The 72,089-nt window shown below is 30.1% G+C and overlaps 1 protein-coding gene, 2 long non-coding RNA genes and 1 pseudogene across 4 annotated transcripts; 3 read left to right on the top strand and 1 right to left on the bottom strand.

The window, feature by feature from the left end:
• Window positions 1-4,571: 4,571 nt before the first annotated feature.
• LOC129316622 (UPF0481 protein At3g47200-like) lies at window positions 4,572-5,843 on the bottom strand. Its single transcript, XM_054961032.1, has 2 exons — window positions 5,214-5,843; window positions 4,572-5,126 (listed from the first exon to the last, which is right to left on the bottom strand). Exons 1-2 carry the CDS (start codon window positions 5,841-5,843, stop codon window positions 4,572-4,574), a joined length of 1,185 nt encoding a protein of 394 aa, XP_054817007.1.
• Window positions 5,844-33,486: 27,643 nt separating this feature from the next.
• On the top strand, window positions 33,487-41,752 carry LOC129316621 (glutamate receptor 3.6-like; annotated as a pseudogene).
• Window positions 41,753-47,241: 5,489 nt separating this feature from the next.
• Window positions 47,242-54,511, top strand: LOC129316185 (uncharacterized). 2 transcript variants are annotated; one of them, XR_008594699.1, is made up of 4 exons: window positions 47,242-47,401; window positions 47,610-47,739; window positions 51,842-51,963; window positions 52,051-54,511. It is a non-coding gene; the product is annotated as an uncharacterized LOC129316185 (long non-coding RNA). The 2 variants fall into 2 exon arrangements; XR_008594698.1 differs by having other exon boundaries at window positions 47,566-47,739.
• A 3,475-nt stretch (window positions 54,512-57,986) lies between these two features.
• On the top strand, window positions 57,987-61,218 carry LOC129315123 (uncharacterized). Its single transcript, XR_008594388.1, has 3 exons — window positions 57,987-58,374; window positions 59,160-59,228; window positions 60,651-61,218. It is a non-coding gene; the product is annotated as an uncharacterized LOC129315123 (long non-coding RNA).
• Window positions 61,219-72,089: the final 10,871 nt, after the last annotated feature.

Genomic DNA, 72,089 nt, shown 5'->3' with positions numbered 1-72,089 from the left:
CTCAAAATCAAATTTTCTTCAAAGCATTTACATAAAAAGCCATGTCAAATTTGGACGAATTGGTTCATTTTGTAAAACATTTTGAGCCAAAAGTTCATGCATCTTACTATGAGAAAAGCACACTTAGTGAAGAAGAACATGTGAAGCTGATATTAGTAGATGCTGGTCTCACCATTGAGCTCTTCATGAGGAACCATAAGTTTCATCAAGAGACTCGTAATGATGCTAAATTAAGGGGTGTTCAGCTTGTACTCATTTTGATTGGCCTGATATTGTCTCGATCATATCAGGACGGGTTTTGTCCCAGCCTAAAAACAATCAGAACAAGACTTTGCAGGACAGGACAGGAAAGGCTTTCGGGACAGAACGAGATACAGGATTACCATCAGGACGTCCCGTCCGATCCCGAATATTATATATATATATATTATTATTTTTAAAAATATACATTAAATATATTAATTATGTTAATATAATTTATACTTATATTAATTATATCAATTACAATTTCAATACGTGTAATTCTTATTTAAAACTAAAATTTTTTATATTAATAATTTCAATAACATGGAGTAAACAGGGCAATATCTTTCTTTATAATATATTAATTATATTAATATAATTTATTTTTATATCTATCTATTTAATAATTTTTATTTATATCGTATTTCTTGCTTTATTATTGAAAGAGTAACTAGCTTAGCATATCTCAATTAAAATAGAAGAATAATGATTTGATGTTGTGTTTGACTTGCCTGTTGTTGCTACTCTTATAGCCTAGAGATCACTTGTAATTGTTATTATAATGTGTAGTTGTGATTAATGTCATTCAATAATTAACTTTAAATTATTGTGATTTATGTACTTGTACTGTTTTGATTTTTAACTTAATAAATTATATGATTTAAAATTTTAATGAATATTATTATCCCGACTCCAACATTGTCTGATTTATCAGGACGACGAGACATCCCGATCTTATCCCAATCTTATCCTGATTCCTAACGAGATGGGACGACTTTCAGGATAAGACGAGATAAAAATTTAGTCCCGATCTTTTTTGAGGACAAGACACAGGACAGGGGTGTCCCAGTCCCGTCCCATCCCATAAACACCCCTATGCTACACTGTCACACCCATGGTTGAGAGTTGCTATAAAGATAAATTTGTTATCACTTGAGAATCAACTTCCTTTCTTTGTTATTCAAAAGCTATTTGATATGGCATTTCCCCTTGACCATCGTTTTGACCTCCCTTTATTTATTGAGCTCTCATATGAGTATTTTGCATCTTGTAACATCCAAAACTTACATACTCATCTCAATGTTAGGATCGAGCACTTTACAGATCTTCTTAGACTGTTTTACTTACGAAGAAAAAGACCTAGAAGGCATTCATTTCTAGAGGCCACAAACCATGTTCTTTTTTGTAGTGCAAATGAGCTATAGGAAGCAAGAGTAAAGTTGAACGCAAGCACAAGCAAGTGCTTACTAGAATTGAAATTTTTGGGGAATGTTCTCAAGATTCCACAATTTTTGGTGGAAGATAGCGCAGAAATGTTGTTTGGTAATATGATAGCTTTGGAGCAATGTTATTATCCCTACAATCTTACATTACTGGCTATGCTATGGTGGTGGATTGCCTCATCAACACCCATAAAGAAGTGGATTTCCTCGTTCACATGAAAATAATCAACAACTATATAGGTGACACCAATGATGTTGCTGCAATTGTTGATGGTCTCTACAAAAATGTCGGTAATGTGAATTTCAATTCCAAATACCGTGATACTTTCCAAAGTTTGAATGACTTTAATTTTGTCAAATTTCATGGAACAAGAAGGCAACTGTGAGACGTGATTATTATCGTACACCATGGCAAATCGTTGTTTCTATTGCTGGGATTGTCCTCGTTCTCTCCCTTGTTCAGACCATATTTTCTATCCTCTAAGTTGTGATGATGAAGTAAAGTAGATTCAAAGTATGTATGATACTGATGATATTTGAGCGTTCTACTGTCCAAGTTTTTTTTTTTTAAAACATGAATGATGTGAAATTTCTCGAACTCGTAATTAGGGAAGCATTATTACATAATGTTCGGACTTCAGTTTTGAACATAAGATTGCATTGTTCTAACTCGTAATGATCTCAATGCTTATATATTGAAAATTGGTAAATGGTATTACTTATATTGAAAGGAAATAAAATTTCCTGATGCTTATGAAAAAGAATGTCCTGCTATTTTTTATCATAGGAAACCATTTCACATGATTGAGAAAGCTAATCAAGATGACGTTTTAACAGATTTTCTTATAGCGAGAACATAAAGCGTTTCACAGATTTGCTTAGGCTTTTGCCCTTACAAAGAGAACCACCAACAGTGCAACCATAACTTTGGACTGTTGACATTCTTTTACATGGTGCAAAAAAGCTGCAAGAATTTGGAGTCAAGTTCAGGTCTATGAAGAGCAAGAGTTTATTAGACATCAAGTTTTCAAATATATTTTCTATCCTCAAGTGGTATACATATGAAGCTTTTTTTTTATGCAAAAAGAATATACATATGAAGCTTTGTATATATATTTAAGCGTTCTATCCTCAAAATTAATTTGTCGTGTTCAAATATATTGTTCTGTGATAGCTGTATCAGTTTAAATCTTTTGGATGAACATCAACTGTGTAGTAAAGCAATACTGCTTCTTGTTTCATTTTTTCTTATAAATGCATTGGTTGTAATTAAGAAGCCTAGAAGATCTGTATATCAGTATATGATTCGCTAAATTCGCTAAATAACTAATTAATAATTTTAGCTTGTATGATATGGAGGACCATTCGGTGCAGTTAATCTAAACTTTAGTGCTTAACTAGGTCATTGACCATACTAATTTTAGTTTTTAAGGTCTCTCATTATTGCATGCCTCTTTTTGGTTGTACCAAATTTGATTGATTGGATTTGGTTAGTGCAAAAATTGTCAAATTATTTTGCTAAATAATCAATAGATGTATCGTTGGCTTTGTTTATAACTAATAATAACTAAATTTGTAAGGAGTGGCGGCTAGGACCCTGGATCAGGAGATACAGTATATTTTTTAAAATTTCAAACTCAAAAATGATAATTTTAAATTGAAATTACATATGTTATAATTATTCTCTAATTGATTTTTTTCTTTGTAATAAGTATATAATGATTTTATTGTTGATGTTATTAAAAGTATTTCATTAAATATAACTATACTAAACTATTATTTTAAAAGTGGCCTCCATTTTTCAAGATCTTTGGAGCAAAAAATAAAGAATTTTTTTAACCATTGCAATGATAATGTGTAAAATCATTGTTAACTTTAGAAAAATATAAAACTAGTAAGGTAAATAAGCAATTTATCCTTTTAATTTTAAGTCTAATAACACTATAAATTTTAAATCTATTTATTGTGCAAATTATTCTCTTAACTTTCAAAAATAGTACACTCAAATTTCTGCCATTAACAAAAGTTAACTTTGACAATTAGTTAACTAAAAAATAACATAAAAGGACCTCAAAAATTATAAAAAATGACCAAAAAAAATTTTTGCCCTTTTCTAAATTTTTTTGGCTCCTTATCTGTAACTTTTGGCCCCTTTATTTTAACTTTTTGGTTTTTTTTTAAGAAAAGAAAGCATGAGGATTGCGATTAATTATTATTATATGGTCACATATAGTGCTGTGGAAAGACTGAATAAAACTAGCAAGGGAATGTAAATTTGAAGGACAGAACACTAAAATACACAAGCTTCAAATCTAGCTATACTTATATATTGCCCGAAGGATAGAAAATATGGTTTGAATAAAGGTGAGAATGAGAAGTATGATTCCAGCAATAGAAGCCACTGTTCGCCAAGCTGTGTTGCAGTGATCTGTTCTCAAAGTTGACTTTCTTTTGTGCCATGGATCTTGATAGAACTCAGTTGGTGATATAAAATATATAATTCAAGTTTTTCCTACACATATAAAATTCAGTTGGTAATATTATATATTATAATTATTTTCATTTTTAATATAATTTTTTGATAATTTAAAGTACTTATTAATAGAACATGCATGATTGTTTGAAGCAAATGATTACTATATCGCTATATATAAAATAATGTCATTTGCAGACGAGGGGCGCATTCGGCTTCAATGGCAAGGCAGCGTCTTTCTTCCTTTGCCTCACATGGTCCCGTGTTTGAATCAGCAAGAGCGCTTTTCTCACCAGATACAAAACAGTCGCCATTGATTGTTAGTTTTGGCATTCAGCTGCTAGTGGTGATCTTGCAAATCTTTTCATAACCAAAACAAAGAGACCAATTAAATTGTGTTTCTCGTAAATCGTGATTCAGAGGATTTCATTAGAAATGATTAAAAAGCTTCGAAGTTGTGCATCTGCCACAGAAAAGAGAGTAAAGAAAACGAAGAATAAGGATTACGATTATATATTATTGTATGGTTACACATGGTACTGTAGAAACGCTGAATAAAACTAGCAAGTGAACGAAAAATTCAAGGATAGAACACTGAATTAATTATACAAGCTTCAAATCTAGATATACTTCTATACTACTTGGAGGATAGAAAATATGGTTTGAACAATGGTGAGAGCGAGAAGTATGATTCCAGCAATAGAAGCCACTGTTTGCCAAGGTGTGTTGCAGTAATCTCTTCTCAAAGTTGCCTTTCTCTTGTGCCAAGGATTTTGATAGAAGTCATTCAAGTTTTTGCAAATGTCAAGGTATTCAACATTGAAATTGTATGCAGTTATATTTTTTCCAAGACCATTAAATAATGTAGCAACCTCATCGGCATCACCTAGCAAGTTGTGGATAATCTTTTTATTAGTGAGAACGTCCACATCTTCTTTTGTGTTGACTAGGCTATCAAATACAAAAACATAGTCAATAATATAAGATTCATAAGGATAACGGCACCGTTCTAAAGCTATCATATTACGAAACAAAGTTTCAGTGTAATCTTCAACATAAATTTCAGGAATCTCAAGAACATGTCTTGAAAATTTCAAGTCTAGTAAGCACTCGCTCTTTCCTGCCTTCAACTTTAATCCTGCCTCTTTTAACTCTTTTGCGTTGTGTAAAAGAAAATCAGATCCATCCTGTTCAAACTATTTCCTTTCATCTGGTTTTGCTTTTGCCGATAAGTAAAATAATCTAAGAAGATCTGTGAAGTGCTTTATCCTAACATTAGGACTAGGCTGTAATTCTTGAATGTTATGATCGGCAAAGTAAGAATATGTAAGCTCAAGAAATGAAGGGCAGCCAACTCTAAGATGAAGTGGAAGTGCTATATTGAATAGCAGTTCAAGGAAAAAGTACGGAAGTTGATTCTCAAGTAAAAGCAAATCGATACTTATAGCTTCCTTCAACCATGTTTGTGATAGTTTAGCATCTTTGTTTGTCTCATCATCGCCTTCCCGCATCATCATAAAGAGCTCAATGATGGAAGCAGCATCCACTAACATCAATTTAACAAGATCCTTCTTGCTAAGCTTGATGCTCTCTGAATAAGAAGCACGAACATTGGGCTCAGACTGTTTTGCAAAGTTGACCAAAGTGTTCAAGTCTATCATCGTAGCTGATCTTTCTACAAATCTTCTGAACACTATTTTTTTGTGGTCTTGCATGTCTTGCAGCCTCACATCGCCATAATGGAAGGGACCAATGGAAACAACCTGTGGAGTGTAAGCTTTCTCTTTTAGAAGACGAATCATTGGAGGCACCCTGTAGATACAACGCAAAGGCGAGGAGAGACCATCTTCTCTATTATCTGTAATTATTGCTTTTATATCTATCATGATCTCCTCATCTTCCATATCTATTAGCAAAACAAACAAGGTGACTGATCATAAAACTCGATCAGGAAATATATAAATTGTGTTTCTCGTAAATTGTGATCTAGCAAATCTTTTCACAACCTAAACAAAAAAACCAATCAAAATAGGCTAATATATAGTTGAGGTACCGAATTTTACTAAAATTGTAAGCAATAGGAAAGTATAAGAAAAGCCTTAACGATTAAACAAGAGGACGCGATGCGTACTTGACGATGATGAGAAGTTGGAATTTTGACTGCAAATTGTTGTATTCAGTATGCTTTAGACGAATCCTTCGCGTAGGCTATTTATAATAGCCAACTGAGGAAGCCAGATGGAAGTTGTAATTATAATAATAAATATATTGAACATGAGTTTTCTAATAAAATTAGTTGCTATTTTTGCTGCAAGTTCTCAAAGCTGGGTGTCACGTTCGCCATCCAATTCACAATTAGAACCAGCGCGAGAGTAACCGAATGGATATCAGATATATTATTCATTCATCGAGCAGCCATGGCTACAAGTCAATAAAATTCCACAAAAACGATTACAGACAAATATTCAGAAAGAAAGGAAGAACATACAGAAGAAAATCTTATAATTTGATGAAACAGTATTCACATCGAAATGACACATTGATTTTAGTAAAAATATAATAGTAAGTCATGTACTTTGAATGTATACTATTTTTAATCCCTATAATTTTTTTTTATTATTTCTTGTGTTTTTAAATTTAATCGGTCTTTAACAATAGTTTCTGTAATTTTAAAAATAAGCATAAAGGCCAAAGCGAGTAATAGTTGCGATATTGAACTTCACTGAAAATTTAAGCAATGGGAAAGCATAGAATTTAAGAAAAGCCTTGATGATTAAACAAGAGGACGTCATTCTTACTTAGCAAATTATTCTGTTTAGTACATACTTAGTTAAAAAATGAAAGACATTTTTTCACTGGCTGAATATTCAAAAATATAAAATATTTTTAATGTTTTAAGATGTAATTAATATATTTTTTCAACAATAATGTCCATAATAAATAAATAGCTCTATATTTATTTTAAAGTGAAACACTCATTAAATAATTAGCTAATTTATTGAAAGATAAAATTTAATTAAAAATATTTTATATTTTTTAACAGATGGATTATACTTTAACATTAGTGGTCAGTAAATTTTCTTTATTTTATATTTTACTCCCAAAGAATTATAAAAATAAAATTTGGAGCTTAAAACTACCGTTTTTTCTGCAGAACTTAAAAATATAAAAATGGCAAGATTTATATACTTAATCTTATATACTTAATATATTTTAATCCAAAATAAATTAAGGCAAGTGGATTTTCTAATTATCTAATTTTTCCTATATAAAAAATAACAAATTCTATATTTATTGCTCAGCTAACATGTTCCTTACTTATGAATTTAAGGACTTATTTGGCAAACTGTTTTGAAAATAGTTTATTATTCTTGAAAACAAAAAATAAAAAAAAATATGTTTAATAACGTGTTTTCAAAAAGTGTTTAAAAATATTATTTTAGAGAATAAAAAAATAAAAATATCTTTTAAGTATTTTGAAATTATTGGACTGAAGAACAAGAAAGAATAAAAAAAATCTATTTCTATTATTTTTTAAATTTTCAAAACATATTCTATAAAAAAATTAATTCTTAAAATAATAAAATAAAAATAATTTTAAATAGGCCCAATCTTCTCCAATTTCCAACATCTCTATCTCTCTCTCCCCCCAACCATTCAATAGGTTGTACTCTTCACTGTACACATGGGAAATAATATTTTATGACCGAATTGCCCTTGCACCAGAATAGTATGGAATTTTCCAATGAGACCTGTGTTTCTTTTTCCCAACACCTATGATCGCAGTTATACTCCCCCTCTTCTTCTTTTAATTAACATTATTGTTAAGTAAATTTTCTTTATTTATTTTATATTTTAGTCCCCAAGAATTATAAAAATAACATTTTGAGCTTAGAAATATCATTTTTCTTGCCGATCTTTCTTCACGCTTTAATTCAAACTTATAGTCCTCTTATTAAAAATATAAATAATTTTTAACAATAATCTGCATATCAATAAAATTCATATTCTCATGAAAATATATATTATTTTTTTATTATTATTAATTTTAATTTATGATGAATGAGAATAATGTTATAAATTCACGGATGCAACAATCTAGATTAATACATATATAAGGGATGAAATAAGAAAAATGTTTTAAATTATTTATATTTTAAAAAAATATTAATTAAAAAAATGTTTGTTCTTTGGACAGAATGGAGTAAAATTTTGTGCATTTATTGGTCAGCTAACATGTTCTTCACTGGTGGCATTCCATTTAATATCATGTTGGAGTCTTCGTCAATCCAAACCAACTGCATCCAAAATCTCTCTCTCCCTCTACCCACAACCATTCAAAATGTTTTAAAAGTTAGACCGGACATTTAAAATATTTTAAAAGTTAGACCGGACATTGAATTAAAAAAGTCGACAGCTCTCAATTTTTATGGTTTAATTGATTAAACTAGCAGTTGGACAGGTTATGTAAGAATTAAATAAAAATAAAATTAAATGTATATATAAAATAAATATAAGAAACAAATATATAGTATGTTAATAAAATAATATAACATGACCATAAATTAACAATATTATAAATTATAATTTTATAACTTGTTAAATATAAGTGAATCTTGGTTAAATTAAATATAAATAGATTCAAAAGTATTTGTATTTGTACATATAACTGTACATATCTTTATAAAAAATGATCTCAAATCTTTTCATATACATGTGAATTGTCCAAAAATAGAATTGGCTTTTAGTAGGGATCTAATTTTTGAATTTTTCTTAAATTTTTAAAGATTTTTTTAATATTATGTTTAAAACCTATGGTGCATTCAATCTTATGTTTTTTTAAGACAAAATTAAAATTAAAATTGTGAATCATGGGACAGAATTGCCTATCAAGCAATTAATGGTGATTTCTATGAATACATTGATATCTTCAAACGGTTCAACGAATATATTCTGCTGAAATCATAATCTGCATTCTCACCATTAATCTTCAAACCTTACTTTCTATCATCAAGAAGTGAAGTGTTAGATTAGTCAACATGATTAGTTTTAATCACCTCGTTAGTTGGTGACTCTAAAATCTACATACTCTTCTAATCTTATTTATAGGGTAGATAAAGTATTCATTTTGATCTTATTTATAAGGTAAATTAATGATTATTACATTTATCTTTACCATTTTGCTACTATAAAATGTTACGAAGTTCATTAAATGCTAGTCTTTTATTTTTTGAAGTGAGTATATTTATTAGGGGTAGAGAGTTGAAAACTTTTTAAATTTTTTGATAAAATTAATAAGGTTTAAGGTTTTCTTTAATTCTAATAAAAATGATGGAAGTAACTTAAAAATAAGACCAAAGGGAAGGTGAAATTTGAATGCTTTTTTTATCTTCATTATTAGGCAAAGTTAGAGTAATTAATGTTTTTTTAAATTGTATCCCTCATTTATTTATTGTTGCTTGATTTCCTAGATAAAAATTTATTTCATAGTTCTTAATTGTAAAGATGGGTAGAATTCGAATGCTACATGCCTTTTTTTAAAACAATTTTGAGGTTATAATTAACATTTCTTAATAAACATGAAGTTGGTTACTTATGAATTATGATGCTTGTATATATAGTATATACTCTTTCCATTTAAAAATGTAAAGTATTTTTTAAAAGGTTAAATGTTAAAAAATGTAAGATATTTTTAATGTTTTAAGGTGTAACTAATATGTTTTTACCAACAATGCCATTAGCGAATAAATCATTTAATATTTATTTTTAAGTAAAATACTCTATTAAAGAAGGTAAATATAACAAAATGACGTTAGTTGAAAGAAAGCTAACTAATTAAAACTGCTTTATATTTTTAAAGGGCCTCATTTGAGTGTTGCGTATCCTCAAAATTTGTTAAGTTCAGTGACTAGTGTTCAAATATTGTTATATAGCTGTATTAGTTTAAAGCTTTCATTGTATATTGTTCAGGATACAACTCTTTTGGATGAAAAATCTCAATTGTCAAGTAGTAAAGCAATACTGCATGATAATTTTCAACTTGATATGAACTTGTGTGGTTACCGTAGGAGACAAAGTTTAAATAAATAAAAAAATGGAACCACGAATAAGGAATGGGTGATACAATTTACCGTGGAATCATGATGATATACTTCAAAGTGCTTCCTTAAATGCCAGTTTAGGAGCTCTCCAATCATAACAAAGTTCAACCATAGGACACTTAAATATTCTCTCTATCTCATTTTTAAGATATAATTATTTTTGATAAAATTTTGCATGCTAATAAAATTCATTAAATGTAATTTAAAATTTTAATTTTATATTTTTTTTATCCAAAATATAAGCAGTTTTTTAAAAAAATCTGCATACTAATAAAGTCTTCGTTCTCATAAAAATATATATTGTTTTCTCTATGTACTTCTAATCCCAATTACTTACATTTATATAAAGATTTAGGTTAATAAATATAAAGTATGAAATGAAACAAAGTATTTTACGTATATTATGCTGTTTATATTTTGAATTAAGATTTATTAAGGAAAAATATTTATAATTTAAATAGCATCAAGTATTAGCTTTTAAAAATATTCTCTGTTAGCATGAGAGAAAAAGGGGGGGGGGGGGGGGGGAGTACCTCTTCTAGTTGCTGATCTCTGGATTTTTGTCTTTCGTCGGCGGTGATATATCCATCTTTATTGCAACTTCATAAAGGTGTTATTGACATAGAGGACGTAGACAGACAGAGGGGCTTAAAGTAACGACGTTAATTTCATATTAACCGTGAGGGTCTGATTATCATGAGTGTAATTGTTTAGAAATTAAAATATAAAAAAAATTAGAATTCAAATAACGCCCAAACCTATAACATACGACCTTTATTACCATTTAACCCTTCTTCTTTTTTTTTTTTTCCTTTATGTTTTGCTTGAACTTTTTCAATTTTATGTCTTTATAAAATTATAAGTTTAATTATTAATCCTACATAAATAAATAAGTATCCATTCAAATTTTGACAACTAACTATATGTAATTAATAATGACTGTTTAAATTATTAAACTTTAGGGGTGATTATATCTTTTCTTCTAAAATCTTATTTTTATATAGTTACATTGTGGTGTGGTGAAATTTTAAACTTTTAAAATCCTTATTCTTTGATATGAGAACTCTCTAGGCATGCTTAAATGATATTTTCTCACAAATTTATTTACTTAATTTTATATACTTAAGGTGTTTACTTTTAATTAAATCAAGACATGTAAATCTTTTATATATTATTATTCTCTAACAAATTCTTGTTATTAATATTATTAATACATTAAAATCTAGTTATTTTAATTTGATTAAATAAAAGTATATTAAACATATAAAATAAATCACACAAATCTTTCCCATAGCATGTTGGCGAAAAGCCAGAATAATATTTGGACATGATGCGTCTATTGTATTGTTACAGTAGTCAGTGAAGAAGTTGGCAAAAAACAAAACAAAACAAAACAAAAAAAAAAAAAAAAAAAGAGCCAGTGAAGACAACTTTGACTATGCTCATTGCTCACAATTTTGGAGAGTTGGGGGGTTAATATCCCATAAAATGTACAAATACACTCAAGTTACAAATCCTTTATTTATTAATAAATTTTATGTTTAGTTATTAAAATATTTTTATTCTATTTTTTAAAAAAATTCAACTCATGCATTGCTCGTCACCAAATTAAGCTACATGAGATTTAAATAGATAAAATTTTATTTTAATTTGTTATATAAAAAGTAAGGTATTAATTGGATAAATTTGAGAACTGATGGTTGGATAAATAGAAAACAGTTGCTCCTTCACATCCTTATCCTAAGGACTTTATGTTTCTTAATAAATTACAGTTTATCCAAAATGCAAATTCTCAAAAAACCAATAGAATTTAAATCAAACAGCGATGGTCCTTATCTCTCCTGTTATAATCATAGAAAAGAAAATAAATTAAATGTGAGATTGTCAAATACTCCCTCTGAACCATAATGTGATATTTTTTTAGAAGTTTTATTGGATCTAAAATATAAGACATTGTATATTCTCTCTAAAAAAATATAAGACATTTTATGAGAGGTTAAATGTTAAAAAATAAAATAGCTTTTAGCATTTTAAGGTATAATTATTATGCTTTTTTCAAAAGTCTCTGTAATAAATAAGTTACTTCATACTCCTTCTGTCCCAAATTATAAGACACATTTAGATAAAATCTCACATATCAATAACCTTCATTAAATATATTTAACAACCTTATTTTTTAAAAATAAAAATATAACTTTCAAAAATACTCTTCATTTAATAACTTTAAATCCATACCTAATTAGTATTAAATAGAGAAAACGAAAGGATAATATTGAAATAAGTCTATTAATGAAACCTTAATCATCTTAAAGTGTCTTATAGTTGGAACGGCAAATCTCTCCTAAAAGTGTCTTATAATTTGGGATGGAAGAAGTATTTATTTTAAAGTGAATCACTTCATTAAATAAGAGTAAATATGAAAAGATGAAGTTAGTTTGAAAACAATTACTCGTCTGATTTTATTTATAAATCACTTCTAATATGTTTCATCAGTATCAAAAAAAATTTAAAACTCATTAATTTTGTCTTAAAATTTAATAAATTTTTAACTTTGTCCCTATTAAATATACATACTTCAATAACATACTTTCTCTCTCCAACATTCAATGAAAGATAAAAGAAAAAATTTGTGATAAAAATTTAATAACATAACTTATAAATAAGATAAAAAAATTTTCTCTCTCTGCCCCATAAATAGGATGAGAGGAAGTACTACTTTGTTGGAATAAAATTCAGTTAAAAATATCTTATATTTTTTAACGAAATGAATGAGTTTTATATATTTTTTAATTATACATTCACTTTATTATATTCCACCCAAATAATTAATAATGTTCTTTTGAATATTTGAAATATTATATTCATTTCACTCAACAATATTATATTTATTTTATTCAAAAATTGAAAAGATGAAAAAAAATTTAAAAAATCATTTTTTAATGCAAATTACAGAAACTTATATCATGGTACGGTGTATTGATATTGTGTTTGCGCACATGTGACGGGCATGTTTTTTAGATTGAGATGCTGACGTGGTGGAGGTGACTTCATGTAGATGGCGCAGGTTGGAAATGGAATGAGATAAGAACACAGCCAGTAACGAATCTCGGAACACACATATTGGAGGGCCAAAATTGAAAATCGCTTAAAATATGGGGCTAATTTTTTCATTTTTCATAAACATTTTTTTCCTTTCCGAAGAGCAGTAAAATTGTGGTTTTTATTGGATGGGGCCCCCGGGGGGGGGGGGGAGGCCTGCGTTCATTACTGAGCACGGCAAGCCCAGCTTTTTAAGATTCTAATTTTACTTCGGCAGAATTTCATATTAGCACCATGGGTGTGATTTAATTAAAAATTATGATTAAATAAATTTAAAAATACACCACATGTTGTTGAGAATGAAATGAAAATAAATTTGTAAGGCAAATGATTAAAATGTCTTTAATAGAAATGAAGATAAGAGAATTGAATATGAATCATTGTGACTTTTTAAATATGTAACATGACTTATTAAATTCTTGAGAATTTACATAATACTTCCTGTGCTTTTTTTTATAAGAAAAACTATCACTTTTAATTTATTTTTTATATAATAAAAATTATATTTTTTAATAAACTTTTATTACAAATTTCTTAAATTATCCATCATAATTTTATCATTCATAGTCATAAAAAATAATTAATGAAGGTTTGATTAATACAATTAATAAAGGGCATTGTAGTTCAATTATTTTATTTTCAAATACAATTAATATAGTTAACTAATTTTTTTAAACTATGTAATAAAGTTTTTTTCTTTTACAAATAGAAACATAGAGAGTATGTAACAAGAAGCATTTATCAAATTTTTAGTTGTTCCCATACAATCAATGTTTCTTTTTCCTTGATAAATATGTTTCATTAATTATAAAGATAATTTAGTCTAAATTTTTTAATGTCAAACATAATTATTGTACTTAACCAACATTTTTAAACTAGGTGAATTGATTATTTTCTTCTATATTTAAAAATAGAGGGAGTAAGTTAATAATTTATAACAAATCGTAATAAATGTAAGGCAAGTTAGGTTATTGACAACAAGCAATGTAATAAATTTACTAAATAATGTAAGGGAATTAATAAGTAATATAATATCACACCCCTTTAATAGAAAGAAGTTATTTTGTGTACATTCAATCATTCATTGCTGAGCTAACATGTTCATCATTGGTGGCATTGCATTAAATGTGAATCAAAGTCATCGTCAATTGACAAACTCTTATCCAAAAAGCTCATTACTTAAGAAATTTTTGAAATGATCCTAATTTACTACTAATCAAATTTTATAACTAAATTCTACATAATGTTTTTAAATAATTTATAATTCGTCTTTGAAAATTTACAACTCGATCATTTTTATCTTTTTTTATAATTTTTGAAATTTATTTTCTATCATTTTTTTGATAAACTAATGATCAAAATTAACTTACAATTAACTTTTGTTGACGGGCCAAATTGCACCTTTTTAAAAGTTGAAAGGAAACATTTTATTAAAAGTGAGTCTAGAGTTTGAGACACTCCAAAACTTATATTTTAAGGTGTCATTTTACTTTTTTATCTTTTTTATTTTGTATTTTACACCCAACAATTACAGAAGCATCATTTTTTATAAAAATTGTGTTTCTTTAAAAAATAAGGGGCCGTGAAACTTTCTTCACACTTCAATTCAAGTAGAGATCCCATTTAATAGACAGAACAAAGAAGTCATTTTCTTTACATTTATTTCTCAACTAATATGGTCTTCATCGGGTCATGTTGGATCGAAGTATTTATCAATCCAAGCCAGCTCATCCACAATGAATTTCATATTAGCACCATGAATGTAACTTAATTAAAAATTAAGACTAAATAAATTTAAAAATACACCATAGGCTATTGAGACTGAAATAATAATAATTGTGTTAGACAAATGACTAAAGTGCCTTTAATATAAATGAAGAGATAAGATAATTGAATGTGAACCATTGCTTAACATAACTTGTTAAATTTGTAATATGACTCACCAAAAAAAATTGTAATATAACTTATTAAATCCCTAAGAATTTGCATACTCCTCTGGTTCTATTTATTAGATAAAGAGAGAAAATTAATTTTGATCCTATTTATAAGAACTTCACTATTTTTGTGTTTATTTTTATATTTTTACCTTTATTAAATGTTAAGAAAAACTATTAAAAGTAGTTCGTTTTGTCTTTGTTAGAGGTAGACACGAAAAGTTATTAAATTTTAAAATAAAGTTAATAAAGTTTAAAGTTTTTTTAAATACTAATAAAACATATTGAAAATGATTTATAAATAAAATTAAAGTGAGTAATATGTAACGAGAAGCATTTATCACATTTTCCCTGAATTGTCCCCATAAAGTCAATATTTTATTTTCACTAGATAAATTTATTTCATTAATTATAAGATAGTTTATATTTTTAAATTTTAGATATAATTATTATATTTAACCAATATTTTTAAACTGTATGAATTGATTTTTTTTATATTTGAAAATGGAGGGAGTAAGTTAATAATTTATAACAAGTCATATAAGATGCAACACAAGTTAGATAATTGACAATAAATAACATAATGAACTTATCAAGTAATGTAATACCACACACACTTAATAGAAAGAAGTCATTTTCTGTAAATTCATTGCTCAACTAATATCTCCATCATTTGTGGCATTCCATTCGATGCGGATTAAAGTCTTCAATTGACACGTTCTCTTATCCAAAAATCTTATAACTTAACAAATTTTTTAAATGAATCCTAATTTACAACTCAATTTTATGTAATATTTTTAAACAATTTACAATTCATTTTTTACAATTTACAGCTTGATTATTTAGTATTTATGGCTTAAATTCTAAAATTTATAACTGCTTGAGTAAAGAATTTTCTTTTCATCAGATTTAATCTGTCTTCCAATTGTAGACCTCGGGATTTGTGCGTTGCCTTGTGAATTGAAGTTGAGGGACTTCCATATCATGTTCCAAACAAACGAGCTGGTGGGTTTTTTTTTTTTTTTTAACGTTACTCTTCCGTCGTTTCCTTATATTTGTTGTTTAAGACTATTGTACACAAATTAAAAATTATAATAAATATATCAACTAGCATGCAGTTCAACTAATAAGGAATTGTGTTAGCTAAACCAATAATATCAAATTCAAATCTTAAACATGCAATTATGTTAAATACTTGTTGAAAGAACTTTGTCATTGATATGGTCCTACGTAGCTCAGCCCATAAATAATGGTTAAGTATATTCAAAAAATTATAATAAATATGTAAACAAATATAATATATGTTACTAAATTTGTCATTAATTTACTTCAGTATATTTTTGATTTCCTAGAGTTATCCTCCTATTAAAAATAATTTTATTCGAGACACTATCAAACATTAAATATGGGCATTTCTATTAATAGATGCTTTCAAAGATTAACCCTTCTACTAAGCCTAACTCTATTAGTATTTTATTCATTATTTTAATACTTCTAAAACCGTGCAAGAAGTAGTAGTATGCTCTAAAAATAAATATTGATTTTTGATCATGTGATTGTTTTAAAATTTTAAATAGGCTCTCTGTTTGGCCCACAAATTAAATAGCCAGGTTGAGGATGCGCCGGATCTCTCCCTTTCCTTTCTCCCCTTTTCCCCTCCATTTCCTTGGTCCTGATCGTTCTATATGTGTAGCTCTTATCTGACTACCCAAAACCGTAACTGTAATCCAATGCCATCGCTAGCTAAACAATTTGCTATGAAAAAAAAAAAGGGAGGGTGGGTTTGGGAATTTTTTATTAAACTAAACAGTATTATTTTTTAAAAAATAAATGTTATTACATTTTTTTCAAACTATACAATTTAAAATTTTATTCTTGTGTTTCAAATTAAAATTTTTATGAACTTAATCACTGAATGTTTGTTTATATCTTTATTGTATTATTTATAAATTAAAAATAATAATGTATATATTCTCCCTCCATTTAAACTCTCACCCCCCTAATAAAATAGTTACTTATCTTCAAACTAATCTTATCTTTTCATATTTATCCTTATTTAATAAAGTATTTTATCTTAAAATAAATATAAAGTGATTTATTCAATAGGAATATTTTTAAAAAGCATGCAATGATTATACCTTAAAAGATTAAAAATATTTTATATTTTTTAATATTTAATTTTTTAAAAAATGTCTTATATTTTTAAATAGAGAGAGTATTAATATATTATTTTAAAAAATTAAAAGCTATTTCAGTCTAATTATTAAAAAGTTAAAAAATGATTAATGTGTCCATGTTATCCATAAACAAGTTGCTCTATTTTGGTGAGTAAATTTACAACTAACACGTCTGCACAGGTGGGTCCGGACCTCAGTTGCATCCAATCTCATGTTTTTTTAAAAGAAAAATTAAAATTTAAATATATAAATGATAGGACATGATGCCTGTCAAGCAGTGGCGATTTCTAAATACATTGATATCTTCAAAGTGTTAAGATTAGTCAATACTTCAGGTAAAAAAAAAAAAAAAAGATTAGTCAATACGGTTTGTTTTAATCACCTAATTGAAAATATATATACTCCTTTAAGTCTTTAATATAAGGTGAAATTTAAAAGCTTTTTTAACCATTATTTATTTATTGTCGCTTGAACTAGATAAAAATTTATTATGGTTATTAATGGTTAAAAAAGTAAAATTAAAATGCTACATTTTTTGTAATTTTAAGATTAGTTAATTTTAAGTGTGAAGTGAGTTAATTTTACTTATATTTAGTAGAATAAAAGTTAGTTAATTGAAAAAACATAACTTTGAGTCTCTATATTTTACTCGAATTTGCTATAAGTCCTTGCATTTTTTTATATTTTAGGTTCTTTCATAAGGGTTTTATGGGAACATAGAATATTAAAAAATAAAAATGTAGAGACTTAAAATATAAAAAAAATATATGGACCTATAGTAAAATTTGAACAAAATGTAGAGATATGAAATTATATTTTTTTTAGTTAATTTTATATCCTCTAGGTATCACAATTTACTTATATGTATGAAGCTTGTATATACATTTGAGTGTTGTATATCATCAAAATTTGTCATGTTCAGTGTTTAGTGTTCAAATATTGTTCTGTGACATATAGCTGCGTTAGTTTAAAGCTTTCATTTTATATTGTTCCTTATACAATTCTTTTGGATGAAAAATCTCAACTGTGAAGCAGTAAAGCAATACTGCACGATAATTTTCAACTTTATGAAAACTTGCGCTGTTACCAGAGGACAATGTTTAAATATATAAAAAAAAAAAATGGACCCAGGAATACGTACAATTAAGAGGAAATGGTGATACAATTTAATTATCTATATTCATTGAAACATGATAATATATTTCAAAGTGCTTTGTTAAATGTGAGTTTAAGAGCTCTCCATTTATAACAAAGTTCAACCATAGAACATTTAAATATTTTTATCTATCTCAATTTATAAGATATATTTATATTTTGATAAATAAAATTCATTAAATGCAATTCACACTTTTAATGGATGCATCACATTATTTATAATCTATTCAATTAAAATATCTCAAGTCATCTAAATAAAATTTTATGTGACATTATTTTAATTAATTTATTCTTATAATAAAATTTATATTTAATTTTTTAAATTTTTCTTTCTACTATTATTAATGTTTAAAATTAATTTATATTTAATATTTTTTAAATATTATATTTTTATTAAATAAATTATAAATAATATGATATGTCTGATCTACTTACAAATTTCTCATGCCAACCTTTATTGCAACTCCATAAAAGTGTTACTGACATGGAAGACGGAGGCAGAGGGAGGGGCTTAAAGTAGTGGCGTTAACTTCATATTAACGGTGCGGGCCAGATTTTTGATTTTTTAGGAGTTAAAATAATGCATAAAATAATAAATTTAGGATTCAAATTACTACCAAACTTATAATATGAGATCTATATTACCATTTAACCATTCTTTCTTCCCATTTTGCTTGAACTTTTTTAGTTTTTTTTATATAAAATTATAGGTTTAATTGTACAAGACTTAATTTTATATAAAATAAATATTCATTTAGGTTTTGACAACTAACTATACGTAATTAATAGCTTATTAAATTATTAAACGTTAGAAGTAATTATATCTTTTCTCCTAAAATCTTATTTTTGGATGGGTACCTTAGAGATGCTGTAAAATTTAATATTTTTAAAATCATTCTTTGATATAACAAACTCTCCAAGCATCCTTAGATGATTTTTTTTTTCAAAAATTTATATACTTAATATTATATATTGAAGGTACTTTTTTTCAATTAAATCAAGACGTATAAATCCTTTATATATTATTTATTCTCTAATAAATTCTTGTTATAAATATTATTAATATATTAAAATCTAGTTGTTTTAATTTAATTGGATAAAAGTACATTAAATAAATAAAATTAAGTACACAACTCTTGGCCTAAGATATACTTCCTTCATTCAATAATGTAAAGCGTTTTTTGAATAGTTGAATGTTAAAAAATGTAAGGCATTTTTTGTTTTTTGAAGTGTAATCATTTCTTTTTTTTCAAAAGTATCCTTATTAATAATGACTTTATATTTATTGTATGGTATTTAATAGGAGTAAATATGAAAAGATAGAGTTAGTTTGAAAGTAAGTAATTATTTTATTGGAGTGAGATTCAGTTAAAAATGCATTATATTTTTAAACGAACGTAGTATATATTTAATAAGGATAAAATTAAAAATTTATTAAATTTTTTAAAAAATTAATTTTAATAAAATATATTCTAATAACTTATAAATAAAATTGAAATTGAAATTAATATGAAATACAACAATCTAAACGATAGCACGTTGGCAAAAAGCCATAATAAGATTTGGTCATGACACGTCAATTATATTGGTACGGTAGCCAGTGAAGACGACCTTGACGATGCCCACCATTTTGAAGAGGTGGAGCCGTGACTTGGTCGTTATCCGTAATAATGACTATGAATGACGAAGCTTTTTTTCTTTTTTCTTTTTATAAATATTTTATTAAGTTTAGTATTCCATGAAGTGCACAGATACTGTCCAGTTTCATATCCTTTATATATTAATAAATTTTATGTTTAATTACTAAAATTTCTTTATTCTACTTTTTCAAAAAATAGTCAACCCATCCATTGCTGGTCGCTGATGATATACTTGGTGGGAGGGAAAAGTGCGGGGGAGAAGAAAGTGAAAGAAAAATATTATTTTTTCCTGCTTGACTATGGAAAAAAAAAGTGAAGGGAGAAAAAGAGTGAAAAAAAATAATATATGAGATTCACATATTTTTACTTTTAATTTTTCTCTTTAAATATTGAGAGATTTTGGAAAGAAAATTTTATTTTTAAATTTACCTATTAATTTTTTCATTGCCGTCTTTTGCTTCTTTTTATTTTTATTATGATATTTGTAGTATAGTTATATTTTAATTATGAATTTTTATCATGCAAGCAGTATATTTAATTTTCAAATTAATTAAGCAAATGCTAATTTTAAATTTTAAGTTAATTTTCAGTTAAGTATCTTAAATTTGGTTATAGCTTCAACTTTTAATATTATTGTATATTTAATAATTTAATAAATAAAATTTTAAATTGGATAAAATAATTTTTTATTAGTATTGGATAAAATAATTTTTAATTATGTTTTTGTTGAGTCAGTATGCGAGGGTGCATGGTGGTTTTGGTTTTGGAGAGCAAAACAATGAAGGGCAAACTCTTCTTGATTTCTCATTGGCGTATGATTTTAAGATTGCCAACACTTGTTTCAAGAAGAGAGATGAGCATCTCATCACTTACAAAAGTGGAGCCTCAAGGTCGCAGATTGATTTTCTTTTGGTTAGGAACACAGATAGAAAACTTTGTAAAAATTGTAAGGTGATCCCTGGAGATGCTGTAACGACACAACATAGGGTCCTAGTCCTTGATGTGTGTATTATGAGTAAAATCCAAAAACGTCGACAAGTAGTAACACCAAAGATTAGGTGGTGGCAATTAAAAGGTGAGAAGCAAGATATTTTCAAGCGAAATCTTTTGGATAAAGGAATTTGGGATTCTCAGGGAAGTGCTAACATCATATGGGAGGATATGGCTAAAAAGATACGGGAGGTTGCAAAAGTAGTTTTGGGAGAATCGAAAGGTTCTGGTTCGAGAGATAAGGAGTCTTGGTGGTGGAATAATAGTGTACAGGACAAAATTAAGTATAAGAAGAACTGTTTTAAAGCCATACATTTGTGTAATAATGAAGAAAATTGGAAGAGGTACCGTATGGCTAAGAAGGAAACTAAGAGAGCTGTGGGTGAAGCTCGTTCCAAAGCTTTTGAAGAATTTTATAAGAACCTTGAGACGAAGGAAGGAGAGCAAAATATTTATAAGATTGCCAAGAGTAGGGAAAGAAAATCAAGAGATTTAGAACAGGTAAGGTGTATTAAGGATGAAGAGGGAAGAATTTTAGTTACAGATGATGAAATTAAAAATAGATGGGAGACTTATTTTTCTAAACTTTTCAATGATGGAGAGGATTCATCTAGTAACTTGGAGGATTTAGTAACTGGTGAAGGAGAACAAAATTTGTCATTCTATCGAAAAATACGTGATAAGGAGGTAAAGGAAGCTCTTAAGAAAATGGCAAATGGTAGAGCTAACGGACCTGATTGTATATCTATCGAAGCGTGGAAATGTTTAGGTGAAGAAGGGGTGAGATGGTTAACTAAGTTATTTAATGTGATTTTACGATCCAAGAAAATGCCTGATGAGTGGAGGAGAAGTACATTAATTCCTATTTATAAAAATAAAGGAGATATTCAGAATTGTACTAACTATAGAGGGATTAAACTCATGAGCCACACAATGAAATTGTGGGAGAAAGTAATTGAGCACAGGTTGAGATTGGAGACAAGTATTTCTGAGAATCAATTTGGTTTTATGCCAGGTAGATCAACTACAGAGGCAATTTATCTACTAAGGGGATTAATGAAAAAGTATCGTTGTAAAGATAAAGATTTACACATGGTTTTTATTGATTTGGAAAAAGCTTATGACCGTATACCAAGAGAAGTGCTTTGGAAAGCGTTGGAAAAAAAGGGAGTACGGATTGCTTATATTAAAGCCATACAAGATATGTATGAGGGGGTAAAAACTAGTATAAGAACGCCTAGTGGTCAAACAAAGGATTTTCCTATAAAGATTGGACTACATCAGGGATCATCTCTGAGTCCTTATTTGTTCAACTTGATTTTAAATGTTTTGACGGAACATATTCAAGAGGAAATCCCGAAATGTATGCTCTTCGCGGATGATATAGTTCTTATAGCAGAGACAAGAGAAGAGGTTAATTGCAAACTTGAGTTATGGAGGAGGACATTGGAGTTGAAAGGTTTTCGTCTGAGTAGAAGTAAGATGGAATATTTATATTGTAAATTTGGTAAAGGACTATTCGAAAATAATTTGGAAGTGAAATTGGGAGATCAAATTATACCTCAAGTGGAAAAGTTTAGATATTTGGGAGCCATTATTCAAAATGATGGCGAAATCAGTGGAGATATTTCATATAGAATTCAAGCTGGGTGGTTTAATTGGAGAAAAGCTAAAGGAGTTATTTGTGACCGTAAGGTGCCTAATAAACTTAAAGGAAAGTTTTATCGTACTGCTATCAGACCGGCAATGTTATATAGTAGTGAATGCTGGGCTCTAACGGGACAGCAAGAGCATAAAGTTGGAGTAGCAGAGATGAGAATGTTACGATGGATGTGCGGACATACACGTAAAGATAAAATTCGAAATGAGCACATACGTGAAAAAGTGAGGGTGGCACCTATTGAGGAAAAAATGGTAGAAAATCGGTTGAGATGGTTTGGGCATGTACAAAGAAGACCAAGGGAGGCACCAGTGAGAAGAGTGGAACATATAACTTTGAGTCCGATTAAGAGAGGTAGAGGAAGGCCTAAGAGAACACTCTTGGAAGTTGTTGAACGTGATCTCTTAATTAATAATATTTCTAAAAGCTTAATAAATGATAGAGTACAATGGCGTCTTGCAATCCATGTAGCCGACCCCACCTAGTGGGATAAAGGCTTGTTGTTGTTGTTGTTGTTGTTGTTTTGTTTTTGTTGAGTCAATAATATATGATAAAAATTATTATATATATAATATGTTAAAATATTAAATTTTATTATATAAATATTTTTATAAATTAATAACTTTTCTTTCTTTTGAGTTTTCTCTCACTCAGTCAAGCACAATGAGAGAAAATTATATTCCTCTCATTTTCTCTTACCTTCATTTTTTTTCCTCTCATTTTCTCTCATTTCTATTTTCCTCTGTGAGCCAAGCACAACATAAATTAAGCTACATAAAATTTAATTGGATAAAATTTAATTTAATTTGTTATATAAAAAATAAGGTATTGATTGGATAACTAGAAAACAGTTGCTCCCTCTCATCCTTATCACAAGGATTTTATGCTTCTCAATAAAATACAGTTTATCTAAAATACAAGTTCTAAAAAATCAATAGAAATTAAACCAAACAGAGATGGTCCTGATCTCTTCTGTTATTATCATAGAAAAAAAAAAGAAATTAAATGTGAGATTGTAAAATACTCTCTCTAAACCACAATATATATAATATGTTCTAAAAACCTCACTTAGTCCAAACTATAAAGCATTATATAGGTTATACATATATATATAATTATACACTCACTTTATTATATTTTACTCAAGTAATTAATGATATTGTTTTGAATAGGTCAGATATTATATTTATTTCACTCAAAATTTGAAAAAATGTAAAAATTTGTAGAAAATAAAAATTCTAAGGAACTTTTTTTAGAAAGGTAAATTAGTTATTAGTAACAATTTATATTATGGTTGGTAGGAAGTATTGGCAATTCAAGCATGTGTTTGCACACGTGACAAACCTGTTTTTAAACTGATTATGCTTGAGGTAGTGGAGGTGACTTCATACAGATGGAGCAGGTCGAAATGAAATTTAAGAGCACAGCAAGCCTGGCTTTTCTAAATTCTAATATTACTTTGGGAGAATTTCATATTAGCACCATGGGTGTAATTTAATTAAAAATTAAGACCAAATAAATTTAAAAATATTGTTGAGACTTAAATGAAAATAATTTTGTAAGGCAAATAATTAAATGTCCCTTAACAGAAATAAAGAGATAAGAAAATTAAATGTGAATCACTACTTAACATGACTTATTAAATACTTCGATACACTTTAAAACCTTATTTTTTTTAAAAAAAATATAAACATAAAAAAATATCATTCATTTAATACTCTATTTGTGAAAAAATATTAAAGGGAAAGCATATAATGGGGAATGTAATATTAAAAAAGTATCATTGATTGAACATTATTTTTTATTAAAGTCTTTTATATTTTAGCATGCCAAATCTTTCTTAAAAATATTTTATAATTTGAGACAGATGTGATATATAACATGACTTGTTAAATCCATGATAATACACATAATATGTAACAAAAAGCATTTATCACATTTTTCTTAAATTGTCCCAATAAATTCAATGTTTATTTTCACCAAATAAATTTGCTTCATTTATTATAGGAATATTTAGTCCAATTATTTTAATATTAGATATAATTATTATACTTAACTAACATTTTTAAACTGAGTGAATTGGTTATTTTCTTTTGTGCGCGCGCGTTTCAAAATGAAGGGGGTAAGTTAACAAGTTATAATAAGCTGTAATAGATGTAACACAAGTTAGATAATTGACAATAAGCAAAGTATAATGAACTTTCATCACGTAATGTAAGACAAATAACAATTAACAAGTAATGCAATACCACACTCACTTCACAGAAAGTAGAAGTCATTTTCTGTGCATATTCATGGCTTAGCTAAAATGTTCCTCATTAGTGGCATTAAATGGATCAAAGTCTTCGTCAAATTGACACAATATTATCAAATTACCCAAAAATCACATAATTTAGAAATTTTTGAAATGGATCCTAATTAATGACTAATCCTGTGAAGAATTTTACAACTCAATTTTATGTAATATTTTTAAATAATTTACAATTCATTTTTAAAAAGTCACAACTTGATCGATAATTTAGTATTTATGGCTTATTTTCTAAAATTTAGATTTTTTTTATCAGACTTTATTTGTCTTCCAATTATAGACCTTGGAATTTGTGCGCTACTCTTTAAATTCTAAATTGGAGTTGATGGACTTTTTGCATTGTGATTATTGTTGTTCAAGTGCCGATTTAACCCTCCGAATTTACTGTATTTATATTTTTAATTTATAAAATTATTATAAATTCAAACTAAATACAAATTTAGTTAAATTCACTAAACTTATTATTTTTTTATCAAATTGGACAAATTAGGTATATATTTTATAAACTCGAGCGATAGGATCTAGTGCAAAAAAAAAACTAAAAAAATAAAAAATAGTATTAATAAAAGAGAAAATAAGAAATACAAAAAATAAGTTTTTTTTTTAAATTAGGAAAAATTTCATTAAAGTCTTTTGGATATGACATAATTCCAATCGGATCTCAAAAAATTTTAAAATTTCACTACAAGCTCTAAGCACTGAAAAGAAATAAATTCTCTTGCTTGAATGACTAAAATGTCCTTCAATTATAATTAACATTACTATGGTAACAAGTCAAGTTATGATTTCTATAAGTAATATTACTAAAATAATAAGTGAAATTACATTTTTTATAAGTAACATTATTATAATAACAAGTCAAGATACAATTTTTATAACTAATATAACTGAAATAACAAGTTAATTTACAGTTTTTATAAATATTATTAGCAAAATAACAAGGCAAGTTATAATTTTTACAAGTAACATTACTATAATAACAAATTGAGTTATGATTTGTATAAGTAATATAATTAAAATAATAAGTCAAGTTATAATTTTTACAAGTAATATTATGAGATAAATAAGAAGTTATATTTATTCTATTAATGTTACTCGTAAAACCTATAATTTAACTTGTTATTCTACTAATATTATTTTTGTAAAAATTGTAAGTTGATTTGTTATATCAGTAATGCTAATTATAATTGAAGGGTATTTTATTCATTCGAGCAAGAAAATTTATTTTATTTCAATGCTCAAGGACTATAGTGAAATTTTAAAATTTTTTAAAGTTTGATTAAAATTATGTCACATCCAAGAGACTTTAATGAAATTCCCCATTAAAATTTCTATATTAAGTTTGATAATTTATTAATGTAGACTGAATTTCTTTGACTTATGTTAAAAATATATTTAAATTAAGTTATAATTATTTTTTATATTTAAATTATTTAATTATATATTTTTAATAATTATTTATTAATAGAGATAAATTTACTTACAATTTGAATTTACATTATCATTACAAGTTTATTTAAACTCTTGATTTTGACAGCCTTGATCATCATGTTCCAAACAAACTAGCTGGTGGTATTTTTCTTAACGTTATTCTTCCTTCGGTTGCTTATATTTGTTGTTTCAGGCCATTGTACGCAAATTAAAAATTATAATACATATGTAAAACATATAATATATGTTACTAAATTTGTCATTAATTTATTTTAATATTTTTTATAGGTATTCTCTTATTAATTTATTCTCTGATTTGAGGTACTATTAAGTATTAAAATGTGAATATTTTTTTAATAAGAATTTAAATTTTGATTTCACACTATAAAAGACTTACTTTTTTTTATTAAATCTAACCTCATTAATATTTTATTTCATACTTTTAGTGCTTCTAAAGCCTTGCAAGTTGCAAGTAGTGATATGCTCTAAGGCCATGTTTGGTATATCATAATTGTGAAAAGGGAAATGAAATTAGATATGGAATTCTTCGGTTGACTTGTTTGGTATATCAGAATTGCTTTCTTGAAGGAATCTGATTCCATCAAAATTGATGGAATCCAATTCTATTATAGAGACCATGAAATCCATCAACTCAACATGGAATTGGCTTATGTGTCATTAAAAAAAATAAAATAAAAGGTATTTTGAGCTTTAAAAGTACATTCTTTATTTTTTTTATTGTTAAGTTTTTCATTAAAAGATAAAATAAAGGGTATTTTGATTTTTTATATTTTAAATACATATATTTATTAAAATTATATCATGATTCCATCTTCATACCAAACACACTTTTAAAACTCAATTCAATTCTGATTTTGATTCTGATTCCAATTCTAATTCTGATTCCGATTCTATCAAAAACTCTTCTATCATACCAAACGAAGTTTAAGATTGTGAAACACTCCCTCCCCACCGTAACATTTAGTGCTCAGCTAACATGTTGACAAGTCTTTGTCAATCTCTAGCATCTTTTTCTTTCTCTCTCTATGTCGATCATTTAATAGGTTGCACCCTTCACTGTACACCAATGTTTTTAAAATCGGACCGGACATTGAACCGAAAAAGTCAGCGGTTCACGGTTCGCATGGTTCAACCGGTTGGATCAATAGTCCAACTAGTGACGTAATAATTAAATTAAAAAAATTATATATGTATATAATAATTTAAATATAAGAAATACATATGAAATTGTAATTTAACTTAAAAAAATGAAATATTTTAAGTTTATTATGACTTAAAAAGCCATATGATACAATATAATATCAAATGATTAAAAAAATTAGTCATTTTTTTAAAAAATTTGATAAAAAATAAAAAAGTTTTTTTTGAACAGTCCGATTTTTGAAAACCGAATCCGGTTCCCGGTTTGATTCCGGTTTCCAGTCCGACCGCCGGTTCGAAACAGCTCAAATCGGCTCAACTCTTAAAACGGTTTTTTCCTTTGAACTAGATCAAAAATCAGACCAGTCGACGGTCCGACCGGCCGGTCCGATCCGGTTTTCAAAACAGTGCTGTACACATAAGAAATAACATTTTATGACCGAAATGCCCTTATACTTGAATATAATTCTTAATGAGACCTATGTTCCCTGGTTCCCCCCCTCCCTCAACTACCTATGTTCCTTGTTATCCTCCTCCTCTAATTAACATTATTGGTAAGTAATTTTTCTTTATTTATTTTATATTTTACTCCCAAAGAATTATACAAATAACATTTTGAGCTTAAAAATATCATTTTTCCTGCAGAACTTTCTTCATGCTTCAATTTAAACTTGTGCTTCTTTTATTCAAAATATAAGTAATTTTTTAAAACAGTTTGTATACCAATAAAATCTGTATTTTCATAAAAATATATATAATATTTTTTTATTCTTAATTTTAATTTATGATGAATAAGAAGAATATTATAAATTCATAAATATGAGAATCGAGGTTAATATATATAGGAGTAAAATAAGAAAAATATTTTACAAATATTAAATTATTTATATTTTAAAACAAAGATTGGTGAAGAAGAAATGTTTTTTTCCTTGACTGGTGACATTTCATTTAATATCAAGTTGGATTGAAGTCTTCGTCAACCCCAGCCAGCTGCATCCAGAATGTCTCTCAGACTCTCCCCCTCTCTCCCCCTCTCCCCCCACGACCATCAATAGGCTGTACTCTTCATTGTACACATGAGAAATAGTAATATTTTATGACTGAAATGCCCTTGTACCTATTATCCCTGTACAATAGGACACGGTTTAAATAAAAAATGGAACCATGAATTCAATTAATGGAAATGGATGATGTGATTTAATTATCCATATCCATGGAAACATGATGATATACTGCAAAGTGCTTCGTTAAATGCCAGTTTAAGAACTCTCCAATCATAACAAATTTCAAGAGTGGTAAATTCACTTTTTTTATTATCATTTGAAAAAATAATAATAAAAACCTTTTTAATTATGTAAACAATAATTTAATATCTTGAAATATCAAAATTTTATTGAAGTTCTTAAAAACTTTTTTATCATTAATTAATTTATATAAGTAATTAAATTATTCTTGTTAAAAAATAAAATGATAATAAGTTTTATTTAAATAATCACAATTTTTTTTATATTTGAAACTATATAATGACAAATTACAATTTTACATGTTAAATTTACAAGTGTTGGAAATAATAAATATTGATTATAAGTTTTGTTTAAATAATTACAACTTTACTTCTTATATTTGCAATAATGCAACAGTAAATTATAACTTTGCATGTCAAATTTCTGATATTGCTACAAATATTGAAAATAACAAATAATGACTATAAGTTTTATTTAAATAAACACAACTTTACTTCTTATATTCACAACAATATAATAGCAAATCATAACTTTGCATGTTAAATTTCTGATATTGCTACAAAGGTAATTTAGTTATTTATATAAATTTATTAATGACAGAAAAGTTCTTAAAAACTTCAATAAAATTATGACATTTTGAGAAATTATATTATCATTTATATAATTTAGAGAGATTTTATTACCATTTTTCCTTATCATTTTCATCCGTTGGTCATGTTCTCTATTGTTATTATCAAAGAAAATAAATTAAATTAAATGTGAGACTTTAAATAGGTCAAACATTATATTTATTTTACTCATCAATAATTGGAAACATATAAAAAAATTTTAGAAAATCAAAATTTTAACCCACTTTTTTTAGAAATATAAATTAGCTAGTTACACCCTTTAGTCATATTTATGAATCATTTGTAACATGTTTTATCAAAATAAGAAAAATCTTAAATCTTATTAATTTCATCTTAAAATTTAATAAGCTTTTACATCTATCTTTTACAACAAAAATAATTATTTTTAATAATTTTTTATAGCATTTGATAGGGATAAAAATGTAAAGATAAATATAAAAATAATAAAATTCCATATAAATAAAATTAAAATTAATCTTTTCCTGATACCTTATAAATAAAATCGCAAGAATAATAATGATTTACACTTTGGTTGCAAAGCAATATTGGTAATTCAAGCTTATGGTCTGTTCACTCGTGACAAATATATATTTGAGGAAGAATTTTAATAAAGAATCCTTGACCAAGCTTATTTACATTTAAAGCATCTAAATTTTTAAAATTTCATTACAACTCAGCGGTATTGTTTTGATATTAAATTTATGAAAAAAATGACAAAATTACCTCTATTTTAAATTAATATCAAAAATTTTATATTTTACTTATTTATTTATTTACAAAATATTATTAATTATGCTATTTAACTTATTTTTATTTTAGATGTTTATATTGGTAATTGTTTTAAAATTTTAAATAGACCCTCTGTTTGGTCCACGAATTAAATAGTTAGGTTGAAGTTGATTAAATTTACAATAAACACGTCTGCAGAGTTGGTTCCGGACCTCAGGTGCATTCAATCTCACGTTTATTTTAAGAATATTTTAAAATTTAAATGTATGAATCATAGCTCATCGGACATAATTGCCTGTCAAGCAATTAATAATGATTTCTGAATACATTTATATCTTCAAAAGGTACAATGAATATATCTGCTGAATTCATAATCCTCATTCTCCCCATTCTTCAAACCGTATTTTCTATCATCAAGTAAAGCGTTAGATTAATCAAGACAATTAGTGTTAATTGCTCAGTTGGTGACCCTAAATTTTATATACTTCCTCTCATGCTTAATGTAAGGTGAGATTTGAATTTTTTTTTGTCCTTAATATAAGAAAAAGTTAAAGCAATTAATATGAAGTTAATAAACGTCAACTTGATTAACTTTATCTATGTTAAGTAGAATAAAGTGTATCACATTCTCCAAAGCGTATTTTATATCCTCAAGTAGTATACCTATGAAGCTTGTAAGTTGTATATATATTTGAGTGTTGTATATCCTCAAAATTTGTCATGTTCGGTGTCTAGTGTTCAAATATTGTTCTGTGATATATAGCTACGTTAATTTAAAGCTTTCATTGTATATTGTTCCTAATACAACTCTTTTGGATGAAAAATCTCAATTGTGAAGTAGTAAAGCAATATTGCATGATACTTTTCAACTTTATATAAACTTGTGCAGTTACAATAGGATAATGTTTAAATAAAAAAAGTACAAAATACAATAATCTTCCTATTGTTTTGTTTAAATTAAAAAGATCTCTTTTTTATTTTTAAAACCTACACTTTAATTCAATTGTTAATATCATTATGAATATTTCGTTAAAGATTCTAAAATATTTAATTTTTTTATTTATTATTATGTTAAAAATTTTGAAAATTATTATTTTACCCTTTTAATTTAATTGTATACTCACTCTCTCCCAATTTTAAAAATTTAAATAATTATGCCTTTATTTAAATAAATAAATTTAAATTTTGTGTTAAATTAATAAAATTAAAAAAATGTAAATTATGTTGAGCAATTTATTATATTAAATCGTATTTAAGTTTTTTAACTACATCTTTAAAATATTATTTTTGCCTACACCCAAAAAGATGTGGATGTTCTTGTTCGCAAGAAAATAGCGCACTCATGGATAGATGACACTAATGATATTGTGAAAGTAGTTAATGGTCTTTTGAAAAATAATGTCACATTACCGCATTTAAATTCTGAATATCTTTATATTAGTTGAAGGATGAATGGATTTAATGAAGATTGGTGGCACATGAAGAAGATGGCATTGAAACGTGGTTGTTATCAAACATTGAAACGTGATTATTGTCGTACATCATGGCAAATTATTGCCACTATTGCTGGAATCGTCCTCCTCCTTCTCACCGCAGTTCAGACCATATTTTCTATCCTCCAAGTAGTGAAGAGGTAGATTCAAAGCATATATCTTACTGATATTTGAGTGTTCTGTTGTTGAGGTTTGTTGTGAATGTTGTGAAATTTCTCAAACTCGCAACTAGGGAAGCGTAATTATATAATGTTCTGTGTGTTGAAGATAAAATTGTGCCTTGAAGCCATTGAATGATTCTACTCCTTATATTCTGTGTTATTTAATAGTTTAACTGTCTTCCATGATAACTCCTCAATGATCTTAAGGATACAAAATGCTTAAGAAAAAAAAAGGAGGAAAAAATACATATGAAAGCCTAAAAATCTAAGACAATACCATATCATAGTATTGGAGTATAATTGCCGAAAAGCCCATTAAAATGTACCGACCTTTTTTTCGTTTTGATAAGATTATAGAAACCTCTCATTTGTGTACAAGACATTCATTTTGATACAATTTTTAATATCGTTAGGAATATACTGTTAAATATTTTAAAACATTTAATTTTTTTTGTAATTATGTTAAAGTCTTAAAATTATTAATTTGTCCATATAATTTAATTATCTACTCCCCTCGGCCAATTTAAGATAATCAATGATGACAATATTTAAATAAATATTGTGCTAAAATTAATAACATTTTAAAAAAATAAAACATAAATAACATTGACTAATTTATTTCTTATTATATTAAATCAAAAATTAAATTCATTGAAATTTTTGGACATACGTGCAGGGACTAAATATAAAAGGTGTGAAATATAAAAAGTTTCGGTATCATTTATTTTGTAATAATGTTTTCATTTTCATTTTATGCTACTAATAATTAGGTTTTCCAAACGGTTCGAGTTTTCTCACAGACCCACCTAGGGAGTGTGAGGAGATTATTTTGACTGACTACAGTGGGTGTCAGTCTCACTGACCTTGCTTTTTGTTTTTCTTTTTGACTGTTAGATTTTTCTTATGCAGCCTCTAGCTTCGGCTGGCTTCCACTATGACGGGGAAAAAAAAAACAAAAGGATATTTTGGTGTGCGTGTGCATATGTATATATAATTTCAAATAATGGAGTGACTTAGAAAAACATCACGATGAGAGCGCAAAACAGGTCATAGCTCATGACCTCAGCTTGGTCACTTCTTATATAAAGGGTTTCATGCGGCTTCATTGTGACATCCATAAAAAACAATCAGCCTTAATGCCCGAGGAAGGAAAAAGCATTTGAATTCATCTACCTCTTGGCTTTCAGCTTTCACCGCCTTCTTTAAAGGAAAAAAAGTAAGTTAACATTTTGGCTTATTCTGTTTTCCTTTTTCTCTGATAAAAGAAAATGTTGCTTTCTTTTTTATTTTGCTTTTATGTTGCTAGTTGCTACACAGCACTCATACATACAGCTGCCATGCAAAAGTTGATGTGTTTAGTGTCTATATCTCATCACAATAGTTGTCTGTTCTTTTCTTTCAAGATTTGTTGTTCTTCAATTTAATAGTGACATGTGTTGCAAGTTTGATTTGTTCGTGTGTATGCCAAACAGCACAACATGAAGAAAATATGGCTTCTTGTGCTTGTGATTTTCTGTTGCGGCATTTATTCATATGGGTTTCCTGCAAGACCCAGTTCTATCAACATTGGGGCAATTTTATCTTTCAATTCAACCATTGGCAAGGTTGCAAAAGTTGCAATTGACGCAGCAAAGGATGATATAAACTCCAACGAATCAATTCTTAATGGAACTAAACTCAATATTTCATTCCAGGACACCGAATTCTCCACTGGTTTTTTCGGCATCATTGATTGTAAGTCCTTCTCAACTATATATGTTCTCTTTAATTTTTTGTCCTTTTGCATCATACTGGAACTCTAGAGGGTCTAGTCAGAAGAGAGAAATAGAATGGAAAGATCTAGCTATCAAGGTTGATTTTAAATTAGGATTCTTCCTATTCACTTCTGTCAATGTATATAATGCAGAATGACATTAAGATAAATGATAAGATAAATATAAGAATAAGATATGAATCCTACCCACAGTTGCATTTTTTGAATGTCTATATGCATGAATATAAAAAAAATAATTGCAATAAATCTTATCTAACTAGGTGGGGTCAGTTACATTAATTATACTATATCATTGTACTTTATCAATAACCAACTCTTTCGATATTTTACGTGTTTGCATGCATGAATATAAAATATCCAAGTTAATGAATCTCACCATCTCTCTTTCTCTTTTGTTAGACATTTTAGTCATTGAAATGGGTTCAAATTCCTAATGATTATGTCAATTTGTTTGTTCTGGCAGCATTATTGTTGATGGAGAAAGACACAGTGGCCATAATTGGCCCTCAGTACTCTGTGATGGCTCATGTGATTTCACATATAGCCAATGAGCTTCAAGTACCCTTGCTATCATTTGCAGCAACAGACCCTACCTTGACTTCTCTTCAATTCCCATATTTTGTTAGGACAACAATGAGTGATCAGTTTCAGATGGCTGCTGTGGCAGATATTGTTAGCTACTATCAGTGGAGAGATATGATAGCAATCTACATTGATGATGATCATGGAAGAAATGGGATAGCTGCATTAGAGGATAAGCTAGCTGAGAAACGTTGTAAGATCTCATATAAAGCCCCTCTTAGGCCTAATAACATAAATAGGGAAGAGATAAATAGTGCATTAACTAAGGTCATTATAAGGGAGTCTAGGGTTATAATCCTTCACATATACCCTAGTTTTGGTCTAGATGTACTTCACATGGCTAAGACACTAAACATGATGGCAAGTGGGTATGTCTGGTTGGCCACTGATTGGCTTTCTACAGTACTAGATACTGATCCATTTGGGTCATCTTCACACATGAATGACCTCCAAGGTGTTATAACCTTGAGGATGTATATACCTGATTCTAAAATGAAAAAAAAATTCACTTCCAAGTGGAGTAATTTAATAAAGGAGAAAGCTCCTGATGAAAGTCCTTTCATGTGGAACACTTATGGCTTGTATGCCTATGACACTGTCTGGATCTTAGCATTTGCACTTAATTCATTTTTCAATAATGGAGGGAATTTATCATTTTCAAATGATTCAAGTATGAATAAACTAAAAGGGGATAGACTAGGCCTAAATTCAATAGGGGTCTTTACTAATGGTAGTTTATTACTGGAAGAAACTATGAAGGTCAATAGAACTGGTTTAACAGGCCAAATGATGTTTAGTCCAGATGGTGAGCTTATGAATCCTGCATATGAGATCATTAATGTGATTGGTACTGGGGTTAGGAGTATTGGCTTTTGGTCCAATTCCTCTGGTTTACACACTAGACAGGCACCTAGTCATTCAAACTCAAGTAAAGGGCTTTATAGAGTGATATGGCCTGGCCAAACAACTATAACACCTCGCGGTTGGGTTTTTGCCAATGATGGAAGGCACTTAAGAATTGGAGTACCTCTCAGAATTAGTTATAATGAATTCATGTCAAGAATTGAAGGATCTGAAATGTTTGGAGGTTATTGTATAGATGTGTTCACAGCTGCATTGGACTTATTGCCTTATCCAGTTCCATACAAGTTTGTCCCATTCGGAGATGGAAAAACTAATCCATTAAATACAGAATTGTTGCATAAAATCACAACCAATGTAAGTATAAATGATATAGGATTTAGATTCATTACAATCTATGATATCTTATCCAATCTGGTCAAAATAATCTCATCTATTTGTTTTGATTTGATGGTTGTCATTGCATAACATGATTGGATGCAATTTTTTAATTTTTTGGGGTGTTATTTAGCATGACAAATGATGTCATGCAATGATAGTCATTGGACCTAAATAAATTACCAATATCTTTTTCACTAAATTGGATTGAAAATCCACAAAATGCATTGAATCTCTTTGCTTTCTTATCATATTCATGTATTTTTATTAGTTTTGTTGTATTTAAAGACTCTGCCTCTATATATGCAGGAGTTTGATGCTGTGGTAGGTGACATTACCATTACCACAAACAGAGCAAAGATAGTGGATTTCACACAACCATATATTGAGTCCGGGCTTGTTGTTATGGCTCCTATTAGAAAGTCATACTCTAGTGCTTGGGCTTTCCTAAGACCATTTACTCCAATGATGTGGTTTGTGACTGGAATGTCTTTCTTTATTGTGGGAGCAGTTGTATGGATTTTAGAACGACGAGTAAATGATGATTTTAGAGGTCCTGCTGGAAGACAATTTTTGACTATTATATGGTAAGGAAAGAATAAATTATTGAAGCTCCATTTTTTGTTCACAAAACACTAAATCATAATGTATAAACTGTAAGCTTTACACATACACCTTATAATAAATTATGTACTTTGCTGTTAACATGTGCAATATCTCTTTGCAGGTTTAGTTTTTAAACCCTGTTTTTTGCACATAGTAAGTGATAGACTACAGTTTCATTTTAATTTTTTTAAATTTGTATAGATGATCTTTTGTCATTAGCCAATATGTTATTACACTAATAGAGTGTTAATTTTGAAAATGGAAAAACATTATATCCTTTCAACAATACTCAAAATATTTATTTAATTGCTGTCATTAAACTTCTATTTGCCATGTTGACTATTTGCAGGAGAGAGAACTTTGAGCAACCTTGGTCGCTTAGTGTTGATAATATGGCTATTTGTAGTCTTGATACTAAACTCAAGCTACATAGCAAGCCTAACCTCCATTCTTACAGTGGAACAGCTCTCTTTCCCTGTGAAAGGAATTGAAAGCTTAGTAACCAGCAAAGAGCTCATTGGCTATTTGCGAGGTTCATTTTCAGAGACCTACCTTACTGAGGAGCTCAACATTTTGAAATCTAGGCTTGTGCCTCTCAATTCTCCATCAGAATATGAGAAAGCCTTGAAGGATGGACCTGCCAATGGTGGTGTTGCAGCAGTCATTGATGAACGTGCTTACATGGAGCTCTTTCTTGCAACCAGATGTGAATTTGGAATCGTTGGCCAAGAGTTCACCAAAATGGGTTGGGGTTTTGTAAGTTCCTTTTCTTCTTTGATTTCTTAATGATTATTATTATATTAACCCAAAACTTTAAGGAATTGGGTACATAAGTCATGCATTATTGTGCACGTTATTATGATACAGGCTTTTCCAAGAGACTCTCCTCTAGCAATAGACATGTCAACAGCAATCTTGAAGCTATCAGAGAATGGTGATCTTCAAAGAATACATGACAAATGGCTTTTAAGAAGTGCATGTAGTTCTAAAGGTGTAAAGGAAGGCATAGAAAGATTAGAGCTCAAGAGTTTCTGGGGTCTGTTCCATCTTTGTGGCATTACTTGTTTCATTTCTCTCCTTTGTTATGTCATTCGCATGGCCTATCGTTTCAGCCACCACTCTGACGACAACCTCACCGTCAGCTTGTCGCACGTGGCTCGAATTCGATCATTTATTTCCTTTATCAATGAAAAGGAAGATGAAGGAAAGAATTTCGCCAAGCCAAAGAAGAGCAAAAAAGTAGTACATGAAGATGGCCCAATAGATGACTCCGATATAGGTAGTGTTCATTATGAAAATGATTCTTTACATTGCTAACCAGAGAATGTGATCCTAGTAGACCACTTAAAGTTAAGGGAAAATTGCTCAAAGGTCCCATTTGCCCATTTAATTGTGTACAAAGACAAAGTTAAATCGATGAGTGGGGTTCCTTTGACCAATTTTGTTATGTCATGTCATGTACGTTTCAAAATGAGCAACTAATGTAAAATACTAATATATATAAATATAGACATATAAATATATAAGTAAGTATCCTTAAAGGTCTATTTCTTTGAAATTTAAATAGATACATCAGAGACTAAGACAAAGTTTTAAATTTTTATAATAAAGGAGATCATAGAATAAATTTAGGGAGAATTTGAATGAAAACCCTTGGACTAGATTTTTTAAATTTAAACCCCTAAATTTATAAAATTTTATTATCGTTTAGGAATACTGATTTGATATTAAATTTCTGAGACAAATGATAAAATTACTCCTCATTTAAATTGATACCAGAACTGCCCTACTTGACTTGTTCATTGTCCTATTTTACTTATCCATTTACTTATGAAATGTTGTTAATTGCTCTACTCTACTTGTTCATTTCTCTGGAATGAAATCAAGTGAAAGTCTGATAATGAACAAATGAAGTAAGACCATAAATAACATTTCATGAGTAAATTAATAAGTGAAGTAGAACAATGAATAAGTGAAGTATAGAAGTTCTGATGTTAATTTAAATGAGGGACGATTTTATTATTTTTTTTAAAAATGTAATATCAAATCAGTACCCCAGGATTGCAGTGAAATTTTAAAAATTTAAGGGCTTTTAATTTAAATAAGTCTAATCCAAGGATTTTTATTAAAATTCTCCCATGAGGTTAGTCAATAATTTTATTCAATGAAGAACTAGTGAATATAATCTTAAATAATATTGTAAAAAAACCATAATCATAATATATGTCTTACAAAATTAATTTTGTTATGTTCACTTCAGTGGTAGTATTTTGTTCTTATTTTAAAATTATAATACCTTCTACTATCATATTTATTTAATATCTATTCAAACTAGTATTTTTAACAATGGGTTAATATGCAAATCTAACCTTGAAGTTTTCTCAAAGGTGTAATTGGTATTCTAAAATATTTTAAAGTCCCGATGTGTTTTTAAATTGGTGTAATGTTGCCCTAAATTAACAAAAACAAAATGTTGACTATTAGTTGACTATTTATACAGATATGGCATATTGACGTGGCATCTATTAATCATTTTTTTCATTCTAGAAAATTTTTTGACCTTCTTTCTCCACCAAACACTCTAACCCTCTTGCACTTCTCAGTTTTGACCCCATTGTAGATGACAATATTGCCAAGCAAATAATTTTACTAATATCTCAAAGATTTTAGAAATTGGGCAAATATTACCATGCTTCGTCACTAGCACATATGGGAATAAAAATTTTCTATCAATTTAGTAGAAATTTATAGAAGAGGAGGATCTAAGAAGCAGCTCTGAGTAATCAGTGGTGAATTTCAAACCTCAAGTTAAAGAACCTAACATTGCTTTAGTGATGAATCCCCTCCCTTTTAAATCATGAAAAAGAGGATAAAATGTGAATAGCAGGATGTGAACCTAAAACACTTTATATCTTCATACCCCCATCGACTAAAAACATAATCTTTGCCAAAAAATAAAGAAAAATCTAAACAATAAAGTTGAACCCAATATACTTCAAATTTGTCAAACTAAAAAGCCAATAAAACAAATATGAACAACAAAACCAAACAAAAATATGAAAGATACTTTAGATTTATCAAACCCAAGAACTAAAAATATTGTAAAGCACCATTTTAATCAAAGTCGACTAAAGAAGAGGGAGAAGGAAAAGATAATAAAGATCTGTTGAAGAAGGAGAATAACAAGTTCGTGACGGCAAAGAGCAGAGACAGGTAAAGACAATAAAGATCTGTTGAAGCACCCTCACCATTGCTATGTTAATTATTGGAGAAGAGGATGATGGCTGGAGAAGAAGGGGTGGGTGACGGCAAAGAGCAGAGACAGGTAAAGGTTTCAAGTTTTAGATAAAGGTTCTAAAAAAAGAACCAGTGGATCTCACACTTCTCTGGAAGTGTCTAGGCTTCTTACTTCTCACTCCCCATCACCTTCCCTCTCATCTTCTCCACCTTTTGGGCTTGAGCTTTGGAGGTGTAGGTTGGAGCCTTCAACAACTTGGACATTAGTAATAATAAAAGCTGACCGTCTAACTAAACTCATTGCCATTGTTGTTTGTGAGAGAGAATAGAGAAAGAGACAGTGAAGTGGAAAATCTCTCTCATAACACGTAAGCAAAAATAAATCAGAGAATAAAGTGAGGTAGATGCCACATAGAGGTGCCACCTTAGTATAAATAGTCAATTAACAATCAAATTTTAAATCTATTAAAATTGGGCAACATTGCTATGATTTTAAAATATTGGGGGAACATTGCTTCTAAAATTACTTAAAGATATCAATTATACTTTAAGAAATACTTTAGTGGCAGATTTTCATTTCTTAACAAGATACTCTTAGGATTGTTTAGATATTATAGGTAGTTAGAATATTATTTTGTATATAATATCTGATATAGAAAATATAGTGTAAGATAGCAAACCGAAAGAATTTTTTTTTGTTATTTCTTGATGTATATATGTAACCCTTATGAGTAAATAATATACTACAGAATTCTATTCCCTTTAATCTGATATGGTATCAGAGCATTTCACACCTTTGACATAGTTTTTTCCCCTTTTAAACTCTTTCACCTCTCATATTTTACATTACCATGATGATGAGTAGTATCACCATATCTGGCATTGATAACCTATAGAAATTTATGTCATCTCAGCACATTTTTCTATAAATTGTGCATACTTTTGGTACATATAATAGAAAAACCTGCATATCTCACACTTGGGTTTAAATGATAAAATCTTAGTGTAAATTATGTATAACTCTTATCTTCGTATAATTAAACTTGGATTCATAAAATTTCTTACCTTTTATTGAAACTGTGCATTTTTGAATCAGATTTAAAGCTAGGGTTACATATGCAAAATTCTAGCACCTTAAAGGAGAGCTACGATTTTGAGAGTGTTCCTTGAGGCTTGCTCTGCTAGAGTTTAAGATTCTTGAAGGAGATTTGGCCAAGGATTGAAGATTTGAAGAGATTCAAGTGGATTTTTTTTATTTTTCTTCTTCTCTTCATTTTGCTCTCTTTGTTTCTAATATGGATGCCATATATTGTGACATTTATGGCTCTTTTCTTAACATGGGTAGCTAGTTCTCTTATTCTAAGATCATTTTGAACCTTTATATGGATTAATACTTGAATATTTCTCTCTTTTGATAGTTAATGATATTTATATGTTTATTTTATCATATGCTTAATGCTCTTTAGTGCTTGATCACCATTTAAATTGTTTTGTTCACTTGAGTTGTGCTTGAGATAGCTAATTTAGGTTAAAACTTAGATAAAATAATGTTAGACTTGAAATTTATAAAGATAAATAGATAGTTTTGTTGGTAAAATAGAGATATTTTATTAGCCCTTCATAGTCTCATTAAGATTAGAGCCTAAAAATTGTTTTCATTAATTATTTTTAAGAGATTATGAAATTTTAGTATTTGCAAATATACTTGATTTTGACTTGAGAAAGCTTTTTCAAGTGAATTAGAATCTTAGGCTAGTACTTATTTTCATTAAAAAATCTATTTGAGAGGAATTAATTTAAGTTCTATGAAATATAAAGGGGAGAGATAATCCTAAATCCTCATCTCTTGAAGTCAAGGTTTCAACAAGTTTTAATTGCTTTAAAAAAAATTTTAAATCAATTTTTATTACTTTCACACAAATCTACTCTTGATTTTGCCTAACCTATCTTAAAGCTTAATAATGAATTTTAATCCTCATTTGCTTAAAACCTCGTGAGAACGATAACTCTAGAATATTCTACACTTGTGATGACTCACACTTGCGGTAACGCTTGACAACGAACAAGTTCCTGGTGCCATTGCTGGGGATAACGGCAATTGTTTGTATTAATTAATTTTTGCTATTGCGTTAGTAGGTTATGCTTGAGCTTTTAGTTTGACATTTTCATAGGTATAGGTAGTTTAGTTAGTTATTAAAGATTTTATAGTTTTAAATTTTTATTGATAAGTTTAATACTTGTTTCTTTAGTTTTACCTTATAGGTACCTTCTTGACTCATGTAAGGACTCTTTCTCGATGAACTTGAAGTTGTTCTTGAAGGAGTTGTTGAAGAAGAGGGTGAAACAAGTGAGGAAATTGAACTTAGAGAAGACATTCCTCCTCTAGGCAATGTTATGGAGGGGGATGATCAAGATGAGAATGATATATTCACTCTGGATGACTTTCTTAACCAGGAAGCATAATCTTATCATTCTAGTGTTCGGCTACTTGAAATTCAAGCTAGAAATTTTAAAGTTAAGCAAGTCATAATCCAAATGATACTAATGTATGGACAGTTTGGGAGTAATGCCGATGAAGACCTTAATGATCATCTTGCAAGATTTATGGAGGTGTATGAGAATTTCAAGCAAAATGGTGTTTCTAAAGATGCATAAAGATTGTAGTTATTCCCAATATCTTTGAAGAACAAAGCAAGAGCTTAGTTGAATTCTCTTCCTAAGAACTCAATTGAAACATGGGATGATTTGGTAGCTAAGTTCAAGGCAAGGTTCATTCTAAGAGGTAAAAGAGCAACATTAAGAACTGAGCTTCTCAAGTTCAAACAATAACTGGGAGAAATTTTTTATAAAGCTTGGGAACGATTCAAAGAGTTGGTGAGAAGTTATCCTAATTATGAATAAAAGAAGTATGTCCTTATGAAAGCTTTTTGAAACAGGTTGGATGATGTAATAGTAACTATATTGAATAATGCTTCTAATGGTGGAATTGACAAGATGAAGGTTAATAAGTTGTATAACTTATATAAAGACATTGCTTCTAGCACTATGCAACAATCCTATAAGAGGAGACATGCTATGGGAGGTTCACAAGAATCTAGCTCTTCTAAGGAGCTTATTTCTTAATTAGAGGTGATAAATTGAAGATTTAATAGTCTTGAGCTTCAAATGAAAAGGGGAAGTTCATGTGGAGTAAATGCATTACAAGCTTCATCTCAAGCTTATGAGCATTGTGGTAAAGGACATGTGACTCATCATTGCCCCTACACTCTTGAAACAGTGAGCTACATGAATAATGCACGGAGATCTCCTCAACACAATCTTTACTCATAGACTTATAATTCAGGGTGGATAAATCACCCAAACTTCTTATGGAGTCAAAAATAGACTCTAAATCTAACTTTATCCTCTGGACCTAGATTGATTATTCCTCCTACTTCGAAAGTACCACAAAAACCAAGAAAAGGTGATTCTAAAATGGAGCAAATATTAGCTCAAATTTTAAAGAATCAATAGGCAGATCGAGCTAAGAATAAAGCTACTCTAGCTTTGCATGATACAACCATTAAGAGCCTTAAAGTGCAAATGGGCCAAGTTGTTGCACAGTTGAATGCCTTGAATAAAGAAGGCTTACCAAGTGACACCATCCCTAATCCAAAGAGGGAAGATAAAGAAGAATGGAATGCTATACACTTTAGAAGCGGTAAGACTCTACCAAATGTGATAGACCCAAGAGTGACTAGTCACAGCGGGGCTAATTTTAATAATAGCGAGGAGGTGGATGAAGAAATAGTATGGGAAGATGACGACATCAAGAAATGAAAAAGGGATAAGAAGAAAAAGGGGCAATGAGTTTTAGCTCCTTATGATGAAGAAGAAAAGGAACATACAGAGGTTGAATTGAAGAAAGAAGAAAAGAAGAGAAAATCAATTGTTTCTTCTACTATAACACCCCCACTTCCATTCCTTCAAAGATTTAAGGTAAAGAAGGAAGATGCTCAATTTAAAAAGTTTCTAACCATATTTAAGCAGCTTCAAATTAACATCCCTTTTTGCTGAAGCAATCGAGCAAATACCTAAATATGCTAAGTTCTTGAAAGATGTCTTATCTCAAAAGAGGTGGTTTACTGAATTTAAAATTGTTGCATTGACTGAAGATTACAGTGCCATCATAAAAAGAAGGGTTCTACCCAAGCTAAAAGATCCGGGTAGCTTTTACATCCCATGCAATATTGGGAAGTATTTTGATAGGAAGGCCTTATGTGACTTGGGCGCAAGTGTAAATCTCATGCCTTGGCCATTTTTAACAAGTTGGGCTTGAGAGAGGCAAGACTGACAATAGTAATGCTCCTTCTCGCTAATTGAAGCATTTTCTATCCTAGAGGGATTATTGAAGATATGTTAGTAAAGGTAGATCGGTTTATCTTTCTAGTAAACTTTATTGTCCTAGATTGTGATGTTGATTTGGAAATTCCTATCATTTTTGAGAGACCATTCCTAGGCACTACCCAAACCATCATTGATGTCGAAAAGGGTGAGATTATACTAAGATTAAATGAAGAAAAAGTAGTGTTTAACATGAGCAAGGTAATGAAGTTTCCGGATGAATCTCCTAAATGTTGTTACATGGGAATTCTTGATGAGGTGATACATGAAGACTTCAATGGTCGCTTAGCTGAAGACCCTTTGGAAGCTTTAATACTGGGGTAGAAGAACATTATGGAAATAAAGGAAGAAGATTACATGGGGATATTTGATGTGGATCCTTTTCCACCCAAGCAGTTTAGTCCAGTAGAGCCTTTTGATGTATTGACTACTCTTGCATCTCTACTCAAGCCCTCCATTGAGGAACTCCAATACTTGAATTGAAGCTACTACCTCCACATCTCAAGTATGTCTATCTTTGGGAGGAAAATTTATTGCTAGTAATTGTGTCATCTATCCTAATCGATTTGCAAGAAGAAAAATTGTTGAGAGTCTTGAGAGAGTATAAAAAGGCTATTAGATAGACCATAACCAACATCAAGGGCATAAGCCCTTCTCTATATATGCACAAGATTTTTTTAAATGATGAGCAAAAGACTTTGATTGAGTATCAAAGAAGATTGAATCCGGTAAGGAAGTGGTGAAAAAGGAAATTTTGAAGTGGCTTTCTGCTGGGATTGTCTATCCCATTTCTAATAGTTCTTGGGTGAGCCTAGTTTAATGTGTCCCCAAAAAGGGCGGTATGACTGCAATGGCTAATATCCACAATGAGTTGATCCCTACTCATACTATAATAAGGTGGAAGGTGTGTATGGATTATCAAAAATTGAATGCAAGCAAACAAAAAGATCATTTTCCTCTACCTTTCATTGATCAACTGTTGGATAAACTTATTGATCAAGAATTCTTCTATTTCTTAGATAGATATTTTGGCTATAATTAAATTGTTATTGCTTTAGAGGATCAAGAGAAGACCACCTTTACTTGCCCATATGAGACTTTTGCATTTAAGCATATACCCTTTGGCTTGTGCAATGCTCTAATGACATTTTAATGTTGTATGATGTCCATTTTTTCTGACATGATTAAGAGGACTATTGAGGTATTCATGGATAATTTTTCTATCTTTGGTTCTTCATTTGATGTTGTTTAGACAATTTGAAAGTGGTTTTGCAAAGATATAAAGAGACCAATTTGATCTTGAATTAGGAAAAAGGCTACTTTATGGTGCATGAAGGCATTATTCTTGGCCATTGGGTGTCAAAAAAGGGTCTTAAAGTGGATAAAGTCAAGATATCAGTGATTGAGCAACTACCTTTGCCATCATATGTCAAGTGAATTAGAAGTTTTCTTAGATATGCGGGATTCTATCGCCGGTTCATTAAGGATTTTTCAAAAATAGCCAAGCTGTTATGTAATTTACTTGAGAAGGAAGTTGAATTTAAGTTCAATGAGAAATTCCTGAAAGCCTTTGAAGAGTTGGAAAAGAGGCTTATCTCTACGCCAATTCTTGTAGCTTCAAATTGGAATTTACCTTTTATCATCATGCGTGATACTAGTGACTATGTGGTTGGCGCAGTGCTTAAGCAAAAGAAGGATAAAGTGTTACATCTTATCTACTATGCTAGTCGAACGCTTGATAGTGCTCAGCTTATCCAGAAAAGGAGTTGTTAGAGGTGGTCTTTGCATGTAAGAAATTTTAGGCTTACATTGTGGGCACTAGGGTGACTATTTACAAAGATCACTCAACTTTGAAGTATCTTTTTAGTAAGAAGGACTCAAAGGCTAGTCTAATTCGATGGGTATTATTGCTATAAGAGTTTGATTTAAAGATTGTTGACCAAAAGGGAATTGAAAAATTAACTGGCAGATCACTTGTCATGGTTAAGTACTGATGCTCAATGAGAATCTAACGAAGGAATCAATGAAGAATTTTTGGATGAGCAACTTTTTGCTATGAAGTGCAATGAGGCACGTTGATATGCTGATTTTGTAAATTACTTGGTGTGCTATGCTCTTCCTCATGACCTCAAACCATATTAAAAGAAGAAATTCTTATCTAAAGTGAGCCATTATGTGTGGGATGAGCCTCATCTATTCCGACAATGTTGTGATCATTTGATAAGGCGATGCGTGCCGAGGTATGAGCGATATGACAGACTTCATAGCTGTCACTCTTTTGAGTATGGAGGTTATTTTGGAGGAGAGAAGACTGCACATAAGGTCCTTCAAAGTGGTTTTTATTGGCCAACCTTGTTTAAAGATGCTTATGCTTTTATGCTCCAATATGACTGATGTTAAAGAATTGGTAATATCTCAAGGAGGAATGAAATGCCTCTTAAAAACGTGATAAAGGTGCAACTATTTGATATTTGGGGGATAGATTTCATGAGACCATTTTCTAAGTCATTTAGTAATGAATATATCTTGGTAGCTATTGATTATGTCTTTAAGTGGGTGAAAGTTGTTGCTTGTGTGAAAAATGATGCCCTAACTATGTTGAAACTCTTAAAGAAATACATTTTCACGAGATTTGGAGCCTTGAGAGCTATTGTGAGTGATGGAGGAACTAATTTATGCAACAATCAATTTCAAGTTCTATTGAAGAAATATGGGGTGAAACGCAAGATAGTATTGGCTTATCATCCACAATTTAATGGCCAAACTGAAATTTCAAATAGAGAAATCAAGTCTATTCTAAAGAAGACTGTATGAGAGACTAAAAGGGATTGGTCATTGAAGCTAGATGATGCCTTGTTGGCCTATCGCACAGCATATAAAACTCTTATTAGCATGTTTCCCTACCAATTGGTATTTGAGAAAGCTTGTCATTTGCTTGTGGAATTGGAGCATAAAGCCGATTTGGCTGTGAAGATGAATTTTGACTCCAAAGCTACTGTTGAGAAAAGGCTTCTACAATTAAATAACCTTGAAGAATTTCGAATGCAAGCCTATGAGAGTTCAAAGCTCTATAAGGAGAAGACTAAGAGGTTGCATGATAAGAAAATCATTTTAAGAAAATTTGAAGCATGACAAAATGTTCTCTTCAACTCGAAGTTGAGGTTATTTATTGGGAAGTTGAAGTTTAGGTGGTTGAGTCCCTTTATGGTGGTTCAAGTATTCACTAATGAAGCTATTGAATTAGAAGTTAAGATGGTGAAAAATTCAAAGTGAATGGCCAAAGACTAAAACATTTGTAATAATCCAAGAATTTTAAGTAAAAAAAATTAAAATATATAATGATATGTTTTAATATTAATTTTACATTATATTAAAAAGGATTGATGGTCTAGTGTGAGTAGCATTGATAATTTATCTACATCAGGAAATGAGTTCGATTCTTGCTAATGCAAAAGGGAGGATTTTTATTTTGGTTTCAGTTTTGTGAAATTACCATAATGCCCTTCTTTTTAAAAATAAAGATAGAGCGCATCAGATTTTTTTCCATTCCTCTTCCATTTCACGTTTTGGAACACACCAGAAGAGAGAGAGAGAGAGAGAGAGCTCTCCAGAACCCTTGCCTCTAATCTTCATTTCTGGCGTGATCGCCGGCGTTCTTCATCCTACTTCGCGTGGCCATTTATTCATTATTGCTGAACGTTGCTCTGCTGTTCATCCGCACCATCAACTGTGAGTTCTTCGTCCCCTATTCATCCCCTGTTCGTGCGATGAGTTTTGCTTCTTGCTGGTTTGACGCTGCTATTTGGGTTGTGTGAGTGGCTGTGGGTTTACTGGTTTTTGCTCATTTTTGCTCAATCAACTCTTATTTTCGCTTTTGTTGTTACCGATTTGAGGGAGCTCGCAAATCCTCCATGTTCCTCCTCTGTTCATGTTCCAGTTCAATGATAAAGCTCTCCTTCATCTTTGTTGCCGTCGTTCGTGAGCCGATGTGGAGCTCATTCTTTCCTCTTCCTTGTTCGATGATAGGACCTGTTCTCTCTCCCCCTTGTTCTGACACTATTGTTCTGGTATGGGAGGATTGATTTTTTTTTTTCCTTCTTTCTTTGTGCTGGTCGTTTGGTGACTGAAATATGAAAGAAATTTGGAGTTTCATCTTAGTTACAGCTTTGATAGATGAGTTTTGCTTAAATCTATAATTTTCTAAAATTCAATGTAAAAGAGAGGCAAGATTGAATGGGGCAAATGATATCCTTTTTCTGATGTGGATTGATTATTGTACAAGGAATGAAAATTAGGGGGGTTTATTTAGTTCAAATACTCATTGGGAAACTTTTAGAGATGAAATTGAAAAGGAAGAAGTTTGGCTTGAGTTTAAGAAGTAGTGTAACAAAGGTGTTTGACAAAATTCCTGTTAGAAGAACTTTTACTTGATTTTGAAATTTTTGAAATTCTATTAGTTATGTTGACAAGCACGAGTGAGACAAATATTATTTAGTTGAGTTTTAACTTGAAGGTTGACAAGGAATTTAATTATAAAAGTAATGTGTAGATAATTGAATTCTTTAGAGTCATATGGTTGTTAAGAAATTGTTGAGTAAGAATTTGAATGTTAAAAGCTTTATTGTGGGATTTGAAAATAATGTACATTTGGTATTTTGACAAAAAGCTTAATAGGAGATTGCATTTTAAGGGAGTACGTATCTAGTTATGGCTAAAGTCATATGAGAAAGCTCTGTGTTATAAACTACGATGTTTGGGAAACTTTGAATTATTTGGATGGATTATGATGTGTTAATGTGAGAAGGATGTTTATTAAAGTTGTAGGGGGTCTACTTAAATCTTATTATATATCATAAGGGGATTGGAGAAGAGGAGAATTTGGTATCATGGTTTAAACAATAGTGCTTGTAAGGTATTTGGGAAAATGCGTTTTAGAAGAATCTGACCTATGATGGCAAGACACTTGTGATGGTTGTATTGTTGTTAGACAAAATATTATAATTTTTTTTTAATGAAAGTTGAGGCAGAAATTAGAGATTTGTGAAATAGGTATTTTGATTGAAAATCCATGAACTAGATTGCTATTGATATGTTAGTGTTTAGAATTTTTAAGGAATAACAATTGATGCAATGTTTGAGAAAATGTTAGAAAATAGAGAAATAAAATTTATTTATTTATTCTTTACCTTAAACAAATTTAAATTGTAAATTTTAGATTGTAAAGTTTATATAAAAAAATGACTATAGTATTATTTGGACAATAGGAATTTAAGGACCTTGAGCTTTTGCAAAAAGGGTCAATTTAGAAGTAAGTTATATGCTTGGAAATCTATTAGGTAAGTGGATAGCATCTCAGTTAATTTAGCAATAAAATTTTATTTCCAAAATTATTTTTTTTATCATTTAATAACAATTATATTATGTATTTAATATTTTGTTAATTAAATTATTTTTATGTTGGAAAATTTTAAAGAGAGGTTGAATGATATTGGAGTTATGGCTTGTGTATGTGTTTTTCCTTACGAATGATACTTTCAAAATTGATGAGATTACTTTTATCAACTTTAATTATTTTTGGATTAGTCAATAAATGCCAAACATGGATAGTAGTCATGAAATTTTATTTTTGCAAGTTTTTAATGCTCAAAGCTATTTAGAGTCGGTAATTTTGGCGGGCCAGGCTTATTCGGACTGGGCTCAATTCGGGCCGGGTTTATTCAAATCGGGTTTAAAGCATCCTACCCCTTCTAAAAAGTCCATATAGCCAAGTTCGGCTCTAACATCTTCGAGCTTCAGGCTTATTCAGGCTGGCCCGAATACCTGAAAATTTTTAAAAATATTTTTTCTTTATTTTTTTGAACCAATTTTAATTTTTAAATAATTTTATTAAGCGTAAAATATTATCTTAATTTTAAAAGAATAAAATTAAAAATAACTTATCAACTTTGTATTTAAGTAACTGTTATTATTTTATTGTATTATGTATAATTTATTTATGAATGTTTTCTTTACTTATAAATTAATGTCTTAGTTGTTTAAATATTGCTTTTATTATAGTCATATATAAATATTTTATATATTTTGATTAAATTATATTATTTTAATTATGATTAAGTTGATCTCAATTCAATCACAATTAGACTACTAATTTAAAATTATTATTTCGATTAATTTAAAGTTTTTAATAACTTTTAGGTAAATTGTACTTTTCATTTTTATGAATATAAAAAAAATTGCCATCATTATATGATATAAAAAAATTATTTAATTATGAGTAAAATATTATTTTTTTGAAATTATTTTTCTTTAACTTTTTATATTGTTTAACTCTTACATAAAAGGGATTCTTACTTTAGTTTACTCTTAATTTTTAACCAAATATAGCATGGATAATAATTAAGTAATTATTTAAGAATATTATTCTATTTATTATGTTTAACTAGTAGTAAAGTCGAGAATTCGTACATGTTTAAATTTTATTTTTAAAATTATTTTTAATTTTATTTTTACTTTAAAATTAATTATGTTAATTTATAAAAAATATAAAATTATTTTTTATATGCAAATGATTTATAGGACTCAAAATTTTTTTGACAAAAATTGGGTCTTAAAATATTAAAATCAATATTAAAATATATTTTAAATATTATTTTGAGATATTTTATTGATTAAAAATAATAAAAATATGAAATATAACTATTTTTAATTTTTTTAAAAAATAACTACATTAAAACACTTATACATATAGTATTTTGGTATAAAATGATATAAAACTTAAAAAATTAATTAATATTTATTATATTTTATATATTTTTTTAAAAATTTATTTTTTATTTGGGTATTCGGGCTAAGCCCGAACCCAATTAGGCTTGGCCCGAATTTCCTCGGGCCTAATAATATTTTTTTCGGGCTTGGCCCTAAATTTTTCGGGTGGGTTCTGGCTGGCCCGTCGGGCTTGGCCCAAATTATCGACTTTAAAGCTATTCATGCAAGTTTGACTTTGAAAATGAGAATTGTATTTGTATGTTGATGATTTTCTCGCATGTTTGAGAATAGATTTGAAGGAAATTTTATTTAGGACACTGGTTGCTAATGGCAGTCCCGTTAGCCCTTGGCGTGCCATGTTTAACGACTAGCTAGTTTGATTTTTGTGAGTTTTGTTCTCACGTTTGTTATTCGTGGGTCACTATCCACGTTTGTTTCATGGCTTAGCGCTTGGTTATTTATTGTCATGGACTGTGTGTCCACGTTTATTTTATGGCTTCGGCTGCATTTGATTATTTATTCTTGTGGACTTTGTATCCACATTTGTTTTCATGGTGTAAACTGCGTTTGGTTAGTTATTCTCATGAATTGTGTGTCCACGTTTGTGAATTGTTGTAATAAATCTCTAGAAATATGATTTTTTTTAAAACTAATTGATGATTTCCTATTTAATGATTTTCAATTAATAAATATTGTTATTCTTATTTATTATTTAATTATTTTGACTTATTAAGATCAAATGTTAAAAGTTGCTTTGTTATTATAGGTTTAAATATTCTTGTTATTGAAGTTGTTTAATTATATTTTTTGGTATTATTAATCTTCATTTACAAATTTTATTATATTGAATCACCTTATCTTTAATTTTCATAACTGTTGTCAATTATTAAATTTTATCTTGCAAAAGTTGATGGTTGGGACATTATTCACTGGAAAGTATTTTGGTCTCAGATAGCGTAGCTAGCGCTGTACGTCCTGCTTACCAATGATGGATTTTTGCTAAGCTGAGTAGAGATTTGTTATGTAAATATTTATTATTGATGTAAATATTTATTTATTAAGCCATGAAGAATGTGTTTAGGTACTCCACATATATTATAGTCAGAGTCATTATTTTATTATATATTTTGTTTGTTGGTTGGAAAAGGAGGAGAGGCCCTAACTATAGTGATTTCCGTTTGAGAATTTTATAGTAGAGTTTTTAGGGGTTCCTATTTACAAAAGGGGTTCTGCCCAAATATTTACAAAAATATTAAGACTTTTATTTGAAGGAAAAACATTAAGAATGTCCTAATTTTAATGCAAATATAATTACGATTTTAAAAATAAAAAATTTTATTTTCTTAAGGCTTAAGAGATGTGGGTTTGTACACATACATTGTGCCAGTCACTCTTATTATTCAGGACGTGACAACACTATTGGGGCGGTGAAGTGGATCGTCAAGCATGCACCATTCAATTATCTAATGCAACTTAAGAAAGTGAAGAGTTAGGCTAAAAGACTATAAATCAAGCGCTCTTGGAAGGTAACCCAAGCTCTTAAACTCGCTTTTTGTGTTTAGTTTGATTTTTCTGTGTCTTTAGTAGACTATGTTTGGTCTTGTGTTTTGTAGGTGAAGAAAAGTCCTCGAATTAAAAAAAATGTATGTTAAGGGTGTATGGAGAGGAATCAAGAAGTCTAGTGGAATTATGCATTTTCAGGGAAGTGATCTCACTCCAAGTCTATTTTGCTACTTAAACTTTACTTTAGATTTTAAATCTGATATTTGAGTTGTGAAAAAAAAGTTGGATATGATTTGCACTCATTGACTAGTATAAATCTGATATGAAATTGATCATTGGTTGAGTTATGTTTTCATTATGCATGTTTTGTTGGTATGAAGTTGGTTGTGGTGTGAATGTGATAAACTTGTGCATATCTAGTGTTGAGTGTTTTGGATTGATCTAGAGTGTTTTTGTGCAAAGAATTGACAACTGTAAATTTTCATGTAAGCTTGATCTTGATTCAAGAAATTTATTGTGAATTTGATTGAGTATCAATTTTGTTGAATGTTTTTGAATGGTTACTGATGGTCATTCAATGAAATTTTGGTGTGGAAGGGCATATTGAGTGGTGTTGGATTGCATTTTAGCATTGTGGGGATCCATTTTGGCTAAATTATCGATATGGGATTTGACAAAATTTTAGTTGCAGCCAAGAAAAATTTGGTTGCAGCAAAAGCTTTGGCCAAGAGCTCGTAGCTGTAGCCAAAGAATAATTTTGAATGTTGTTGTTGAAAGAAATTGTAACAAGTTAATTTGTATGATACTATTTTGATCAAGGGATTTTATAGTTTGCTTTGAACTTTCTTAAAACCTTCTAGTTGTTTAACTTGATTTTGAAAAATGATTAGGGCCATTTTTATATGTGTTTGAGCTTTTCAAGCTAACCTAAGTTGATTTTATCTTTTTGAACCTATAATTTGAGCCTAAAAAAACAATTTAATAAATTCTTTTGGCTATCCATATGAAATCCAAACCTTATAAACCTGAAAAATCATGAATTATCTTGGCTTTGAGATAAATGGATATTTGTGATAGCTGATTAGGGTTTGATGTGGTTGGCAAGTTACATTATTCTTAGTTGGGTATGGATTACGTGGAAGAAAATGTGGGGCTTTTGTAATTTAAGTTACTGTTGAAAAAAAAAAGAAATATATATACACGAAAAAAAGAAAAAGAAAAAAAAGTTGTGCATTTTGAATTCAATAAAGCTTGGTGTACAAGATCAATTGGGTTCAAATTTAGGGGAGGGTATATGTGTAGTTGAAGAAAATTCTGTTTGTTCAAGGAGGAAGAGCTTAAAGGCATTTATCTTAAAGTATTTAATTTATTCCTTGATCCTATTTTTTCAATTACCTTTAATCACATTACAAGCTTATAAAACCCCTTTGATTTTTGAATTTGATGAGATAACTTGTGGGTAGAGAGATTGGGAGAAATTGAGATGTAAAAATTTTATTAATTGAAATTGTTTTATACAAGTTGAATTGATGTTGTTGACTTTGGTAATTGCAAGATAAATATGTCTTGACTCTATTCACACACGCACTTCAAAATTGTTGAGAAGCTAGATTTAATTTTATGAATCATGCATTCATTGGTGTTCTACTTTCTTCATATTGGGAATACTTGCTTGGGCAATTGATGAGGACAAAATCATGAATGCTTGGTAGATGGATAATCTATTAAATTAGCTGTTTTATTTGTTGTTTTACTCGAGGATGAGTAAAAATCTAAGTTTGGAGGTGTGATAACCTATAGAAATTTATGTCATCTCAGTACATTTTCTTATAATTTCATATGTTTTTTGATGAAATTGTGTATACTTTGGGTACGTATAATAGGAAAATGTGCATATCTCATACTTGGGTTTAAATAAGAAAATCTTAGTGTAAATTATGTATAATTCTTATCTTGGTATAATTAATCTTGGATTCATAAAATTTCTTGCCTTAGGTTGTTGAAGCATTATTTGAGGAGTAAAGGAGTTATGAAATTATTACATCAAGAAAAAGTCAATACAAAGAGTGAAGAATCAAATGTTAGTTCAGGCATTTTTGGCCTCAGCGGAAAGCCAGAGATAGAATACTATTGACATGTTTTGGTTGTAGTCGAAGTCTTGACCGAGAGGTTTTGGCTGCAGCCGATGAAGAATTGACCGCGACCAAAAGCTTTTTACTGAAGCTGTGTTTTTGAATCAGACTTAAAGCTAGGGTTATATATGCGAACTTCTTGCACTTTGAAGGAGAGTTGCAATTGTGAGAGGTTTCTTGAGGCTTGCTCTACTAGGGTTTAGGGTTCTTGGAAGAGATTTGATTAATGATTGAAGATTTGGAAAGATTCAAGTAGGTTTCCTTCATTTTTTCTTTTTTTCTTCCTTTTTCTCTTCTTGTTTCTAATGTGGATGCTGTAGATTGTGACATTTATGGCTATTTTCTGAATATGAGTGGTTAGTTTTTTTGTTTTAAGATTATTTCAAACCTTTGTATGGATTAAGATTTGAATATTCCTCTCTTTTGATAGTTTATGACATATATGTGTTTATTTTATCCTATGCTTAACGCTTTTAAGTATTGATCACCATTTAGATTGTTCTGTTCACTTGAATTGTGCTTGAGAAAGCTAATTTAGGTGTAGAATTTGGATAAATAATGTTGGACTTAAAATTTATAAAGATAAATAAATGGTTTGTTGGTAAAATAGAGTTATTTTATTAACCTTTCATAATCTCATTAAGATTGGAGTCTAAAAATTATTTTCATTAATTATTTTTAAGAGATTGTAAAATTTTAATGTTTGTAAATATATTTGATTTTGATTTGAGAAAGCTTTTTTAAGTGAATTAAAATCTTAGACTAGTACTTATTTTCATTAAAAAAAAATTTATTTGAGAGGAATTAATTTAAGTTTTATGAAATGCAAAGGGGAGAGATAATCCTAAATCCTCATCTCTTGAAGTTAAGGTTTCAACAAGTTTTAATTGCTTTAAAACAATTTTAATTCAATTTTTATTACTTTTACACAAATTTACTTTTGATTTTGCTTCACTTATCTTAAAACTTAATAGTGAATTTTAACCTTCATTTACTTAAATTCTCATGGAAATAATAATTTTGAAATATTTTATATTTGTGACAACCCATATGCTTACAGTAACGCTTGACAGCGAATAGACATCATGAATCAAATTGTGGTGAACTAGGACCATGGTCACCTTCCCGTGGCCATCATCCTTGACGAATCAAACTAATACACTGTGGGCTCAACTGATGGAGATGTGGATCACAGCTCAAAACAAAGGCAGATATCTCACTAGAGAAGCAAAACGATCGAACGTCGACGAGCCTGCGTTAAATACATAGATCATAGAAAAATCAGCGGATACGTAGCTGGCTAATTGAAGCAATGAATCCAACTCTCATGCAACATTTCATTCGACTTCCCATAGCCAAAAAAGTCTGGGATGCACTTGCTTGAACCTTCTATGATGCATTGAATGAGATAATACTATTCACTGAACCAGAAAGCTTTCTCAACCCGCCAGAATGGACGTCCTCTTTTTTTTTACTATAATGAACTTGTAGCACTGTTTCAAGAGATCGACCATCGCTCCTGTGAACAAGCTACCTCTGTTGGTGGTGTCCTTTACGTTAACACGGCTATGACTCGCCTACGAGTTCATATATTTCTTGTCAGTCTTGATCCTGAATTTGATCAGGTCCGAGGGGAGATACTAAGAAAGGAGACTCAATTAGATCTCAAATGCTCGTACGCCTATGTATGTTGCGAAGCATAACAACATTAGACCATGAACGTCCCACGTCATTCTAGTGAAACTACTGTTTTATTAGCTAAACAACCTCAGCAGGGATTGCACCGTGGTTCCTCAAAGTCAAAGTCACGGAAAGGTGATTGACTTACATGTACTCATTGTGGTGAGACGGGTCACTCTAAGCAATACTACTATGAACTTGTTGGGCATCCTGATTGGTGGGACTTTACTAAGAAGCCACGGAGGAAGGTCAATGCTAATACTGTAAGTATACCCTTGGAGTAGAAGCGGCCACTTGAACCTGAACCACCTATTGCTAATGTAGTAAACTATGGTAAGATTTCCCTAGTCTCGAAATCTTCCTCCACTTCTTGGGTTATTGATTCAGGTGTCTCGGATCATATGACCATGGTATACTCGGCTCCTGTGGTGAGTACAGCAACAGGGGGAGCAGCATGAATTTAAAGGGCAGGGACAATGTTATCTTTCTCGTGATTTAGCTATGGACACAGTTTTACTAGTTCCCTCATTAGAGTATAATCTACTATCAGTAAGCCAAATTACCCTTACTCTTACATGTACAGTGACTTCTTGGCCTTTTTTGTGTGTTTCTGGACATCCTTACCAGAAAGATAATTGGCTGTGGTGTTAGGCAGGGTAATTTATATTATTTGAACATGAGTCTCCAGATACACCAGTGACAAACTCTATCCATTGCAAGAATATAGCAGAAGCGGATGTATGGCTTTGGTATAAACGCTTAGGTCATTTGTCTTTTGGGTATTTGAAACAGCTAAAACCTACTTTGTTTTTACACTTGAATAACTCCTCTTTGCATTGTGAGACCTGTACATATGCTAAGAGTCATCGTACGTCATTTATTCCTAGTCCAAATAAATGTACTGAACCTTTGATGGTAATTCATTCTGATGTTTGGGGGGTCCTGCAAAAGTATCTACCTTTTCTAATTCTCGTTACTTTGTGACTTTTATTGATGAATGTACTTATATGACTTGGGTATCCCTACTTTCTCATAAGAATGATTGTGTTTATAGCATTTCAAGATTTTTATAAAGTGGTGCAAACACAATTTGATAAGAAAATCAGTATTTGGAAAACCGACAATGGCACTTAATTTGTGAATTCTCAGCTACATGAATTTCTGTCTACCTATGGTATTCGATACCAAACCTCCTATGCTTACACCTTCCAACAAAATGGCTTGGTTGAATGTAAGAACAGATAACTTCTTGAGGTCATCCGAGCTTCTTTGTTTGGTACTAACATGCCATGAACATACTGGGGTGAAGTAGTCAGATCTACTACTTATCTCATTAACCAGATTCCATCTAGTGCTATTAACTTTCAAACCCCCTTCAAAAACTTCAAAGCCTTGTATGCATTCTACATGTCCTAAACCTTGAACCTCATGTGTTTGGTTGCCTTGCCTGTATCCGTATACCGAAAGCTCTTAAAGGGAAACTTGATCCTTGTGCCCAAAAGTGTGTCTTTATTGGCTACTTTGACTTCCAAAAGGGTTATAGATGTTACGACCCTCAAACCCATAAACTATATACCACTCTGGATGTCACCTTCACTGAGACGAAACCTTTTTACTCACCTCCCTCAACTTCTCTTCAGGGGGAGACTAATGTAAGGGAAGAGAAGTTGCAAGTAGAAATTGATGCTATAATAGGGTTGAGAAAACTAAAAGACCTAGAACAAAGACTCATGAAAGAAACAATGCATGATCACATTATAGAAAATACATTATTATTGCCACCATCACCTACACCACAAGCCCAAAATCTTCCTATGGATGTCTTGAATACACTTTTAAGTGCGTGCTTCTGACTCAAACATTGTTGAAGAAAATAACTATGTTGAGAATTATCTTGATCTAGAACCATGAGTTGATGAACTTTGTAATAACCAAAAAATTTTAATTTCAAAGAAGATAATCATAAAATAAAATAAAATCTATGGTAAGTTATTTCTATGGTACTTTTATTAATTTTGGAACAATTTTAATAAGAGATAGTGCTGGTCCAGTAGGAATTGAGCCAGTCTCTTATTATTCAGATCTTGAGTTCAGATCCCTCTCCCTCGAAAGGGAAATTTATTTTTTTATTCTGGCTTTATAGTATTACCATTTTACCCCTAACTCATTGGATATTTTATTCTCTCTCTTCACTTTCTTTGACCAAATGAGCTGCTGCTCTGTGTCTTTGTCGTTCTCCACCCCCTCTCTCTTCCTCTTCATCTCGTTGCTGTCATTGGTGAGCACAAGGGCTCTGCCTATTGCCGTTGAGTCTCGTCCTTTCCCATTTCTCTTTCTTTGATCTGTTACCGGTGCTTGAGTGGGAGAGGAACTGAAATTCTTGATCTCTTTCGCCTTCTCCTTCCTTCCTCCACTGCCTTCAACATCACCGGTGTGGTTGTGAGCCGGAACGCCATCAGCCGCTGCTGGAGATCCAATACATGATTTCTCCTACTCTCCTATTTTGTGACGCTCTCTGATCTCTGTTTGGCTGGCTGTTGTGCATGCGTGAGGATCTCTTTCTTCCTCTTCCTTGTTCGAGCAGCAGTATATCCTGTTAGTTTTCGTTATTATTGATCAAAGGTAAGGATTTTCAAATCTCTTTCACCCTCCTCGGTTCTGTATGTGTATATGTGTTAGAGAGATCGTTGCTGTAGTGATGAGGGGCTTTGAACTCTCTTTCTTGATGATCTTCTGTGATTAAGTGTGTGAGTTTATGATGGAAGTCACAAGAATTTTCTTCCCCTTTGTTACTGCTGCACGTGACCGTATATGTTGGGATATGGAGGAAAAGCTTGATTTAAATTGAAACTTGTAGTAATAAAAAGATGATGATGGTGCAGTTTGAATTTTAGTTAAATTTGATTTGATTATTGATGTTGATAAGATTTTTGGAAAAGTAAAATTGATATGGAAGATGTTGGTGTTAGTTGAAAGTTTCACACCCACAGGGTATTAGATGAAATTCCTGTGAGAAGAGTATGCTTAATTTTGGTGCTTCCCTGAAATTTTATTGATTATTGTAAGAAGTATATTTTGTATAGGTGTTGTTGGTCTAAAAATTTATCTTGAAAGTTGCAAAGAAAATTTAGTTGTGAAATTAGCTTTTAATTATGTGAATTCTTGAAAATGGATGGTTGTTGATAGATTATGTGAAAAGAGGTTTGAATATTACAAAGTTCTTGAGTGGATTGGGAAATTAGTTTTGTCCATGAAGAAATTTTTGTGAAAATCATGGTTCTAAAGTTTTAAATTCATAGTTATTATATAAATATACATGTGTGTGTATAAATAGAGGACGTGTTAATGTTAGAAGAGAGTTTTTGAGCATTGTTAGAAGTTTATTAAGGCCCTAATATATTTTATAGGAAGTTTGGAAGGAGAGGAGATCAATTAATGTGGTACGAAGAGGACCTTATACTTTGAAAAAACTTCAGGTAAGTGGATAGTGTCTTAACTAATTTTTCAATAAAGATTTCCTCTACTAAAATAGTACATTTTTTATACAAATTGTTTTAATAACAACAATGTGGTTATTGAATAGTTTGTTTATTAAACTTCTTTATTTTGTGAAATTGCTTTTACAGGTTTTGAAATTTTAATTAATAAATAAATACAAGTTTAGACTTTGATTATGAGATTTCATTCTATTAAATATTGGATTAATACAGAAAATAATTCATGCAAATTCGACTTTGAAAATGAAAACTTTATTTATTACTGATGATTTTCTTGCATGTTTGAAATGGGATTTGAAAGGGACTTATTATAGAGCACTGGTTGCTAGTGGTAGTTTCGTTAGCCTTTAACGCGTTATGGTTATGATTAGCTAATTCGACTTTTATGAGCATCTCACTCACATTTGATCTTCATGGGTTTAATACCCACATTTGATTTCGTGGCTTTGGGTCGCGCTTGGTTAGCATTACTTTCGTGGATTGTATGTTCACATTCATTTCGTAGCTCAAACTGCGTTTGATTACTTACTTTCGTGGACTGTGTGTTCACATTTATTTTCGTGGCATAAGCCACGTTTGGTTATTTACTTTCGTGGATTGTGTGTTCACGTTTGTTACTTGTTTTGATAAGTTTCTATAATTATGAGTTTTTAATTATTTAATGGATCTATTTTTCATTGATTTTGATTAATAACATATTTATAATTATTTAATGCAATCATTTACTTTATTGAAATTATATGATAATAACGTTTGATATAATACTTTAATGAATCAAGAATTTATTTAAAGTTACATAAAGTCCTTTTATGATGAAGTTTATTAAATATTTATTTGTGAAAATTGTTATTTCTAGCACATATAATCATGTTAAACTTTCTTTTTGTACATATTTAATGATTTATTGTTGGGATGTTATTCATTATAAATTTATTTTGGTCTCAAATTTATTATCTGATGCTGATCCTATTGTTGACTTCTGAGGGGCATGCAACTGTTCTGGGTGAAATTTTGTTTAGCACTATGTCCCTTTGATGTAAATATTTGAATTTATGTATTTTATGTTGGAAGTAAGATTAGATGCTCCGCGTGGCCTATGATTAGGATTCTATTTTGATATATGTTATCTACTGGTTGGAAGGAGTTGAGCTCCTGATTGATATTATATTTTGTGTAAGATAGAGTATTGTAGAATTTTTCAGAAAATGCTATTTATCGAGAAGGTTCTGTCGAAATTTCAATAAAAATATTGAAACTTTTATTATAATGATTTTTATTCAGTATGTTATAATTCTTAGGACAAATTCAACTATGTTTTAAAAAGAAAAAGATTTCTCAATTTAAAATTTAAAGGATGTATGATAAGGTTCACATTCTATGCCGGTAACTCTTTATTTTCAGGGCACGACAAACTTCCTCTAACTCATAATCTTGAGGCTGACCATGATAATGTTGAGAACGGTGAGCATAGAATATCTCAGCAAACTATGAAAGGAGTTCCAAAGAAGCGCTATGAACAAGAGTTGAAGGCAAAAGATAAGTATCCAATCTGTAACTATACCTCAACAATTAGAGGCATAGAAGGAAAAAAGGACTTGTATGGTGTTACTATTCCAACAAACATCCAAGAGGCGCTTGAGCATCCAAATTGGATGGAAGCCATGAATGAAGAACTAACGACTCTACAAAAGAACCAAACATGAGAGTTAGTTGATTTATCTAGAGGCAGGAAAACCGTAAGGTGTAAATGGGTATTGACACCTATTCAAAGTAGATGGAAGCTTGGATAGTTACAAAGTGCGATTGGTAGTTGAAGGATACACACATAAACATGCTGTGGATTATGATAAAACGTTCGCACCGGTAGCAAAAATAAGTACCATACAGATTCTACTGTCACTTGCAGTAAATAAAGAATGGCCACTACAACGGCTTGATGTAAAAAATGCATTCTTGAATGGAACCCTTGAAGAAGAAGTATACATGGATATGCTATCAGGTGCACTTTGCTTAACTTCATGTAAAAACAAAGTGTGCAAGCTAAAGCATTCACCGTATGGGCTTAAACAATCACCTCGTGCGTGGTTTGGAAAACTAACTTCTACAATGAATGAGTTGGGTTACTAACAAAGCAATGTAGATCATACTTTATTCATCAAGAAAAATGGAAGTTCAATAACCATTCTATTGGTATATGTAGACGATATGATAATAATAGAAAACAACCGGCTAGAGATTGAATAATTGAAGACGCAATTAATCTCCAAGTTCGAGATGAAGCACCTTGGAGAGCTCAAGTATTTTCTTGGAATCGAAGTGATACGCACCAAATATGGAATATCATTATGCAAGAAAAAGTATATACGGGACCTTCTCACTGAAACAAGCATGCTGGACTGTAAACCAATAGATAGTCCTATTGAGGTCAACCATAAACTTGGTATCTATGTTGATCAAACTCCAACAGATAAATGATTTTATCAAGGACTGGTGGGCAGATTAATTTATCAAACACACACTTGTCCAGATTTAGCATATGTAGTTGGAGTACTAAGTCAGTTTATGCATGAACCAAGTGATGACCAGTTAAGAGCGGCGATGAGAGTCCTTAGATATTTGAAGGGGACTGTAGGAAAAGGATTGTTCTTCGCTAAGAATGATCCTATCGCCATTGAAGGATACACAGATTCAGATTGGGCAAGAGATCAAACAACTCGAAGGGCCGATTCTGGTTATCTCATGTTTGTGGGAGGAAACTTAGTTACATGGAGAAGCAAGCGACAGAAGGTGGTGGCAAAATCAAGTGCTGAAGCCGAATACCGAGGAATGGCACATGGAGTGTGTGAATTGTTATGGATAAAAAGAATCCTACACGATCTGGGAGTTGAATATAAGGATCCAATTGATTTACCCTATGATAACAAGGTGGCAATAGAAATAGCCCATAATCCTGTTCAGCGTGACCGTACTAAACACGTTGAAGTTGATCGCCATTTTATCAAGGAGAATTTGGATGGAGGTGCCATCACATTTCCCTATGGCAGGTCACAAAAACAACAAGCAGAAATGACAAAGGCAGTACCTATGTGGAACTTTGAGAACACTATTCGCGAGTTGGGCCTGACAAATACACAAGCACTGACTTGAGGGGGAGTGTCAACGAGATACTCTCAGAATTGTTTAGATATTATAGGTAGTTAGAATATTATTTTGTATATGATATCTGATATAGAGAATATAGCGTAAGATAGCAAGCCGAAAGATTTTTTCTATTATTTCTTGATGTATATATGTAACCCTCATGAGTAAATAATACACTACAGAATTCTATTCTCTTCACTCTGACACCATTTAACCCTTTAATAATTAGGAACAATTGTGATTTGACTGATTTCCACCCACCAGGTACAAATTTTTTCCTAGGTCTCTCCTTGCTTATTGTGGTATGGATATTCTTATTTTGCTTTTGAAATATTAAAAAAAAAGATTTTATTCTATTCTTCAGTTTCAAGTGTTAATGTGACAAATATATATCTATATATTTGGGGTATCTAATTATAAATATAGGTCATGTTTCAAGTGTTGATCCGATTTTATTGTATTATAAATATAGTTCATCTTTGGAGTTATCTAATTATGTTATGTCTATAGCTGATGGCATTTTATGTCACGTTAGTGCTCTCGTGGACCACACCATTAAAACTGTCTCTACCTTCAAATTACTGATGTAATTAGCTTTGTTTTCTTGTAAAGTTTATTTCTCTCCTCAGGCCTGTTATGTTTGCCTGGTTGTATATTGCACCTGGCCCATTGATTAATGATTTTCCCTTTTCACTCAAAAAAAAATATCTATATATATATAGTCAAACATGTGATTATAATAGTAAATATTTTATATTTTCAGAATTTATTTTTATTAATTATTTACAAAAAATAGTAATTTAATTTTGTTTCAAAATTATCACCTTTAATTTTATTAGTGCCTAGTGGTTACATAATCTATAAAGTATTCAGAGTTGGGATGGCAAGGAGTCTCTCAGACAATTTGATTAAGGTATTGAGTGATGATTGATATGCTAATCATATGAAGCTCCATTGAAAATAAGTTCTTGTGAATAATTTTTTGACAAAAAAAAAAAAAACTTATCAACGAAGAAATTATATTATATTTTTTATGATTTATAAACAAATAATTATTGTCGGTGTTGTTGAAGTCATGTGCCCCTGTCACCTTGACTAGACGAGAAATCCCAGGCAGGTGATGATACATCGTTTGCAAAATTTTTAACACGATTAATAGATGTTTATACTTCATATACATTGTATTTTAAAAGATTATATTTATATCGGATTTTAATTTACGATATTTTTTGGATTTCTTATTTGAAACCACAATAATTCAAACAGACATGAAGTTCTTTTTTTATTCATCCGAATAATAAATGGGACATTATGAAATTATTTTTAATTATATAATTGAATGGCATTTTGGTGCCATTGCCAACACGTGAATCATGAATTCGTAAAGGAGGGTAAGGTGTCAATCTCAGAAGAGGAAACCGTAACTCTCTTATGTCAAGTTATAAGAAATGGAGAGAATGAGGTAATTTCTCCGGTGGTATGTATAAGTTATTTATATCTATCTTCTTGAAATTAAAAAGATAGAATTAAAATTATTGTTGTGCATGTTTGAAAAGGAGATTTTTTTTTTGAATGAATGAATGAGACGGAGGGAGGCGAACAGGAAAAGAGCTTTGAAGGAGTCAAATTTTTTTCTTTTCAGTTTTGTCATCTCAGGTTTTTAATTTATTGCTTCATGGAAGAAGAATACCAATGTTCTTAACCATTTAACTATCTCAAAACATTTGATTTTTGTCTATTACACACACACAAACCCCCCAAAGCCAATAATGGATCTAAAGCATATTGAATCTAACAAATTGACAATTCTCGCACTAACATTCATTGGGAGAGACGGCTGACATGAAGCAGCACAAAGAATTGGCGTGAGAGTGCTGAAGAACGAGTATGTATATATATCATCCTCTACTTTCGTTCATTTCTAAAGATATATCCGCCTTACTTAGCTATAGTTAGAAACAATTTAATTTGTGGGATAACAAACCAGTTATTAACTCAACAAGAACATAATTTAAGTAGTTTTTCTTGCTTTTGTTAATGCTTCTACAATTGCTGATTGCTTTTTAGAATTATTAAACTGATATATAGATGGAAGATAAAGTGATGGTTGACACTAAAAAACTGATACAAGATAGCAGAGATGGGTCGATTGCTCTACCGACATATTGTATCTACAGGGTGCCCCTTACAATCCATCGTCTAAATGAAAAGGCTTACACTCCAAAACTTATATCAGTTGGCCCCTTTCATCATGGTGAAGAGAGGTTGCAAGATATGGAAGAGCATAAGCAAATTTTCTTCAAAGCATTTACACAAAGAGCCAATTCAAGCTTGGAAGATTTAGTTTGTTTTGTAAAACATTCAGAGCCAAAAATTCATGGATTTTACTCTGAGAACATCAAACTTAGTGAAGGAGAACTTGTGAAACTGATATTAGTATATGCTGGTTTCATCATTTCGTTGAGCTCTTCATAAGGTAACCACGAGTTTGATGATCAGTTTCTTAATGATGCTAAGCTATCACAACTGTGGTAATTGGTTAATACTACAAGGAATGATTTGGTTTTACTTGAGAATCAACTTTCTTTGTTATTGAAGAGCTATTCGATATAGCCTTTTCTGTTGACCGTCGTGGTGACCTAGCTACCTTCATTTCTTAAGCTCTCATATGAGTTCTTTGGATGTTTTAACACCCAGACTTTAGAGCCTAATACTGATCTCAGGATAAAGCACTTTTCAGATCTTCTTAGACTATTTTACTTGCTAACAAAGCTACCCAAGAGGTAATCAATCGTGGAGGCCAGAGACTCTTTTGCTCTATATAGCAAGAATGAGTTACCAGAAGCAGGAGTATAGTTAAAGGTGAGCACAAGGAAGTGTTTACTAGACTTGAAGTTTTCCGGACATGCTCTTGAGATCCCACAAATTTTGGTGGAAGATACACCAAAAATGTTGTTTCATAATACGATAGCTGTGGAGCAATGCCATTATCCCTATGAATCTTACATTACTGACTATGTTGTGTTACAGGGTTGCCTAATCAACACTCATAAAGATGTGGATGTTCTCATTCACAAGAAAATAATGCGGACTACTACAAGTGACACAAATAATGTTGCTACACTAAATGGTCTCGGCATAAATGTAAGTTATTTGGGTTTAAATTCTAAATATACTGATATTTGCCGAAGGTTGAATGGATTTTGTGATGATCGGTGGCACAAGAAGAAGGCTACATTAAGATGTGATTATTGTCGTACACCATGGCAATTTGTCATCTCTATTGCTGGAATCATGCTTCTCCTTCTCTCTATTGTTCAAACCATATTTTCTATCCTCCAAGTAGTGAAAGGAGTAGATTCGAACCATGCATCATATGTACTGATATTTGAGTTTTCTATTGTTAAAGTTTGTTATGAATATTGTGAAAATTCTCAAACTTTCAATTTGAGAAACAATGTCATGTAATGTTTGTGTTAGAGTGTTTGAGCTAAATATGAAATGTCGCTCAAATAGATCATAAGGCTAGTTGGGTTAAGTAATTGAAACGTCAGGCTTAATATAAACAAAAAGGGTCAGCCCCGAAGCTCAATAAAGGTTACAACAAGTAAACAAGCTGAAATCCCGTTAGTTGCAAATATTAGACCATTGGCACGAAGACACAATCCTAAGTAATGCCGAAATCTACGCCTAAGTAGTTCGGTGAAACAGGCTAGTTATTAAAATGGAGAGACCGTGCCATAAGTTTCACGAGATTCTTGATTTTTCGGCAGAACGTGCTAAGTTCCAAGGAAAAGATTTCCGCCATTCTGACACTATAAATAGAAAGAAGAAAATACAGAAGAGGCTAGTCAACACTCCATCAAGATTCACACATTTTACATTCGTTAGCCCTTTTCAGTTTTTAGTTTTTAGTCTGTAATCTTTTTACAGTTCAATAAAATCATATTCTTGTTTTACCAAAGCCTTGTACCTTTTTATATCCGAACGAATTATGGTAAGAGAACTCAAAACCCTTTTTATTATTTATTGAGACTCAACGTCTCTAACACGCCTGGTATATTTATTGTTCAACATGAAGATAATAAGATTGTACCTTGTAGTAGCCACAAGCCATAAGTGATTGTACTCATTCTTTTTATTTTCTTTAACTTTTTTCCATTTTAACGCCATAATGCTCTTATGGCATTATAGTTTGAAATTTGAAAATTGGTATATATTATTTATTATGAACAAAAAATAAACTTTCCAACAATTTTGTTTAGTAGGCAAGTTTTCTACAATTTATTTTGCTAATGGAAGAAGCCAAGATATAGAGATCACCTGATCATTACTTTGTTGCCGCGTAACAGTTAGATGAGAGCTCACATTATAATCAATCTCACGTACAACACTTTTGTATCCGAATGATGGAAATTTATGTTCAACATTAATTAATCCATCCGATGTAGGTGTTTAAACTTAATTATGAAGAAAATTAATTCGAAGTGTCTTGAAAATTATAAAGTATTGTTGATCAATCATATATCAAACAGAAACGAAGTGCTTATTTTAAAAATAGAAAAAACACTAACCGTTCTAAAGGTTATATATATCGTATTGTGGGCCAATCATATATAAAAAAGAAGCAAAGTACTTATTAAAAAACCTTTAACCTTGAAAGTTATGAAGTATTATTGATCAATCATATGTCGATCAAAAAGAAACATAGTACTTACAAATACACACACACACACTATATGATAGCCAATTAACTTAAAAATATTTTTAATTAAAATATAATTTTTAGAAGATTAATTAAAATTTTTTTAATATTTAAACTCTACGTTAAATGTGTAAAAAAATATCAAAGGACTAAAAAAACGTTGCAAGTTAATCAAAGAACCAATTATTTATTAACAGAGATAAACTAGATAACTACAAAAATATCAAAGGATTAAAAAACGTTGCAAGTTAATGAAATAACCAGTTATTTATTAACAGAGATAAACTAGATAATTACACATCTAATTGCCAATCGAATAAACACAATCAAGCTCTTAGAGTGGGAGGCCTCTCTAAACTTTTATAGTCATACATGAAGTCCTTGGAAAGGATTAATGGCTAGTGGCTGTTTTAAATAGAGTGTTGTTCCTTCTGACTAAATTATTGCTTGGAACAACCAATTCAATGCATGGATTCCATGCCTTGCTAGCTATTGTCTCCTCTCAGCATTCCAGTTTCAAATTGGGGAAGCTTCTTATTACCTTGCTCATTCAACCAAACCTGCAATAAAACTTCTAAATTAATCAGGTTCATTCTTAACAAATACTCTATCTGCAGTAATGCGGCATAATTAAAAACAAGCTAATTACGTTGAATATAATTTTTTGGATCTTTTTCTGACACGCTACAATTCAGTTCAGCTCTATCCAATACTTGACTTCTTCACACATTAAGTGACATATGAATGCTAATGTACGTTATGTCTACTTATGATCATCTACATCAAGAAGGTAGTATGAAGACGAGAAGGCATGAGCGTCAAGTTATCGCGATCTGCATAGAGTACTCTTCCCAATGCTGCTATGCCTTCAGCAGAGTAGTTGGCATTGAGCTACTACATCCACCCTTAACTTTTGTTTCAAACCTCCCACGAGGCAATCATTGAGAGATTCTTCCGTCATATCCTCTTATCTATTTGCCAGAGCTTGTAGCTTCGACCATATTCATCATATTAATTTGCAACCATGGAACAACCACTCCTTCCATGTGAATATAGCCATTGCTAACTTCTGCTCTTGGGTGGTTTCATAGAACTGGAAGTATTGCTCTGCACGAAACAACTTGTCTACTGGTTCAATACAATCGAAGTGTGGGAAATCAACTTTTACCTGCTGCAAGAGGAACACCGTGCTCTTTTTCGCAAATGGAATGATCGATGCCTTCGTAGCGTCAGAGGATCCCTCGGCTATGCTCTTCTCTTTCTCCATGCACAGCTCTTCAATGGATTGGATTACTGCAGTCATGAAGCTCTCTATCTTGGAGAATTGTTGGTTGGTCTCCTCCATAAACTCTTGCACCTTCTTCATTTCACCATGCCATTCCTTCTTCATCTCACAATAATTTTTCAATAACAGCAAATAATAGAGATGACAAAATGGATTGATTCAGCAAATAATAACTGACATAGCAGTATTTCCAGTACAGAAATAAGAACATTCACCTAATAAATTAAAGGAAGAAAATGAAATCAGAACGCAGAGCGTCTGCCAGGAGGAAAAATGTCGCAGGAAGATACAATCATAACAAAAAGAATTTGCCCTTTTCATTTGGACTCTTCCCTTAGCTATGCACTATACATTGGGGGGGGGGGGTAACTCTAGTTTCGTTATTTTAATTTGCTACAACTTAAAAATAATTTCATCAAATCTAGTTGCAAAAGATCTATGCTTTATCTTCTGCATTTTGTCTATATATATATATATATATATATGTGCTATATACTAAGGATTAACGAAAAATTCTCCTAGTGTCAATATAAAAAACTCAAGGTCAAAATGTATGAAATTTTAGGAATAAGTCAATTTTCTAAGAAAAATGACAATTAAAAATCACTACTAAAAAAATAAAATTTAGCAAAAAAATGACAATTAAGAATTACTACTAGAAAAATGAAATTTAGCAAGGAACAAATCTATCGCTAAATGCCATTTTTTCTAACTAAATTGCATTTTAGTGAGGGATTTTGCCCGTCACTAAATTCGTAACTAAAAAAAAGGCTTGTTAAATTTAGTGAGGGATCATACTTCCCTCCCTAATTTTAGTGAGAAATTAAATCCCTCACTAATTCCTCATTTATACTATTCAAAATTCAATAATTTAGCAAAGGATTAGTCCTTTACTAATTTCTCGCTAAATATTCCTATTGTGAACACCGTATTTTGTTTGGACTTTCAGATATAAATTAAAAATAAATAAAAATCCCAATAGAATTGAGTAAATTAAATAAATAAAATAAAAAAGGAAAAATAGGATTTTATAAAAAAATTAAAATAATTTGAATATGAAATAATGAAGAAAAGTCAAACTAGGATTTGCTTTGATATGTTTGATTTTGTCTTTAAGAAGAAAAACCCTAGTTGGTGTCTATAGAAGGGATAGCAAAGAAGGAGAGAGCGAACGAAAAAATTTTTAGGGAGGAGGCACGGATTGGAGGCCATAAGGGGAGAGAAAAATTGAAGAAAAAGGCGTATGAAAGACAAGAAAATTGAGATAATAAAAGATGCATGAATGAAAAAGTGTGAAAGAGTGTGTTTGAAATAAAAAGAGCTACCACAGGCTACAAAGGGAAGAGTGATAAAATCTCACTATTGCTTGCCTCTCACCTAATGCGAAGCCACCTTGGAATTGCCATCCAAGTTTGACAAATTGTGGGGTGATATTCTTTTATTTGTCTCCTTTCATTTTGTGATGTAATGCTTGTATTTATGTTCATTTTTTCATTTCTTTTCTCCTTTCTCTTTTGCGTTTTTTTCCATTCTTCTTTTTTTCTTTCAATGATTCAATTACATAGCCAAAGATTCTGGCAAAAAAAAAAAAATTACATAACCAGTGATGATAATATTCTTGCCACTTATTCTCTTTTTCAATTTTTTTTCCTTCCTTCTTTTCATGTTCCTCTTGGCATTTTTTCATGATAGTTAGAGGCATCCCTATATTTGACTGGCCAATAATTAATTATGCTCAAAGCATATTGATGGATCTATAGTTGATTTTCCTCAATTTCCTTTATTTTATTTTATAAAACAAAATATTATTGTTTGTTAGGTTTTTATGAGTGATACTAAATCACCATGGATCTATAAAAATATCAAACAAAATCCCCTGAATGATACTAAGTCATTGCAAGTAAAAATAATAAAATTGTTGGCATATTTTAGGTTATATTATAAGTGATATTAAATCACTGTGAATCCCTAAAAAAAATACCAAATGAGATGCCGTAAATGATATTAAGTCACCTCAGGTAAAAATAACAAATTCGTTAGCATATTTTGAGTTATGCCATGAGTGATACTAAGTCACCTTGGATCTCCAAAAATGTCTATCCAAATTTTCTTATTAAAATACTTTCTAGAAAATTATTCTTAAAAATTCCTTTTATTCCTTTAGGGTTTGCTATGAGTGATACTAAATCACCGTGTGCACTTAGAGTGTTAATCAGTGGACTATGAATGATACTAAATCACTGTAGGTTTCAATATTGATTATTTTTCTCTTACCTAAAAGTAGTTCCTTGGAACAAATTGTTATTTAAAACAAATAAGTATAATAATATAACCCAAAATATCAATCTTTTCAATAAAGAAACTAATTAAAAGAGTTAAAAACAAATAATAATACTCAAACTACGTGAACTTTGATTCTCATTGCAAGATATGTATACCCAAGGCTTTGATTTTATGGCAAGTCCTCCTTTGTAAATAAATCATTTGTTTCCATTTTTATTTTGTTTCCTTTTTTATGTGATTATAAAGGGTAATTAAGATATTATTAAAAGATCAATTGATTTTATATAATCAACTTAGGGTAACCATTCTTATGAATAGGTGTTGTGAGGTGCCTAATACTTTTCTCACACACAATTGACTTTCGAACCCTTTTTGCAGACCATCCTTTTCTATTATATAGTTTTCCAAGGTTTCCTAAAAACTTTAGTGGTGACTCCTATTTTTTTATATTTATCGACCTTCCCTCATCGAACAGATCACAATCCGGGCGTGACACCTATATTTGAAAATAATGATGCCACATCACCCATTATGTGTGTGTCAACTTGTGACATGTTACTAAAAACCTCATGCCTCATCAACTGTTATATTACCTACCATCTCGTGCCTCATCACCCGCCACATATGTGAGAACTCATAATATGTCTTTGTCCACCTTGCGCCATGTTACTTGTTCCTTACCATCATATCATATTCATTATGTTTATGCCAAGGTTAAGACTTGAACCCTTTAACCTCATACCTTTCAAGTCTTATATTCTCATTCTTTGTTAGTTGAACTGAAAGGCACATACAGTCATTGTATAAAAAATTAAATATATATTATTTGACTACATAAATATATCAAACAATATATTATAAAAATACACACACATTTTAAATTTCATTTTCAATTATTAATATATTAAAAATATTTATATTTTATTTAAATCATTCTTTATATTATATTTTTAATAAAATATTATTTTATTAATGAAAATCAACTTAAAATAAAAAAAATATTAAATGGTTGAACAGGGGAGGAATGGACTCGTGAATTGCACCACAACACAGTGGTTCTCAGCAGACATCACAGCAGCGATGACTGGAGCTCCTTGTCACGGGCTGAGAGTCTGGCGCAGCACACGGCACCTGTGCAGCGTCCTGAGGACCCCATAATCCCCGAGATAAGCCTTACCACATACGGATCACACTGGTTTTGCCCTGCCATGGGCTCATTAGGGAGGCGGCACTAGCCCCCGACTAGTTGTGCACTCAGCTCGAAGACTGAGGCAGAACGCACCCAATGCCAATGTTGCCCCCTTTACCCATATTGTGCGAGGCTAACCAGCGGATCGTTCATTACATTGGTCTTTACACGGTCATGAAGATATCATTCGTGACATTCTCCCATACCCAATCTAGCACGCCCTTGTGCTAGGTGATA

Source organism: Prosopis cineraria, unplaced genomic scaffold, assembly GCF_029017545.1.
Source record: "Prosopis cineraria cultivar Desert tree isolate PC_DT_omini unplaced genomic scaffold, ASM2901754v1 PC7, whole genome shotgun sequence".
In the NCBI taxonomy this organism is placed as follows: Eukaryota; Viridiplantae; Streptophyta; class Magnoliopsida; order Fabales; family Fabaceae; genus Prosopis; species Prosopis cineraria.
This window is presented reverse-complemented; position numbering and strand designations above follow the sequence as displayed.

What these genes read in the sequence shown, in the direction of transcription:
- LOC129316622 (XM_054961032.1), bottom strand. Translation starts at nt 5,843, where the DNA reads ATGGAAGATGAGGAGATCATGATAGATATAAAAGCAATAATTACAGAT. An exon ending in AATTACAGCCTAGTCCTAAT is followed by an intron (nt 5,127 to 5,213) that starts GTTAGGATAAAG and finishes TAGTTTGAACAG; the next exon opens with GATGGATCTGATTTTCTTTT.